Source organism: Siphateles boraxobius, unplaced genomic scaffold (genome assembly GCF_051911475.1).
Source record: "Siphateles boraxobius isolate OS27281-9 unplaced genomic scaffold, OSU_SipBor_1 2, whole genome shotgun sequence".
Classification (NCBI taxonomy): Eukaryota; Metazoa; Chordata; class Actinopteri; order Cypriniformes; family Leuciscidae; genus Siphateles; species Siphateles boraxobius.
In genome coordinates, this window is record NW_027508810.1 from 3,834,468 (window position 1) to 3,906,556 (window position 72,089).

At 38.0% G+C, this 72,089-nt stretch overlaps 3 protein-coding genes across 4 annotated transcripts in view; 2 read left to right on the forward strand and 1 right to left on the reverse strand.

Moving 5' to 3' along the window:
- Nucleotides 1–1,746: 1,746 nt before the first annotated feature.
- Nucleotides 1,747–40,698, forward strand: rps6kal (ribosomal protein S6 kinase a, like). Of its 2 annotated transcripts, none has more exons than XM_077235716.1 (22): nt 1,747–1,996; nt 11,159–11,215; nt 14,021–14,137; nt 16,878–16,959; nt 17,053–17,133; nt 17,938–18,017; nt 19,600–19,706; nt 19,981–20,018; nt 21,973–22,115; nt 25,715–25,785; nt 25,991–26,079; nt 26,206–26,270; nt 27,971–28,073; nt 28,180–28,307; nt 32,559–32,681; nt 33,699–33,788; nt 33,867–34,025; nt 36,310–36,471; nt 36,556–36,632; nt 37,964–38,081; nt 39,285–39,425; nt 39,499–40,698. In XM_077235716.1, exons 1-22 carry the CDS (start codon nt 1,931–1,933, stop codon nt 39,625–39,627), a joined length of 2,226 nt encoding a protein of 741 aa, XP_077091831.1. In that variant the 5' UTR covers nt 1,747–1,930; the 3' UTR covers nt 39,628–40,698. The 2 variants fall into 2 exon arrangements, with proteins under 2 accessions (XP_077091831.1, XP_077091830.1); XM_077235715.1 differs by having other exon boundaries at nt 1,753–1,996; nt 36,292–36,471.
- A 5,060-nt stretch (nt 40,699–45,758) lies between these two features.
- Nucleotides 45,759–53,545, forward strand: LOC143744188 (calnexin). Its single transcript, XM_077235593.1, has 13 exons — nt 45,759–45,970; nt 46,093–46,166; nt 47,090–47,148; nt 47,379–47,520; nt 47,606–47,687; nt 47,868–48,060; nt 48,248–48,419; nt 49,473–49,563; nt 49,643–49,801; nt 50,505–50,624; nt 50,705–50,804; nt 50,879–50,957; nt 53,040–53,545. The coding sequence occupies exons 1-12, from the start codon at nt 45,905–45,907 to the stop codon at nt 50,953–50,955; spliced, it is 1,335 nt and encodes a 444-aa protein (XP_077091708.1). The 5' UTR covers nt 45,759–45,904; the 3' UTR covers nt 50,956–50,957; nt 53,040–53,545.
- A 4,866-nt stretch (nt 53,546–58,411) lies between these two features.
- Nucleotides 58,412–72,089, reverse strand: part of sybl1 (synaptobrevin-like 1) — a 17,968-nt gene continuing 4,290 nt past the window's right edge. The window contains exons 5-8 of the mRNA XM_077235691.1: nt 69,008–69,098; nt 68,860–68,927; nt 68,679–68,771; nt 58,412–60,156 (exon numbers count right to left, since the gene is read on the reverse strand). Coding sequence (XP_077091806.1) covers nt 60,088–60,156; nt 68,679–68,771; nt 68,860–68,927; nt 69,008–69,098 — 321 coding nt within the window. The 3' untranslated portion in view covers nt 58,412–60,087. The remainder of the gene's footprint in view (nt 60,157–68,678; nt 68,772–68,859; nt 68,928–69,007; nt 69,099–72,089) is intronic.

Consider the following 72,089-nt stretch of genomic DNA (forward strand, 5'->3'; position numbering starts at 1 on the left):
ACTATGAAAAGCCATGATCAATGGAGCTCCGAAATTACGGTTCACCATGGCAACAGCACCCGACAAAAAGATGTCCACATACTTCCGGGTCAATACACAAGTATAATTCTTATTCACTGTTATATTATCAGGTGAAAACTGACAGAAAGGTAAGTTATTGAACTAATACTCATTTTCATGGTATGCCACAAAAAAAAAGTGGCAGCAACTAAAAATGAACAATAAATTCATAATTCAATCAGTTACATTTTTAAGCATAAAATGTTCATGGCTGTAGGCTACGTGACTTTAAAAAAAAAATGTTATATATTAAATAAATATAATTCAGTGTCTATTTCAATGTGCATGCAGCTGTTTCCACATAGTATAATGCTCTTTTCACATAATTAAATGTTCTATAATCCAACATGTTAAATTTTTTTAATTAGGCTAATGAAATTAACATTTGACTTCTACTGGGCCAACAGCAAGAAGGCATAGGCTGGACCTGCACCATCACTGATAGATGAAGAGGAGATGCACAATACTGGAAGAAGAATATTAAAATCCAACAGGAAAAAGAATAACTGTTGCTTTTGTATTTTGTAGGAAATAAAGATGACCAAATAAATTGTGAATAATTTGTGTGTATTTAACAGCTGTGCTGGTTACGGCATATATCTCAGACCATCCTTCCATTCAATACAGTAAATCTCTTTCATTTTCGGAAGTTGATGGGAATATGCATGTCATCAATGGATCCCATCACATTGGAAATCCTAAAGGAAAAGTCTAATTATTAGGTTACTTTCAGAGGTCACAGCAAGATGTTATCAAATTAACGTCATTTATCAGATTAGCCTCATTTAAACCTATTTCTCCACCACTGTCCTGCAATCCTGTGAATCTCCTCTTTAATGGTCCAGGAAACAACACAAAAACTTAGGATTTTTGTCTTGTTGTTTTCAGTCAAAATATCTAAAGATTATTTAATCAAAATGCATTTACTAAAAGAAAACCTCTGGGTTTATATAAGAAAACCTGCTCACGACCAGGTTAGGTTCACAGAGTAAGTTACCATGGTAACTAACTCTGAGTATAAGTTACCTCTCTTTCAGAAACGGGCTTGACTAACTCTGCTTTCTCGGGTTTGACATACCCCCCATTCTGAAATGGAAAACCCAGAGTTTGACTCATTTCAGGGTTAACATACTTTAAGTTTTCACTTAACCTCCTTTCTGAAACAGGCCCCAGCTCCTCAACGAAGCTTCCCAGTTGACCTGTGGGGCGATAAATAACTACTATATGGATCTTAATGGAAGTTTTAAATGTAATAGCATAATATACAAACGAATTGTTATTGCATAGAGTAGAGTGAGTTGAGTATTTAGTATTTGAGTATATATATATATATATATATATATATATATATATATATATATATAGCGCTTTTTACAATACATATTGTTTCAAATCAGCTTTACAGAGATAACAGCAGAATAATGTTGTAATACTATTGTGAAATATAAAATTAAATGTCCCCAACTACAAGCCAAAAGCCAATGGCGACAAAGGCGGAGAAAGGCGAAAAAGAAGCCAGTAATTTAGACCGTAATTCAAACATTTCTACAAAAAAAAAACACACAAAAAAAAACTCTTGCCTTTAATTGTAATCAATTCGTTATTTGAATTCCGTGAGGAGAAAAATTATGTACAAAGCTCAGTTGGTTGATGGGGAAATCCTCCGCTGGGTTGCGTCACGGTGACGTCAGCGCTGCCGTCTTCAGCTCGCGCGGACAGAGACGGCCATATTTGCGGGAATAAGCGAGCGCAGCGGCCCGCGCGGTTTGTGTGCTCCTGCAAATCGCCCGCGTCACTTGATCTTCGTGCACATTTAATGGTCACACATGACGCAGAAATGCCTCACGGAATAAATCTCTAGTCCAACCATATGATATCTTTCGGCCCCGCGCAGGAGTCCTCGCTCAAAATGGAGGTGCAGAGCGTCAGCAGTGAGGTATGTCATATATATGACAACATTCATTGACCAGTATTGATAATCGGTGATTTTAATGACAGTTTTGTGTGTTTTTGGTGATGATGTGAGCGTGCGTGTCCCTGTCGCGCGGGTGCGCGCGCGCAGTGTGGAGACTCTCGTGACGACAGCGTTAGCTCGAGCGGTTAGCATGTGATAATGATGCTACTCGTAATTCCTGCACAATATTAAATCAAATGACGCTCATATCAATGACATCGCGTTTCTGTTGTGTGTAAAACACGAGCGTGTTAATGTAATGAGTTGATGGTGATAATGAAGATTAGCCTGCGCTTGCTGATCGGATTCACCTTATGAGTCATGACTAAAGCGCGCGCACGCACACACAAACACACACACACACACACACACACACGGACGGACACAAGAGTCTCATCTGCCTTCATCTGTTAGTTACACACTGATTGAGCTGTCAACATGAATATGTACTCGTATCAGACAAAGGATGTGCGATATTATAGTTTCATCTTTCTGTTTTTCCCACCGTCTGGTATCCGTTGTAATAAACTATGTAAATATCTGTCTTTCTCGCTATCTCTGTATATTAGCCTATTCTTCAGCTGTCTGTTGAAGATATTTTCAATAACGTTACGTAAATATAATTTCTCATAAGGCTTTCCGTTTTGTTTTTTGGTACTGATATTGTGTTTCTTGGGAAAAGATTAACGTTACAGTCTCAATAGTAATGTAACGTTACACAAATTAACGTAACCGCAACTGTGCTTGTCTCGCTAAACTGTAGGACATTTGCTGAGGTGTGTAGGCTAAGTGCTGTCCTGTTCATAGCTTTTTCAACTTAGTTCGCAACATCGATGGACTCTGTTATTGAACTGAATTGAATCAATGTATTGAACTTACTCAAAGTGAACAATGAACTCTTTTCATAATAGTTGAACTTAACATAGTTACTAAACTGAACTGAATTGATATGAATAATGACACTGTTGTCTATTTGGAACTGCTTTACGGCAGACTTTGAAGTTACCAACATTCATTCTGTTATTTTCTTGTTTATTACCGTGAATCTGATTTGAAACAATCTGTATTGTATAAAGTGCCATACTAATAGATATGCATGATATATTTGCCACCATATTCGTATCGGCCGATATATGTTAATTTATCGTTATTGACCAAATAAGAAAATTTGGGCGATGTGTTAAAGCTGATAAATAACGGATTATTTCCTTGAGCGGAGACGCTTCACTATTTGCAATAATGTTTTTTTTATTAATTGAAATATGATTGCAATCACTTTGAAAAGGAAAATACAGTTAAGTGCAACATGTGCAGCGCAAATCTGTCAAATAGGCTACATAAAATTATAATAAAATTTTTTTATATATATATAATAAAATTAATATTAAGGCATTCTTTTATTTATTTGTCAAGTCAAGTCACCTTTATTTATATAGCGCTTTTACAATACAAATTGTTTCAAAGCAGCTTTACAGAGATAACAGGAAAGTAAAGTTGTAATAGTATTGTTAAATTCAAAATTAAATGTTAAATGTCCCCAACGAAGCAAGCCAAACGCCAATGGCGAATAAAGGCGAAAAAAGGCGACAGTGGCAAGGAACCAAAACTCCATCAGTGACAGAATGGAGAAAAAAACCTTGGGAGAACCCAGGCTCAGTCGGGGGGCCAGTTCTCCTCTGGCCAACAAACCAAAAGTGTATGATTATGATTTAAGCAGCATAATAGGTCAGAAGTCAGATTGGATCAGAACTTTCACAATATTTATCCAGTTCATCTGGTTAGGGGTCGGAGTCATCACGCCGGTATGGAGATGAGTTTGTTGAGGTGTCCATGAGGCCTTCACAGTGTTGATGAGGCTGGCACTTCAGGGATGCGATGTCGTCGTGTCCATGTGATGGTCCTTCCTCAGATCTGGATATGGCCTGGATCCGGCGGACTGCGGTAAACCTCGGGATAAACAGAGACTAATATTAGCGTAGACGCCATCCCTATTATGATGTACAAAGTACATCAGGATTTATGGGAAGTGTTCCCGGTTCCGGCTGATCTAAACTATGCAGCCTAACATTGAATTATAGCAATCTATAATGTGTTATGTGTATGCTAAGCCAAAGAGATGTGTTTTTAGTCTAGATTTGAACTGACAGACTGTGTCTGCTTCCCGGACAATGTTAGGAAGATTGTTCCAAAGTTATATATATATATAAAACACAACGTGTGTGCTCCTTCTCTTTCTGTTCAACTATGGTGTGAAACCGTCGTTTTGATGCAGAAGTATTATCACACTTTACAATCACTTTAGTAAAACAGAACAAGGGGAACGTGTTGCTCTCAGGAGGAGGAGCACATCGGCACACCTGTGAATCTGCATCTTTCACAGCAGAGGCTTTTTCCACAACATGGAGGAGATACTAGTTTAAATGAGTGTATTAGTATTTACTAGTATTAATCGACTAAAACTAGACTAAAAATTAAACAATTCAGATGACTAAAATATAATGGGTTTAGTTCAATTGTAATGCATTCATTTAGAATTTCTCTAAAATGTCCAAACCCATATACTCCCGGAGAAAACATCTATTAACCTGTTAATATGAATGATTTTAAAGTTTGAACATGCAATACATATTTAACTACTGTGGCTTAAAAAATATCTTAAAATTAAATAAAACCACTTTTCCTAAAGTAAAATAGTCTTCTTTCAATGCATGATATATGCATTTTTTATAACTGCTTGCATACATCATTCTTTATTATTTCAAGCAGCAGACATATTTATTTGTATGAATTAAATATAATGAATCCTTATTAAAGCTTTTAACGAGCAGTGAATGCTTTTCTCTTTTTCTTTTGTTGCTTGATCAATATTAAGGACACAGACTGCAAAAGGTTTTACTCACTGTCACTTTAAGACATCGTATCATGTCCAATTACATGCGGATCCAATTGCACTGATGCTCATCCGATACACTCAAAACTGTTTAAGACTTAACCAACACAGTTTACGTGAATACTCTCCAAAACGGACATTTCGACATAATGTTGTGTATTTGTCCATTTAGGCACGAAAGAAAGCTAAATTCAGTCCTCGCGCGCTGTATGGCTGTGTGTGTGGCTGCACGCTTCGAGTTGGGTGTGTGCGCACAGAAAACTATGCGCTGTCGTCACTCTTATTCAGATCTATATGACTGCTCTTCTCATACTCCCAGATGTTTACATTTTTTAATATTTTATGAGACATGCAGCGCATGTGAACCCGTGTGCCGCTGGTAGATCAGCACGTCCCTACTACAGGAAAAATATGCGCATCTACAAACGCAGGACATCAGTTCTGACTGGATTGCTTCCCAAATCGTCACTATCTAACATTTTTGTCTATTTTTTATTCGTTGACGAAAATGTCAATAGATTTTCGTCATAGTTTTTGTCATTCAAAACTAGTTTTTATTTAGTTATCGTCTCGTTTGCGATTATGGTAGGTTGTAGTTACTCGCACATTGTGCTTGTAAATTATTTTTCCGGTTCGCACGGATGGATTTTTAGGGGCATATGCGAGCAAAATGGTCGCACTGTAGAGCCCTGTTTGATATTCTAGGTATTATCAACTGGCCAGAATTTTGAGATCGCAATAGACGTGAAGGACTATAATGCTTTAAGAGCTCGCTCAAGTACTGTGGAGCTAAACCATTTAGTGCTTTGTAAGTAATCAGTAATATTTTAAAATGTATACGATGTTTAATAGGGAGCCAATGCAGTGTTGACAGAACCGAGCTAATATGGTCGTACTTCCTGGTTCTGGTAAGAACTCTAGCGGCTGCGTTTTGAACTAGCTGTAGTTTGTTTATTAAGCGTGCAGGGCAACCACCCAGTAGAGAATTACAATAATCTAGCCTTGAGGTCATGAACGCATGAACTAATTTTTCCGCATTTGTCAATGAGAGCATATGACGTAATTTAGATATATTTTTAAGATGGAAAAATGCGGTTTTACAGACACTAGACACGTGACTTTCAAATGAAAGATTGGTATCAAAGAGCACACCCAGGTTCCTAACTGACGACGAAGACTTAACAGAGCAGCCATCAAGTGTTAGACGGTATTCTAGGTTATTACGTGTGGAAGTTTTTTGTCCAATAATTAGAATCTCTGTTTTTTCAGAATTTAGTTGAAGGAAATTACTAGTCAATCAATTTTTTATATCAGCTATGCATTCCGTTAATTTTGTGAATTGGTAAGTTTCGTTAGGTTTTGAGGAAATATAGAGCTGAGTATCATCAGCATAACAGTGAAAACTAATTCCATGTTTCCTAATGATATCTCCTAACGGTAGCATGTACAGAGTGAACAGCAGCGGTCCTAGTACTGAGCCTTGTGGTACACCATACTGAACTTGTGATCGAAAAGACATCTCTTCATTTACTGCTACAAACTGATAGCGGTCAGATAAGTATGATTTAAACCATGCTAGTGCAATTCCACTAATGCCAACATAGTTTTCTAGTCTATTTAAGAGAATGTTGTGGTCAATGGTGTCAAATGCAGCACTAAGATCAAGTAACACTAATAGAGAGATACAACCACGATCAGATGATAAGAGCAAATCATTTGTGACTCTAATGAGAGCTGTCTCAGTGCTATGGTGCGGTCTAAATCCTGACTGGAAATCCTCGCAGATACCATTTCTTTTAAGAAAGGAACACAGTTGTGAGGATACTGCCGTTTCTAATATCTTTGACAGAAAAGGCAAATTTGAGATCAGCCTGTAATTGACTAATTCTGTAGGATCAAGTTGCGTTTTTTTAACAAGCGGTTTAATCATAGCCAGCTTAAAGGTTTTTGGTACGTATCCTAGAGACAAAGACGAATTAATGATATTGAGAAGAGGAGCTATGACCTCTGGAAGCATTTCTTTCAATAGTTTAGTCGGTATAGGGTCTAACATGCAAGTTGTCGATTTAGATGAGTTAACGATTTTGCAAAATTGTTCTTCTCCTATAGCAACAAATGAATCAAATTTTACCTCGGGGAGACTATAATGCACTCCCTGATGCGATGCTGTAGTAGACGGTTGCATAGTTATAATTTTGTCCCTGATATTATAGATCTTATAAGTGAAGAAGTTCATAAAGTCATTACTGCTGTGTTTCTTGGAAACTTGTGGGCTTGAAGCTTTCTTTTTCGTTAGTTTAGCCACTTTTTCAAATAAATACCTAGGATTATGTTTATTTTCTTCTAATAGGGTTGAAAAGTAAGCAGATCTAGCAGTTTTTAAAGCCTCTCTCTAGGGCTGAAACGATTCCTCGAGTTACTCGATTACAAAAATTCCTCGAGGCAAAAACTCTGCCTCGAAGCCTCGTTAAATTCCTATTCCTATGCGTTAAATTGCACTAAACGCGCAGCGCAGGGATTTGATTGTTTAACACTGACCGTTTATTCACACGGACCTGTTCAGGAAGCATATATTTTGAATTTAATTGGCGCGATGGCGGAGAATAAATATGTAAATAAACGGCAGAAATTATCTAAAGTGTGGGATCATTACACACTTAATTCACTTAATACACTTAACTTGCTGAAACAAGGTAACGTAGTCTAAGCCTATTGATGTTCGCTGATTTTAATCCCATACTGTATTTGTAGCAATGTCGTGATGCGGTTTGACTAGATATGATTTTTAGCTTTGATGACATTTTTAAGTAGTAAACGTAACTATCACGTTCAATTCCAAGAGAGTATAGCCTAAAAAAAGAACCCCTTCACACACACACACACACACACACACACACACACACACACACACACACACACACACACACACACACACACACACACACACACGCCAGTCAGACCAATGCATCACATATGCTTAAACTTTTATGTAGCCACGCAACAATAATTTCAGCAAGCATTCACTGTATACACTGGGACGTGATGGAGGAACAAATATTGTATTGCAGTCTTTGCGAGACCTTGTTTGTATTTCACGTCTGCCAAATAGTTACAGACAACAACAAAAAATGCAAGTCCCCAGCCTGTTGGTTTTTAATAAAGATTCAGAGTACTAATTTTTCAGTTAAAACACACGGAACAAAAAGTGCGTCAGCTTTTACTGCGTGTTCAACAAGTCACGTTACAGCTCTTCTTCAGCGTTAAACTACCAGAATAAACAAATATGCTTAGATGCTTAGAGTGGTTATATTATAACATGAAAATTCACATATGAGATAGCTTTATAACTTGCACATTATATAACTTATAGTATATAACTTATAACAGCTTTAACTGAAATAGACACAAGTTTAATATAACTATTCTGTTAATAAAACACAGTAAAAAAAAATATCCGATTACTCGATTAATCGATCGATTAAGTGCTAGATTAATCGATTACAAAAAGAATCGATAGCTGCAGCCCTACCTCTCTCTAAGCAATCGAGCTCTCCTTCCATGCAATCCGAAATACCTCTAGTTTTGTTTTCTTCCAGTTGCGCTCCATTTTTCTGCCTGCTCTCTTAAGGGCCCGGGTGTGCTCGTTGGACTATTTTCTTTAATCTTCTTTAAGCGCAGCAGAGCAACTGCGTCTAAAGTGCTGGAAAAGAGAGAGTTAAAAGTTTATGTTGCAATATCGAGTTCTTCTAAGCTATCTGGGATGCTGAGACGATGAAACTGATTAGGAAGATTATTGATAAAGCAATCTTTAGTGGCAGAAGTGATAGGTCTAACATACTTGTAACACGGAGTTGTCTTTGCAGCCTTGGCTAAATGTAATTTACATGAGACTAGATAATGATCTGAGGTGTCGTCGCTCTGCTGCAGAATTTCAACAGCATCAACATTGATTCCATGTGATAATATTAGATCTAGAGTATGATTATGACAATGATTAGGTCCTGACACGTGTTGTCTAACTCCAATTGAGTTTACAATCTCTTTAAATGCCAATCCCAATGCATTTTTTCCTTATCTACATTTGTAAGGCAATACATTTTTATTTGATAAAGAAAGTTGGCCTTAGGAGTGTAAAATTAATTTTAAAACTTGGTTCAACACTGGTTCAAACTAGGCTACTGTATATTTTTGATTTGTTGAAGTGCTTGGGTCATGGCTTTTAAATGGTGAGACTTTTGTTTTTATAATCAGGCTCTCAAAAATTATAAAAATTTGGATTTAGATATCAGTTTTCGGCTTTCAAATATAAAGAATTATCGTATCGGCCGAAATGTTCATTGTGCATTAATCAATCAGACAAATCAAATGTGCATGGTGATGGTCTTGATGGTCTTGGTCTCTGAGTCATCATCTTGTGGCTTTAAGACCAAGATGTTCATGAATGGAATTGTATTTGTCTGAATCGTCTTCGCAAAGAGGTTTTCAATGAGATCAGGGTGATGGTGTTGCAAGTGGCTTTGCATGTTCGTGGTATTACCTGTGCACTTCACTTTTGTTTTACCAGGCAGTTCTTGTACATCACATACTCCTTGTCGATTTTGTTTGTCCCATCAATGGTGTAAAAGCTGAAGTGTGTTCACACTTTGAACTTTAACGTTAATGGATCATCTTTTACTTTACTCGCACTGCTGTCCATCTGTTAAAAGTCTCTTTTTATTACATTTTTGTATCAAGGAATTTTATTTATGTAGCAATTAGTTTTTCCATTTTTCTCAGGGTGGCCTTGCTTTATTACAGAAGACTGCCAGTCATGCAATGATTGCAGTCAGCTTAAAGGGCATTTGTTTTATTATTGGGTTGAATAAAAAGGGAAGAAAAAACGAAATAAATTTCAAGGTTTACAATTAATTCAGTGAGATTTGTTTTTCTTCGGTCCTGGAGGGCCACTGTACTGCAGAGTTTAGCTCCAACCCTAATTAAACACACCTGAATAAGCTAATCAATGTTTTCAGGATTACTAGAAAAGAGTTTTTGTCAGGGTTGGAGTTAAACTCTGCAGGAAAGTGGCCCTCCAGGACCGAAGTTGCCCATTCCTGTTCTAGACCTATTAAACTGTACCACAGTCAAATAAGAAAATTAACACAAAACAGTAAACCACAATCAAATATATGCATATCAAATCGAAATTTGATAAATTGATTCATGATTTTTTTTTTCGAACCGTTGACCTGAGGAATCGATTTGAATCGAATCATGAGGTACCAAAGGATTCCCAGCCCTATTGCCTGTTTTTATTACCACAAAAAAACAACAACTGATTACTCGATAATGTGTTTGAGTGTTTGAAAACATTATGTGGCTTCTTACACAGATAAAGGCCCTTTCACACTGAACGCGAAACAACTGATCACTTTCTGCTAATTCACACCTGCACGCTAGGTGGCGCCGACCAACAATGCATTTTTTCCTCATGTATGTTTCTCGTATATGGCACTAACATCGTCCGCTGCATTATATACAGCAATAAATTAAGATCAATAAAGTTGGGTACTACATCAGAAACGCATACTTTCTATAATGCTTGCAAGAATACATCTTAAAATGTAATTCGACATACGATTAGCATCAAGCTACACGTGATTATTAATGTCTTTGCTCAAAACCCACTGTAAACCATCATCGAGTGCTTAATAACTTCCGATTGTGATTTAAAGTGGATTTTGATTCTATAATAGGCAGACTCTTCTTTGTATGTTTTATAATGGATTGAACGCTACGTTTATCATTTGTCATAAACATCCTTTACTGTTATAAGAATATCATCAGCTGCAAAAAAACATTGTCATAATCATGTCTATATACCTTCATATTTTATCTGTAGAAAAATAAAGTAAATTTTTTTTTATATACTGAGGAGCAGAAGCTATCTAGAACGTGCTCTCAGAATAATAACACTCGCACACGTGGAAGAAAGCGGAGAGTGATCACATAATTTACTGGTAAATGAATGGAAGTGATATTCTGTATAAAGAACATGTGAGAATAAATATTTTCTCAGATACCAATGATAACAAGCACTCAGCATCCACTCTCTTCTCCTCTGGAATATCTGCGGTGTTTGTCTATACTGGTTTTTGAAACCAAAAACATTTTTCTGTATAGGAAAGTTAAGCAGTAAAAAAGTAAAGATTACGGTTTCATGCTGCTGTATTGTGAAAAAAACCATAATGTGATATTTCTGTTTTTGATTTCAGGTTAATGGGCATCAGATCATGGATGAGCCAATGGAGGAGGAGTCCTACACACACTGTGTGAGTAATTGTGTACAATCCTGGTGCTTGGCCTCTGAACCTCTCAGAACTGCTCCACGTTCCAACGGTGTGGGATTTTTAATGACCCTTAGAGAGAGCAGGGTGACAATTTAATTTTAAAACAGCAAATAACACATGCCAGGGCTCGACAATAAGGAGTGCCTGATGGCCCGAGACTAGCGAGAAAGATGGGATTATCATCACTGGCTTGATTGGTGTCGGCAACACGAAAGTTTATAATTTTCACTTGTTTTAAAGTCTTGCAAATGAAAACATTCAAGTAATTTCAAGCCATTTAAGCGCAAGATGTACAGTATGAAATAAATGAATGAATATGTGGGCAGTGAACATTTTTTCAGGGCAAGTACCCTACAAATCTGAATCACTGTACTGACTGGGCAAATACAAAAAAAATATTTTTAAAGGTGTGGTGATATGGTTATGTCAGAATTTGGTTTAATATACGATATGAGGTTCACGTTTTGATATAACAACACTTATACTATACAGTATGACAGGAAATTGTTTATTTTTTAGAAAGTTTCAGCAAAACCCCCAGAAACTACTAGTGTCGCGCTAGTGTGTGTGTTACGGATACTTGGTGTTGTAATAGATGCGGTGCGCAGTACAGGCGGTTGTTTGTGTCGGTGCATTTCTAGAGTGAGCTGAAACAAGAGTGCACATAAATTTGGTAAATAAATATAAAGAAACATTTATTTACACATGACGCAACAAAATGAAATGGGTGTTTTTTCACACAAATTCTGTGTTGTGTTTTTTCTGGTAATCAAATGAAGACTTACATTAAATTCATTTTAATTATATGAAATTAAACAGACTTTATCAAACCACTTGCTGCACAATGAGCTTTACTGTTACAATTAAAACATGGAAGAATTTTTTTGATTATTCCTTAAAAAAAAATAAAGTTTTGATCATAATTTATTTGAATTGGTGTTAGTATTATTACATTGAGACAAATCTAAATTCTACTATACAATAGTAATATATTTCTGTCAAGTTAAACCGAACTTTTGTTTTGACGGGTTGCCGTGAAGACCTTGAGTCTCTGTGTGTTTGATATGACGATAGTTTTTCTCAAATGAAGCGGTTAAATGCTCACGAAGTGACTTTCAGTGCGGATCTAGAGACTGGAGATGAAGTTCATGCATTCGTGACGTGTCCTCATATATGCAAAAAAACAGCGTCACACGTGCTTAAGTGTGTATGAGTAAAATTAAAGGGATAATTCACCCAAAAATGAAAATTCTATCAGTATTTACTCACCCTCATGTTGTTCCAACCCCGTAAGACCTTCGTTCATCTTCGAACACGAAAGATATTTTTGATGAAATCTGAGAGCTTGATCACTACTCCATACTAGTCCATAGGCTTCTTGAGGGATTGAACTTGCCGGCCTCGAAAAGTTATTAAAGACATCGTTAAAATATGATCTGTTGTTGTACGTCACACGTATCACCCACATGACCAGCGTCGGCCAATAGTGAGCCTACGTGTGATGTAGCTCTACGCAATTACACTAGTTTAACTGACTAGAGGCCCAAAGAGAAGGAAATGAATAGTTGAAATAAAGTTGTTATTTATGTTTGTTTTTGCGCACAAAAAGTATTCTCGTCGCTTGATAAATTTAAGATTGAGCCACTGTAGTCACTTGGACTATTTTAACGATGTCTTTAATAACGTATCGAGGCCGGCAAGTTTAAATCACTTAAGAAGCCTATGGAGGAGTGATCCAGCTCTCAGATTTCATCAACAATATCTTAATTCGTGTTCTGAAGATGAAAGAAGGTCTTACTGGGTTGGAACAACATGAGGGAGAGTAAATACTGACAGAATTTTCATTTTTGGGTGAACTATCACTTTAACCGCGTCGTCTGCACCATTCATTTGCACAGGACATGCAGGTTTTGTATTTAAATTGTCTTTTTGCGATTTAATATTCACAAACACTAGTCTATATCGTGAAATTCTGCGTTAAACGGTAAATTCCTTTTTTATGACTGGATCCCCCAAGACGGAAATCATAGGGCACTACACATTATTTGCTTTTCATTTTCTAGAAGTAGAGTTGAAGAAACTTGCTGTATTTTTGCTGAAGTCCGGTGCTTGCTTTAGTTAATGGCACCGGTTCTTGCTCCCTCCTCAGAAATTTGCAAGGAGTGTGTATTTTATCCGCTATCGTCAGCATCTCCACAGAGGCTGGCTTTGCTTGATTTGTTTCTCCGGATTTTGTTGCTTTAAAGAAATAAATTTTTTTTTTTGTCTTTTTATGATAGTCACCTTCTCCTTCCTCGACATTTTTCCGCTTAAGTTACTACATGCAGCTCGCGCGGCTGTTTTATTTTTTTGGCCGCCCCCCCTAAAAAAAAACAATGGTAGGGGAAACAATGTGTATATTACAAAATGTATTTATTTTTTTCAAAGGGATTCATTTGAAATCATTTCAATTGTTATGGAATGGTTATGTTCAGTTGTTATTGCAGCAATGGTGCGTGTGTTATCTGTTATCTGTAAGCTGAATTGTGAGATATTATATACAGTGGTCAGAAAAATGATTTGGACCCTTAAACCACAATAACATTTGCAATCTTTAACAAAATATCAAAACTGTGTATTGTACATTATATAGGCTTCTGCTCTTGAAAATATCCATGATTACCAAAGAAAATTCATAGTAATCAATATCATGCACTTGAAGAGAATAATATGGATTGGTTTTGCATGGTTTGTTTTGTCAGTTGTCCGGATGTCTACAGCTGTGTGTGTGTGTGTTTGTGTGTGCAGGATGAGGGGGCCTATAAAGAGATTCCCATCACTCATCATGTGAAGGAGGGCTGTGAGAAGGCCGAGCCCAGCCAGTTTGAGCTGCTCAAGGTTTTGGGACAAGGCTCCTTTGGAAAGGTCTCTTACTCTTTTACTTGATGTGTTTATGATAGGGCTGCAGCGGTACAATAAATTCATGGTTTGGTAGAATTTTGGTACAACAATGAGAACAAAGAATCTGGATTAAAATTATTTTGTTAACGCAATGGTTGAATTGTGAAGGTGCTCATTTGCACATGACTTCACTATCCATGTGATCCCTATGACTTAACTAGGTGACATAAGCACTAAAATAACTAGTTAATTAAGATTTCATTATGGCTCCTGAAACTTTTGAACAAATAGTCTGAATAAAAATGTAAATAAAAGTGGTATGGTAAATATTTGGTAAGTTTCAAATATTTTTCTCAACATCAAATCTCAGGTTTTAAATATGTTTTGTTTTCAATAAGCAAAAATTAATTGTCACATATATAATTTAACTCTATTTTTCAGAGGTCTTTTTTGTCGTGGGAATGTTGCTGTGTGTCTGTGCTCATTAAGGCCCCGATCTATTCAAGGAAATAGAACAACAAACTGATGTGACGTCATTTTGTACAAAATCAGGCCAAAATGAACTCCAAATGAAGTTTGTTTTGGGAATTCGAAACAGCTTGTTTGCCGAAGTTTGCTCCGGCTGCTAAACACCTCAGTACCACTACCACCATTGGTCCGAGGCACATATGTAATTGGCAGGTGTGCGCCGCCTTTCACGTGAACATCTTTTCTGGTTCATTTTGCCTGTGCAGTCGTTCAGGGTCATGAACACACTGGAGAGCTGCTTGATAGTAAAAAAAATGCAGTTGTACTGACACTGGTTTTTCATGTTTAAACCGGTAAAGCTGCTTGATTTTTAAGCTATCTGTTGTATAAAGTGAACTATAATTAAATGTAACGTGACTTTACTCGAGTGCCGTAAGCTCGTGCAAACATAACCACTTTGCTATAATCAGATGCTAATGGTTTATTAAAATGCTTGCTGTTTTTCAATTTAGTTTATTTTGTTCTTTAGAGGAAAGCGCGCAGCACATATTTGCATATCAAACGGTCGCGATCCCAGCAGAGTCGGCTGTGTCAGGTGTTCGATAACAGTATATCTCTGCTCACGTGTTTCGAACTTTGTTTTACCCTTAAACGAGGAAGTACTTTGCCGTGAGTATATCGGGGCCTTTAGAATACAATCGCACATTTAGGCTTGCCGCCCACAGCACAATAAAATATTGGCACTTCATCTGTATTGTGTTAAGATCAGCTCCACTGTCCTACAATATACAGCTCCAAGCCTGATCGATCACATCTGCCTGGTTATGGTCGGCATGAGGTTTCTTTGGTTCTTAAATCCAAATTTAACCAGAACGATCTGTTTTGAACTCTTCCCCATGTCTTCTGGACCATTCAAGCATAGAAGGAAACACTGTCAAAGGGGTGAAAAATAACTTGCAGCAACATCTTACATACGCCTCTCTGTACAGGAAAGCCCATGAATGATGTCTCATAATATTTCAGATCTAGTTCTTTATAATTATAATTTATAAATAATTAATAATTAATTATATATAATGTTTAGCACATTATAAATAATAAAAGGGTCTGCACTTTTTTTCAGAAGAAACATTTTATTTTCCTCATATTACTTTGCAATGTGTGGGAAAGTAAAACCAGTCTGTTTTACAATGCTGTCTAAATGCAAAATGATAAAAATTAATCAAAACTGTATTATTTCCAAAGATAGTAGCTGATCTACTTATGCTTCACTAATTCAGAAATAACGTAGTAGAGAAGGAAAAGTTTTACAGACCTGGTGTAATCAGTGGAATAATTAATTTCTACATCAGGTGGCTATCAAATGAATGTGATCTTGAATTCATCTGGATGTTGGCTTCAGTTATTCAAATGCAAGTAAACAAAACAAACTGAGACCATTAACTAAACATGCTGAGAGATGGAAATGGGAATGTTACATCACATTCTTTCTCCAACAGAGAAGTTTATGATGCATTACATTCAGGCTTTTCAATTGTTAAGAAAATAGCTAATTCGAAGCACATTATTTTTTCTTTCTTTTTCTCCTTCCCCTTCTATTACTGGTAATAAATCTACTTGTAAAGCGATAGTTCACCCAAAAATTAAAATTCTGTTAATCATTCACCCTCATGTCGTTAGAAAACCTATAACACTTTCGTTTATCTCCAGAACACGAATGCAGATTTTTTTAATGAAATCTGAGAGCTTTCTGTCCCTCCATTGACGGCTATGCAACTACCACTTTGACGCTTCAAAAAGTTCATAAAGAGATTGTAAAACTAATCCATAGGAATTGAGCTGTTCAGTCAAAATTTTCTGAAGAGACTCGATCACTTTGTATGATGAATTTAGGCTTTTTATTCACATATAAACATTCACCAACTCACACATCAGTTGTGGAAAACGGAAGCTCAAGCTTGTTCGCTTGATGTGAGAGAACCAATGAGGTTCATTCTCGTGTTACGCATCACGTTTGAGCATCACAATAACCAATGAGGTTTGTTCGCTGATTAAAGTTTATATGTGAATAAAAGCCTAAATTAAATCTGTTATATAATACATGTTCTCCAGTTATTTTCTTTATTTTAGTGTGAAATGAGACCTGAAATGAGTTTCTTCTGATGACTGACTTGAATTTTTCCATGTTGTGAACAATCAAATTCTGTTATCCTGTATGCTGATATTAGGGAAGCTGTATATCTACTCTCTTGTGTCTGTAAACTGGAAGGTGATGTGTGAACTGTCCTGACCTCAGGTGTTTTTGGTGCGGAAGTTAATGGGTCCGGATGCCGGACAGCTTTATGCAATGAAGGTGCTCAAAAAGGCATCTTTAAAAGGTCAGTGATTTTGTCTTCATTTGTGTAAGAAACACATTTCTGTGATGGTATACTCGTGTTTATTCAGTATTTGTGTGTGCATGTGTGTTGCAGTGAGGGACAGAGTTCGCACTAAGATGGAGAGAGATATTTTGGTGGAGGTCAATCATCCTTTCATTGTGAAGTTGCACTATGGTAAGACTCGGATGATTTGTCTTTCTGAGTTATAGTTTTTGGGTTGTTTGCTCAACTCCCAACACGTTTGAAAAGGCGTAGCTTTGTTTTATTTAGTGTAAGGGAGCAATTCTATTGTTGCAGACAATTTGCAATGAAAACATGAAATGTACTTGTTGGTATTGTCTTATTTTGTGTGGTTTTAGAGCCCAAAATCAGGACAAACATTTCTAAAGTATGAACCGAAGAGGCAGTAGACCAAACTTTATTTTGAAAGATCAGAGCTTTGCTGAGGTACAGCCTCACTTTCAGCCTTACTTTGGTTTGCTCAGCCCTGTCCGATGATCATTTGAGCTAATTTCGGTGGGAGTAGTGGGAAAAAAATCCCCCAAATACTACACATTCCAGATTGTGCTTGGCATAGAAAGTTTCAATCAATTTGTATGAATATTGTTTTATAAACTTATAAACATTATGTGCATGACACATTACTGAAGCCCAGTGACTTAGTAAATCTGACCTTTATAAATTCAGAAAGCAGTGTTATGACATTGTATTTATATTCCTCAGACATTGTCTTGTCTATCTGTAAAATGCTAATTGTCTTGCAGCTAATCTATTTAAGTAGATAATCTACTTAAATCCATTAAATACCATCTCAATACAGTTAGTATAGCCTTAAATGAACAAATTAAGATACGTTTTTTTGATCCTTTGCTTTATTTTTTTATGGTATGGCTGACTTTTTCCATGGAATTACCCATGAATGACTTCTAGGTGTTATTGTCTGAATTTTATTTTTTTCTCTCCCTCACTTTCTTACAGCCTTTCAGACAGAAGGGAAACTCTATTTAATTTTGGATTTTCTCAGGGGTGGGGATGTATTTACTCGTTTATCCAAAGAGGTAAGCATCGTGTGATCTACTCTAACAGTTTCTGTGTCTGATTTATGATGTTGATGTTAACAGACTAACAGCTCCTTTTATAACTATTTTGTATTGCTATTTTCCCCCCACAACAATTGATTGTTTGTAATCTAAATGTCTTATAAAGTGTAATGTCCTCTGCCAAATTTTCACTTGTGTTCATTTGCAGGTTTTAAATGCTTTAGCTTATAAACTTGAGGCCTATTCTCACCCAGAGCAATGCAACCAGAAAATGTACCAACATGATATGATATACAAATAACTCAATTTCATCCAGAGTGAAATTTTCCTGCGTTCATTTACATGTTTGAATGCTGGACTCATTTGACAAGTACACTACTATTGTTAAACTGTACTCTACCACAAAAAACTGATTTGCTGTTGCAGTCAGTGTGTTGGACTTGTCGCAGTGAAAATTTGTGTTCATTGTTAACAGGCGTTTAGTCTGTATGCATTGCCAGCCCTTTGTGTGTTTCAAGAACTTTTTCTATTTATTTGTTTGTCTATTTATTTCTTTTACGTTTTCTGTGTTCTTAATGTGGATTCATGTGCTCAATCACCAGAAAAAATTGCAGTTTACTTAGCATGTAGCATTTCATCAAACCACTCCCTTATATTAGGGAATGAGGCATATTTTAATACAGCTTCTGTGTGGCAATTCATCTCTACACAGATTTGCTAGGTTTACATGCAACCTATTATTAACACATTAGTAATCGGATTGGTGGCTCAATCGGATTAAAAAGCCTTTATGTAAGCATCGCAATCAATCTCATTGAGCTCAGTCCGAATCAAATTTTGTTGGGATTGATCATAAATCCCATCAATAATCTGATCGAAAGGAAATGATTAAGAAAAAATGCTTGAATCTGACTATTTTCTCAATTGGATTCAAAAGTAGCTTGCTTGCACAGTGCCCTGATGCACAGTTTACTTATGAACGTGTGTGTGTGTTTGCGTCTTACGAACTGGTCAGTGTAGGAGACTGAATATTTACTAAAAAAACTCTTCTGACATATATGTTGGCTTTCTTTTTAGATGTCATCAAGGCAAAAGCTACAGTTATACTGACGGTAGCTCTAGTGACATCTGAATGCAGTGACTGGGCTCTATGCATGAAGTTTTGCTCAGAATATGTAATGCACATGACATGTGAACGAATCTGATTGCAACATTTAGGGTCTTTCAGAATATTAAATCGGATTGGATTCATTTGGAAAATTAGTGAATGTAAACACACCTAATGTGTATGCTTTTCAAATGCGTTTTTCAGCTGTATTTGCCAGTAAATGCATTGTTTAAAAAAGTAATGTTAATTATTTAAAATAACTCTGCAAATTCTTCAAGTGAGACAGACAAAATAATCTGATTGTATAGCGTCCATTAATTGTTAACCCGACATTAATATTCATTTTAAACAAATATGCTTGGCGTATATCCATCTTTTTCTTTGTCGTTATGATAATGTGTATTATATTGTTGTTGTTGTTGTTGTTGTTGTTGATGTGTGTGTGTGTGTGTGGTCTTTGATGAGAGAGTAAATTTGTCCAGTTCTTACTAGGTTATGTTTACAGAGGAGGATGTGAAATTCTACCTTGCAGAGCTGGCCCTTGCATTGGATCATCTACACAACCTAGGCATTGTTTACAGAGACCTGAAGCCTGAAAAGTAAAGTATCCCCCTTCACCTCTCTGCATTTCTCTCGCTCCCTCTCTCTCTCTGTGTGTGTAGAGTAGAAACTATACTCTTTCTCTCTTCCTGGCATTTCACCTGCCCTCTCTTTTTGATCTTTTATTAAGTAAGGATGGATATATCTGACAGAGCCAATGTGCAAGATTATAATTGAGAGGTTTTGAATACTTGGTCTGATTTTGTTTGTTGACTCTTGTTTAGTTCATGTATATTTGTATCTGTATTGGAGAAATGTGGTCTTAATTTTCAGCATTTTGCTTGATGAAGCTGGACATATCAAGTTAACAGGTACGTACCATTGTCCCCTTATTACATCACTTCCCTGCCTGTTGAGCTTGTGCATGTAGATAGATGCAAATTTGCAATGTATTACATGTACTGTTAGCGTTTCACCCTGAGTTAAGACTGATTTGAGTGGTTTATGTTGTGTTTGGGTCGTGGTCAGATGGGGATCTTTGTCAAACTCTGCCACTGGAGCGCAACCATTAGGGCTGGGTATCGATTCTCGAATCAATTTGATTCTCAACTTTCAATTCAATGAATTCAAGGATCCAATTTTCACTGGCCCCACCACAAAAAAAGCAATAAATGAATAAAATAGTTCTGTTTTTGACCCATGTATCCTTGTGTTGTAATAAATAAGGTTATGACACCCACAATTTTAGATACCAGTGAAATTTAACTATTCTCGATTTCAATACCACAGATTAAACTAGTAATATAAATTTCAAAGATTATTCAAAACAAGTAAACAGTCATTAAAAAAGAAAAAGACAAATTAAATACAAGCAATAACACAGATAAATAAATACAATAGAGCAAAAAGTAGGGGTGTGACGGGTTCACGAGAACAAGACGATTTTTGCACAATTTTTCAGAAATCCTCAATGACAAAATTCATGACTGGTAAAATAGTATACAGGTGCATTTCGAAATGTTTCAACTAATAATCTTTTAATGCATGTAATTTCAGGTCTACTTTATGAGTATGAATTATCAAACGCATTGAAAAAACAATATACAAGCACTGTAAAAGGTGTTTACTGACTGGCTTTTCTCCTGTATGATTTCACATGAGTCTCTTCAGACCTTACTTTATGAGCTTTCAGAACTTCTGATTGAGGCTGTGTGTGACGACCTACCTGAACATAGAAATAAAGAGTATAAATAACAAAAATAAATAAGTTTTCTCTTAGTCTTAAGTGCAATCAAAGTACTGTAGCCGTAGCACACAGACTCTTCATTTATTTTGCACCGGCAGTTATAGGGTTAATGCGGTGAGTTCAGGTAGAGAGAAACGAGCGAGTGTGTTTGTCTCTACAGTTGTTCTTGCGTTCGGATCATGATTTCAGAAACGGAGCCTCCCTTGTCTGTCGCTCTTTAGACATTACAGTACTCTCTCAATATTCAGGGAAAACCGAGACTAGAACCACAACAACACAGTCCAGAGGTTCTTGCTGCACTGATTGCGACGGCAACTCGTGCTGGATGAGCAGACTTTTACATTAGTTAATAATGGGTTTTATATTTTATAAAAACAGCAAAACGACAGTTTAGGCGAATGTGAGTGTAGCGGTGGAATATTCAATGCTTATTTCAGCCTCACGCTCCGTCATGGCGATATTGCAAGGCAGCTTTTCACTCGACGGGAAATCTCCTCACATTTTAGTCGTGTGAGATCTCGTGGTCACAGCCCTAGAACAAAGATACAAATTAAATAATCAGTGCTTTTAAGGTTTTTCAGGTTGGTCTAACAGTAGTTCGCAGGTACAGAAATTGAATAAAGTATTCAAATGTAAAATAACTGCATATCTTCACTGTAAAAATTAAATAAAGGTTGATCCTTATTAAAGTTACAAAAACGTTTTTCAGTGAAGAGCAGTTCTACGGTCTACTTAAGCCATAACCGGCCGTTTACTTGGATACTCACAAAGGCGGGCATTTTCAGGTAAATTTGTGTGAATTTGTCCGTTTAAGCGCTGGGAGACGTGAAAGAGAATTAATTTTATTGTTTTGAGAATCATAGCGCTTTTGTGAATCTATCAAATCGACCATATTTAAAAAAAAACGATTAATTGAAGAATTTGTTTTACCCAGCCCTAGCAGCCATCCTGCAGACTTAACACCAATTTTCAAGTAAACTGTGAAGGACGGTGTCTTTCCAAGTGCAGAGTTCGACAGCCCTGCTTTAGCTTTGCGACTTGATGCAAATATGACTAATGTGCTGATGTGCCTCTTGCAGACTTTGGGCTCAGTAAAGAATCCGTTGATCAAGACAGAAAAGCGTACTCTTTCTGTGGCACTGTGGAATATATGGCCCCTGAGGTGGTCAACAGGAGAGGTCACACACAGAGTGCTGACTGGTGGTCTCTCGGCGTCTTAATGGTAGGAGCTCATCACAGCAACACCTTAATGACTCTCCTCTAATGAGCATGTTTGGAAAATGTCAGGTTATATATTAGGGATGAAACGGTTTGACGACAAAACCAGAATAAAATTCCTTTACTCTTTCAGTATTTTTTGAACATTTTCAGCACATTTTAACAATACTGTGTAATATTGGTAGCCATGATCCTTTTGGTCTCTATAATTTTGAAATGACACATTCATACCGTTTCATCTCTATTATATATGCAATACTGTTCCCTGAAGCAAAGGAACAAAGTGCAACACGGAGAGCATCACAGTTATCGGGATAAACGCAGGATGACCTGTCCGATTTGTCCTTGATTTTAGGTTTAAGAGCAAAGCTTAGCACAATTGATGTAGAGTCTGTGCTGTTCACTCCCTCTTGACTCAGTCCTCTAAAACAAGTTTTTCCCCTTTACTTTTTTATACAAATACAAAATACACAGTTGAATTGTATTGTCTGTGGTAATAGAAGCTCCACTATTTCAACAGTTTACATTGTATTGGATTGTAAACATTATAAAGTAAATGCAGCCATATAACAGGGTTGAGCAGTAAAGGTGAGTTGCAATTTCTGCAGAATTTTGTGTTAAAAAAAAGAAAAGAAAAAAGAAGGTCATTGCCGGTAGCGTGGTGATGTATGAAACGCAGCTCAAACACAAGTCACTTCCAAACCAAGCCATTTTCTGTTGGACTTGAACATGAGTGAAATCTGCGTGGGGAACTTTTCCGCTCTGTCAAAACTCCTGATTGCACTGATTCTTTTTGGAAAGACAGGATTTTGCCTGTGAGCAGTGATAAATGTGAGCAGATCTCAAGGCCCTGTTCACACCGCTAGCGACTTTGTCTCTGTACTGTGAAGACACTTGTGGGCGTTCCCAGTGCTGTCGCTCTAATGCTATTGGTAGACTGCGTGCCTGGCCATATCTTCAGAAAATACAGTCACAAATAATATAAAACCAATATTATTCTAATCTGACTAGGAATTAGATTTAAAATAATTCAAATGATTTTATTGCTGCTTTGATCAATCAAATTAAATTCACTTATACTGTCAAATATTACTAAAACTTTATTTGAAAATGACACATTTTCTCATCCCTAATAATCAACACAATGCATTGGAAACTACATCAGAGCTAAACTGCTCACTGCGTCATATAACACATGAATCAAACTCACTAAAAGACTTCCGGCAGTTTTTATTCATGCATCAACTTTATTATATCCAAACAATTATAAAATGTGCTGCTCATTTGCATAAAGTAAGAATTTCTGAACTCTTGCGTCACTTGACACGCCTACATTCTGTCGCCAATGGTCCCTGTCGCTCGTGTCGCCAGAAGTTGGCAGCTCTCCATAGAAAATGGATGGGATCATGACTCTTTGTTGCTGTGTGTAGCTGGCGGTGTGAACGGGGCTTAAAATCCAAACAGGACATACATCCAAAGTAGGTCAGCGGTGTTCACTCATCATATACAGTTTATACATATTATTTTCTTTCGCTTACGTTTTTTATCAGAAGCATCTCTAGATGGTTTATACCAAATTTCATGCAATCAGACAAACAACCTTGGACAAGGTTTAAAGAGTCATCGGATGCCCATTTTATACTAGTTGGTATGATTCTTTAGGGTCTTCATGTAAAGTGTTTAGCATACTTTGGTTAAAATTCCTCAATTGTGTTGTAAAACACCCTTTTTACCTCCTCAAAAACAGCTTTGTTCACAGTGACAACTTTGTTCAACTGATCACCCCACCCTCTCTTCCGTGAGGCGTGTCAACACAAGACACGTAAAGTGCTTCCTCGGCAGACAGTATATATATGGCTGAGGGTGGAAATATGCTAATATGGGACAGTCTGTCAGTGGTCGTGGGCGGAGCATGAGCAATATGACATCATAGCGCTCAGAAAATCCAAACGGCTTGATTATTAAGAGTGTTTAGGCTTTTTGAGGATTAAAATAAGTGTGAATGGATTTTTCCTTATTGCATGGTGGTTGTGTCCACCAGAGTATGTGAGCGGAGTGGAGCGGCAACAATTTTCCCTCCGCGCTCCAAGCATTTAATAATCACTCCGCTCCAGCTCCGCTCCGGGTTCACCATTTACCGCTCCCCGCTCCACTCCTCGCTCACTGATACCAGAAACACCGCTCCGTCTTCGTTCCCCAAGTAAATTGCGAATAAAGTATTTAAGTATGCTTTGAAATCTCACAAAATTTATCCTCATCATAATATATAGGCATATAAAAAAAAAAAAAAAAAACATTAGGAGAATAGTTTCAATTTGGTTTATTGGGTTGTGTGCAAACTTTTCCTATGACATGCTATGCTTATTACATGGTTATCAGCATCATAAATTAAATATCATTGCTGCTTTTTGCGTAGGAAATTATGTTTGGAAAGAAGAAAATTACTTTTTCATCAGTTATTTTATCTATGGGTCACTACATTTCTTACACATTTCTGCTTATTCACAATCAAATACCGACAGTAGCCTACAGATTACATTTGTTTCAATGCAATGCATTAGTGAGAAAGCGATTTGCGTGTGTGAAGTGTTACCGGTTTAAAATGTGCTTTCACCCGATCCAGCTCGATCTCATGAAAGTGCGTATCTATAGCCTAGCACAAATTTTATTTCTCGTACCATTTATACGCCAAAAATAGCTTTTGCTTGCACAGCCTGTACACAGTTTCCGCGTGCATATGATACGCACTTCACATCCCTAATCCTAACCAAGGGGTTTAGTGCATTTCATTTGCATGCAAAAACAAACATTGGTGTATAAATGGCACAAGAAATAAAATTTGTGCTATAGATACGCACTTTCATGAGATTGTATTGCCCAATCATTTTCAGTAGGCTAGAGAACTATAACCTGTAACATCCCGCAGCCACTCATGTCCATCGGCGTCATCATAACCTTCACATTTTAAAAATGCAGTTCTATAATGAGCCGTTGGCATGAATTGTACTCGTGTTGGAGCGGTAGTGGAGCGCTCTCGGAGCGTGTGAAAACCATGACGCTCCGACTTTTTTAAAAAACGCTCCGCACTCCATTCAAAATCACACCGCTCCACTCCCACTCCACTCCGCTCACATACTCTGGTGTCCACACACTGCAAAGACACATTTTTATGCAAACACCACATAAAAGTGAATATTGCATCCGTTGACCCCCTTTTAAAGTCGTTTAAAAAAATCTGGAAAATTTTCTGGAAAGATGCATATGACATCTGCATATGACAGTTTGATGCCGGGTAATTGAAGGAGTGTTAGCTAGAGTTGGGGTTAGGTTTTTATAGAGGTGAGTGCCTGGTCTGGTAGGGCTCAAGTGTGTTAGGGAGGCTGGTCTTTATGTATTGACAAAAAAACACTGAGACATTTGAGGCATCTTTAGTGTGATATCTAAAGATATAGTAGATAGTCTTGATATCTGTGTTATACCAAGTAAATTGACTGAAAGAGAAAATTTACCTTAAAATCACATATTGGATTCCCAGACAATCGTGCTTTGATAATTTGCCCAAGTAAATGCGGCTTGTTTGATGGTTGATTTATTTTTTTCCAGTTTGAAATGCTGACCGGCACATTACCGTTCCAAGGAAAAGACAGGAATGAGACTATGAACATGATTCTCAAGTGAGTGTGGCTGTTAAATCATGCCAGTCTATGTGATGCTTAATTGGTCAAATCTCTTCTCAAGGCTGCCAGATAGAAAAATGTAATTGACAGGTGAACCAATAAGGAACAGTTCATTGGTGTAGTGGTCATGACCATGCACATAAAATGCTGGTAATGTTGCTATTTCTGATTTCTTTTTTCTTTTCCTGTTCCTGTCTATCAGAGCAAAGCTGGGAATGCCACAGTTTTTAAGTCTGGAAGCACAAAGTCTTTTACGAATGCTCTTCAAAAGAAATCCATCAAATCGTTTAGGTAAGTCACCTGTGTTTCTTTTCACAGTTTGTGAAAACACTAGACCATGGGTTGTTGAATTTTAATAGAAGCAAACTTGGTAGTGGTGTCACCAGTATGGTAATCATCATAACTGGTCTGTTGCAGGAGCAGGTCCTGACGGAGTGGAGGAGATCAAACGACACACGTTTTTCTCCACCATTGACTGGAATGTAAGAATCTGTTAACCCCAGTTGCACATTGCTCAACTGCTCGATCCTCCATTGCTTGAATGTGTGTGTGGTCAGACGGCGTGTCAGATCAAGCTGTGTTTGACTTATGATCCCATCACTTGTGTTTGATTAGTGGTTACACTTTCACTATATGGACAAAAGTATTGGGACACCTGACCATTAGACCAACAGGGATTGTAAAGACATTGCATTCTAAATACATAGACATTAATATGGAGTTGGTCAGCTCTTTGCAGCTATAACAGCTTCCACTGTTCTAAGAAAGCTTTCCACGAGATTTTGGAGCGTTTCTGTGGTAATATTTGCCCATTCTTCCAGTAGAGCATCTGTGCTGTCAGTCACAGATCTTGGACAAGAAGACCTGGCTCAAAATCTCCGTTCCAATTCACCCCAAAGGTGTTTGATGGGGCCCAAAGGGTCAAGTTCTTCCACACCAAACTGTCTTTATGAACCTTGCTTTGTGCACTGGGGCACAGTCATGCTGGAATAGAAAAAGGCCTTCCCCAAACTGTTCCCCACAAAGTTGGAAGCATTGCAATGTCTGGTATGCTGAAGCATTAAGATTTCCCTTCATTGGGAGTAAGGGTCCAAGTCCAACCCCTGATAAACAACCCCACACCATAATCCCTCCTCCACCAAACTTCACAGTTGGCACAATGCGGGTAATGTTCTCTATGCATCCGCCAAACCCAGACTCCTCCATCAGGCTGCCAAACAGAAGCGTGGTTTGCCCCAGAGTCGAGTGGTGGCGTGCTTTACACCACTGCATGTGACACTTGACATGTGATGATGTGAGGCTTGCATGCAGCTGCTCGGCCATGGAAACCCATTTCATGAAGTTCCGGCACACCGTTTTTGTGCTGATATTAATAGCAATGGAAGTTTGGAACCAGCATTAACAGTTGGCGGCTTTTAATTTCCATGAAAGGAGTACCATGCGCATTAGCGCTCTTGTGATTTTTACATGGTCTTCTGCTTTGTTGCTGCTGCTCTTAAATACTTCTACTTTCCAATAATACCTCTTACAGTTGACTGTGGAGTATCTAGCAGGAATGAAATTTCATGAACTGACTTATTGCAGAGGTGGTATCCTAACCCAGTACCACTCTTTAATTCACTAAGCTCTTGAAAACGACCCTTTTTTTTTTTACACAAATGTTTGTAAATGCAGACTGCATGGCTTGGTGTTTGAATTCATACATATGTGGCAATGAGTCTGATTGAAACACCTGAATTCGATGATTTAGAGATGTGTCCCAATACTTCTGTCCATATAGTGTAAGTTACTGTTGTAAGTAATGCAGCCTTTCTGAAAGTGACTGTAACAGTATTAGATTGCAACAGTAATAGCAAATAAGGATATATTTGAAAAGGAAGGGTTGGCTGTAGGAAATGTGGAGATTCTTTGAAGGGTGAGGGTGTCATGGGGGACTTTGAACGATTCCCCCATGACACCCCACAGTCCACTACAAGCTCATGTTTAGCTCTGATTCTGTGGTCATATGCAAAAAAAAAAAAAACCCGTCATGCTTCACTCTGAAATCCATCACATTGCAGATGTATGGGTTTAGAAGGCCATTTCATGTTGACTTGTGTCTGATGATCAGGATTTACCTTTCTGTGTGTGTCAAGTGGAACGTATTTTATTGGAGTACCATGTGTTTATTGTGTCTGTGTAGAAATTGTACAGAAAAGAACTTCAGCCTCCATTCAAACCTGCTGCAGGGAAACCAGATGACACTTTCTGCTTCGACCCAGAATTCACAGCCAAAACTCCCAAAGGTACGATGGAGAATGTGTACATGAGAGATCACAGTGCTGAGACATGTATCTGCTAGCGGCTCTATGATGACTTGAGTTGTATTTTGTGTGTGTTTACTGTGGGCAGATTCTCCAGGCATTCCCCCCAGTGCAAACGCTCACCAGCTCTTTAAAGGCTTCAGTTTTGTAGCTCCAGCCTCGCTGGAGGAAAGCAGCAAAAGTTCCCCGCTACTCAACATTCTCCCCATAGTGCAGGTAAATCTCAATATCTCTTTAATTCAGTTAGTTATACATGTATTTTTAAATGTTTTTAGTCTCTTCTGCTCACCGAGGCTGCATTTATCTGATCCAAAATACAACAAAAACAGTAATTTGTAAATATTTTTTCTATTTTAGAAATTTATTTCTATAGTTTTCTATTTAAATGTGTTTTAAATGCAATTTATTCCTGTGATCAAAGCTGAATTTTCAGCATCTTTACTCCAGTCTTCAGTGTCACATGATTCAATCTAGAATGCTGATTTGATGCTCAAGAAACATCTATCATCTTATCAATGTTAAAACCAGTTGTGTACAATTTTTTAAAAATGTCTTTACTGTCACTTTCGATCAATTTAATGCTATTACACTTCAGGTCCACAAAGAAGACGAGGAAGAGTAAAGGAAGTAGAGTAGCTAGGCAACTTTATTAAACAATACAAAAGAGTATAATAATATAATGTGTTTTCTTTGCACAGATGATAACGTTATCAAAACGATCTCGTTCACACAGATCTGCAAAAAAGACTAATGCCTAAAATGACTAACGCTGCATTATGCTTCCAGACAAGTACTTGGCGATGTCACTTTGCAAAGAAAGATTACGCACTCAGGCTGAACGCACAAGGCTATAGACAAAAATTACAATCTATTATCTTTTTTTTTTTTTTTTGGTCTGATTTTCATTCTAAGGATGTTAATCTTGAAAATATTGTATTACTTTGTCTTCTGGGTACATTTCATCTTCACAAAGCCAAAAACATTCACAGTAATCCCTCCTCAGATATAAAGTCCCTTTTTACTTCCTTTAAGGAAATGTCAAACCTTTGAACACAAAGTTTTTGAAAACATGTATCATCCTTGAGTTTGTTGTAAGAAACCTTTCATCGAAGAAAAAGCCTATAGACTAAACACACAATAGCCTACGCATGTATGACGTCACTGTTTTTGTTTACATGGAGACCGTTTTCAAAAACGTGCACTTTGAAAGCAGCTGACCACTAAGGAGCGAATGTAAAGTGACGTGACATAGGCTCAGCGCTTTTCATATATCACAACTATTCAGTGTTTTTAACCACATAATGTTTATTTTAAGTTTCAGACATTTAAATGCACATTATTTATAGAAAAATAATACATTTATAGTTTGTAAAATACACAATGGTGTCTATGGAAGCAGCAATAACAATCCATTCAAATATATTTGCAGACGTGTTTTATTCATTTCAGATACACAGTGTAAGTAAATAAGGTACACTCTATTCTTCTCCCAGTTCACCGGCCACTTACTTTCATGTATTTCGGGAGAAACTGATGAATTCACATGCTGTAATAAGTTCAACAGACAGGAATCTCTGAACTGCGGCCCAAACGGACATGACGGCGCCCATCTCACGTTACAGATCAAGATCATTTAAAAAGGTTTTTAAACGACATGGATGACATGGTAATCAAGTTGGTTAATATTTAGAAATAAAAGTGCTACATCTGTCATACAGCGCTATTTTTGGCTGTAGTGAATCACTTGGCAAGCATGACTCGTCACCACGGTAACTGTTTTTGCAATACACACACATATACATATATCTCAATATACCGGTATTGGCGATAACCGTAATATTTAAAATGAATAGTACATAAATGATAATATGACACCTACATAAAGCAGCGCCAGTCTCTGGTTTACATCCCAACCTACAGTATGTGGCGCTATTGCACTTTAATTGTTTGTCACCTGTCATAAAACACTCCCTCCCAACCATTCTTTCACAATTTGAGTTAAGAAATGAAAATCTACACAGTCCATCAATTACGGTTAAACATTTGGTAGAAAAGGCTAGAAACATAATCACTGCAATAATCTATCAATGACTCTGAAGCATTTGCCTATTTAAATCCAAACAGCGGCTTTTTTTGGCTGGGCAGTGTATCGTGTGTTCGTGTGGTGCGAGTCGTCATAACCAGGGTTACAATCGTTAACTAAGAATAAAACCATATTACTTGAAATAAAATAAACATTAACTGAAATAAAATGTATAAAAAAAAGTGAACTAATTTAAATTTCATCTAGTTGTCAAGGCAACATTTCTCATTTTTTATTTAGTTTGTTGAAGTACTAAAATCAGGGAACTACACTAACCTTTTCCACTGGTGGCACTTGCACTACTAACTTTTTCAGTTACTAGCGCAAAATGTGTTTTGGTCGCACAAATTATTTATAGTTAGCCGCTCTGGATAATAATGAACAATAATGAAACTGTATTGCATACAGATGTGCTTTTTATTTTACTTGCCATGTTTTAAACCACATGCCGCCTTGTTTTTGTTTTCTTTAACATTGGTTGGGATAGATTTACTGCAAAAGAAAATACTGTACACAATAAAGAGCAAAATGGATTTCAACATGCTATGGTTTGCACAGATGGGCAGATTCGTGAACTCGTAAGTAGTGATGCACCGATGTGAAAATTGTGGCCGATACCGATAACCGATATTAATATTGCTGTTATGGTCGATATCTCTGTATAGAAAACAAATTTACTGATAATCAAATAAAGAGATATTTTTAAAAACACTTTTCTTTTCTTTTTTTTACTTTAGAAATGACTGATATTGGGCACCTTTACCTGTGTGCAAAATATGTCACACATAGGACACGCATGCATTATATTGCATTGCATATAATGTGTGCTGGTCAACTTGTCTAAAATTAAGAAACCCCTAGAAAAGAGTAAAAAAAAAAATGCTGAAAAAAAAGTGTTGTATTTATTATTCCAATATCCAGGGAAAACGGCTTCTATTTGTGACGTGCTGTCTTTGCGTTTGAACATTGCACATTTTAAACAGGACACGCATTAGCTGAATAAATGTTAGCCAATACAAACATATTTATAGAAAACAGTTGACAATGAATAGAAAGAAGTCCAATAATAGCATAACAAATCACTTATTATAAAAATAATATCAAGTATAAGTTAAATGAATCCGACATAGGCCTATAATGAGGGCTGTGTTAGCAGTAAAAAGGCCGTCATTTAACGAATTTTAAAAACACGGATGGATAATACAAAATGCTTTCTGACATTTTGACAGAAAAAAAACAAGCAAGAACAAAATTTAAACTATAGCCAATTTTCATTTTACAATTATCTTCTCTCTCTCTGTGTGCGCGCGTCCGTGTTTCTGAGAGAGAGCTCGCGCAGCACTGATACAATGGTACGTTTTAATCTAAGTAACGGTCGCGGGGCTGAAGCCAACTTGATGTGTTGAATGCTCAGAGCACGTTATAAAACGTATTCTTAAAATACACATTTCTGTTTTAATAAATGCTCATAGTAAAGCATAGCATATTGCCTAAAAACATAGGTACAAAAATAATCAGTGATACATTTGCGACCCATTAAAAATTAGGGTCGCAATGGCATTTCAAAAGGTCGCATATGCGACCATTTTGGTCGCATTGTAGTTCCCTGACTAAAATGAAATCAACATTTAAAAAGACAAAAACAACTAAATTACTAAAACAGAAAATTATTTATTTAAAAAAAAACTGTAATAGTATATCAGTGACACTAAAATAGCTTTGATAATCACAGATGTTATATAATGCAGTGTTTTAGTCTATTGTGTGTAACACACAAGACATGTCGTGTCAAAAAGCAAATTGAACCAATGAAATGAAGTGAAATCTAGACTGTGACAGGAACTGGACGCCCTGTTCTGCTTCTGACGTAAACCATCTGACAACAGGACAAATGGACTGGATCGGTTCTGCATCAGTTCACATTGAAGACATATTCTGGATTCACGGATATGTTTGTATATGAATTTTTTTTTTTTGTATGATTAGTATTTTTATTTAACACGGACTCATTAAATTGATCAAAGACATTTATAATGTTTCAAGTAAATGCTGTTCTTCAAAGAATATTGAAGAAAGTGACACTCTACTGCGGTTTCCGAGCTGCAATAAGAAACAACCATTTTCAGCTGTAATAATAAAAATAAGCTTCTTGAGCCTATTAAAATAATTAACAGTGAAGACAAAAAATGGAAATTTGCCATCACAGGAAAAAAAAAAATATATATATAAAAAAAACAAATGATCAAATAAATGCAGCCTTGGTGAACATCATTATCTGTTTTCACAAACAAAAATTCGTACAGATGCCAAACTTTTGATTGGTAGTGTTGTATGCATGCATGCATGTATGGATAGATTTTAAATGCAGTTGTGTGCTGTGTCAGATGCATGGTGGCTCAGCTCAGTTTTCTGACATGTACGAGCTGAAGGAGGACATCGGCGTGGGCTCGTACTCCATATGCAAACGTTGCATACACAGGGTCAACGCCATGGAGTTTGCTGTGAAGGTGAGACATTACACCTCAAAATCGTGATTTATAAGTGTGGACCGAATCGTAGTTGATCCGGGATCCATACGGACCAGCTGCCCCACGGTTCGGCACGCATGTGATTTGAAATTTAACCATCATAGATTGAAAGTTTATAATTTGGACATGTTTTGACTTGCCAATTTACAAATTCCAACAATTTTAAACACAGAAAAAGAGGCTAAATTCGGGACTCGTGCGTTTTCGAGAGCGAGAGAGGCTATATAACTATATTCAGACAGCGCTCGAACACCGAATTGATTCCTCTTTCGCATTTCTTTTAACGGACACATAAACACAATATTATGTCTAAATACCCGTCTCGATAAGTATTCTCTCGGTTATGTCATAAGTGAGCAGTTGGGAAAGAAACTGTCAGTTTTCTCGGTCCGTGCAGTCGGTCTTAGACAACAGTAGGAATATTAGGTGTGTGCTGTCAGTGTCATTAATGTTAGTAAAACAACAAAATACAGCTTCAACAAAGATGAATCTATATTTCGTTTCTACAGTGAACAAATGGTATTATTTTACATTAAGACTTAATTACTAATTTCTTCACCTCAATACTACTCTTAGACTTTGTCATTTTCTTAGTATTCATCTCTGCTTGTAATTTGTTCTTATATTATTACTGACTGTTCTCTTGTTTTTAATAATGTTTGAACTTTATCAGTTAGGCTAGTAATTTTGATGTTGTATCAAAGAACTTCAAGTGAGATTTAAGTAATAAATGAAAAGCAAAGTTACCCTCCCCCCTCCATATATATATATATATATATATATATATATATATATATATATATATTTAATTTTTTCAAACAATTTATATATAATTTATATTTATATCTAAATCAAACAATTTTATTTTATATATTTTTTATATAAAAAAAAATTGCACTAATGATTTCTGATGACTCAATGAATCAACTTTCACATGAACGTGTATGTCCATGCTGTGTTCTGGTGTGATGTTTTCACTGTGATTGTGTTATGTAGATCATTGACAAAAGTAAGCGAGACCCATCGGAGGAGATTGAGATCCTGATGCGGTATGGCCAGCATCCCAACATCATCACACTGAAGGATGTGAGTGACATGACTCTGATCTCAGACATCAGAGCTCTGTGTAAGAGTAACTAAGTTGTGTGTGTGTGTGTCACTCAGGTGTATGACGAGGGTCGTTTCGTGTATCTAGTGACGGAGCTCATGAAGGGCGGTGAGCTGCTGGATAAGATCCTGAGGCAGAAGTTCTTTTCTGAGCGAGAGGCCAGCGCTGTGTTGTACACGATCACCAAAACTGTGGACTACCTGCACTGCCAGGGGGTGAGAGACACACACACACACACACATTCTGCACACTATATACTGCATGTGCAACCTAGGAGACATTTTTACCTTGATTGTGTAAGGCTTCTGGTGTCAGCTGCTTCCGGTTATTCTAGCTTTACAAAGCTATTCTAACTGGTATTAGTACGTGTATTATTTTAATTTATAATTGTAATCACAAACACTGGTTGTAGTGCAAATTGTTTTATCGTTTACTACAATATTATTCTTCTAGTTATTTACATATTGCGGCTAGTGAATAGAATGGACAAGTAACCCGATTAAAACGTCAATAACAAAAAATATCTAGGGAATACCCAAAACACAAGAAGATTCTGCATTAATTTAGTATAAGTGGCGATTGATAGTGATTAATAATATAATTTACTGATGGTAACAAGGTTGTGCTGCTCACGCAGCTTCATGAGAAGAAATGGAAACTAATGAGGGCTGTTCACACAAAGAAACGCATTAACATACTGCGGTAAAAATTCAAAATGTGGAGTTTTTATATTACAGTTAAGCAACATAACACAGACCTGCCAACCTGTACGCATTTTGCGTAGAGGATACGCATTTTGACCTCAAAGTACGGTTGTACGATTTGTCACGCTAAGGCAAAAACCTGGTGACGCTTCTGTGCACGCGTCCTCAAATCAAGCAACAGCAAAAGAAGCGGAGTTCGACCAATCATAGCGCTGGGTTCATTCCCCAAATATCAAGCGAGGATGATTGACAGATGCGTAAGGCCTATGACTAAAAAGAGACTAAAAATCGTCAGCAATAAAGAATCCCGCTCGATCCCCCTTCCGCCGTCTGACTGAGTTCGTCAGCGAGGACAGTAGTAGTCACGGCACTTCTGACTCCTGAAGGTAAATGAGCTGGGGTGGATGTGGAAAGTTGAAATATTGTTTTTAGTTAACTTAATCTGGATTCAATGATCGGCTGCGTGATGCGGGAAAACCTCGGAATAAATAAAGACACTAAAATTAGCGTAGATGCCATTCTTCTTATGATGTAACGAGTACATCAGGATTTAAGGGAAGTGTTCCCAGTTCCGGCTGACCTAATCCAAGCAGCCTAATATTGAATTATAGAAGGCTATAGAGTGTTATGTGAATGCTAGGTCAAAGAGATGTGTTTTTAGTCTAGCTTTGAACTGACAGACTGTGTCTGCTTCCCGGACAATGTTAGGAAGATTGTTCCTAAATAGGAAAAGGATCTACCGCCAGCAGTCGATTTTGATATGCTAGGTATTATCAACTGGCCAGAACTTTGAGATCGCAATAGACGTGAAGGACTATAATGCGTTAAGAGCTCGCTCAAGTACTGGGGAGCTAAACCTCCCGTCTATTCATAGTCAACTATTTTCTATAAATGTTTGTATTGGCTAACGTTTATTCAGCTAATGTGTGTCCTGTTTAAAATGTGCAATGTCTAAATACAAAGACAGCACGTCTCAAATAAAAATCCTTTTTTCTGTCTTATTTAGTTTCATATTTGGATATTGGAATAATAAATTAAGTAGCCTATCTTAAATGTACACATCTACTTGTTGTTTTTTTTACTGTTTTCTAGTTGTTGTTTTTTTAATTTTAGACTAGTTGACCAGCACACACTATATGCAATGCAATATTAATCATGAATAAAAAATGGTTTTGAGTAGTATTGAATTTTTGGATTTTCACTGCAATAGCTAAATTGCTAGCTAAATTTTTAAACTTTTAAAACTCAAAACTAGAATTATGAAGATGTGTTTGAGTTTTGTCTCAAAAAATATGACAAACCCTCACCCAGCAGTTTTAGCTTGCAATGGCTTGCGACATCTGAATGATTTTAATTGGATACTGCAAAAAGTCAGTTTTAGGTCAACGCATATAACAGAGAACTTGATGTTAAAAAGATTTAAGCGCAATACACTGCGGAAAACAGCTAATTGTGGTACACCCGCTGTATGGCACACACCTGAAGTCTGCGCACAGAAAGCCGTTTCTCGAACTGCGTGTGATCCCGAATTCATCTCTCTTTCGCTGCTTATTGCACTCAAATGGTCAAATACTTGACTGCACGAAAATATGGACTATTTTGAATGATTAAGACTTATTAGGTCCCCTAAGGCCACCTAGTGGTCCTTCTGTTCGAGAACCATTGATTTAGATCTCTGCATTGATTTTTAATCTTAATGTAAATGATTCCTATCACCCAGCCCTGTTAACTAGTGTGAATGATTATAAGCCACTGGAATGAACTGGTGTTGTGACAGGCTGTGTTCCTGACGCAGGTGGTGCATAGGGACCTGAAGCCCAGCAACATCCTCTACATGGACGATTCAGGAAACCCTGACTCCATACGCATCTGTGACTTTGGCTTTGCCAAGCAACTGAGAGGAGACAACGGACTGCTGCTCACACCCTGTTACACTGCCAACTTCGTGGCTCCTGAAGTGAGGAATCAACTGCTCTGCATGTTCTCCATGTCCCCAGAGCACATCCTGAATTGAAGTGACAGGCTTTGTATTGTGTTGCAGGTTCTGATGCGTCAGGGTTATGATGCTGCCTGTGATATCTGGAGTCTGGGAGTCCTGCTCTACACCATGTTGGCGGGGTCAGTGGGACAGTCAAGTTTTTACACACTTTTGCATTGTTGTTGATAAAGTGGAAATTCATAGAAAATGTTTGCGTAAATTGTTGTCTTCCATCCAATTGGGCTTTTACAGATAAAATGGTTTGCGTTAGGGCTGTGCGATTTTAATTTAGACTGAAATCTAATGTTTTATTACTAATCAATTTAATGTTGATTGAAATAATTTAAATGAAATGCTTTGTGTTAACTTTTGAAAGCAGGGCAATCACTGCCTATTCAGAATGTAATGAACAGGATTTGAAATTAACACCCGCCAAATGTGGGTAAAAATCAATGGTGGCGGGTAACGCTGTCAAAGCACAGTCAATTTGGTGTGTTACTTATTATCTTTACTCACTTTGCTGGGGAAGTTCGTGTAAGCCAAATCTGCGCATATCTAGCCTAGCTTACTTGAACATACCCGTCACAACGCAACAAAGGTTGCGTTGTGACTGAGGTGAAAACTGAGGTGAAAAACAGCACTTCCTTACTGATACAGCTGAAGATTTGATCTCTGAGGACATTGGAGCATTTGGTTAACAGAAAAGACATTGTGATTAGCAGACCCTGGCTTAAAAGGGATGAGGATGAAAAAGGAAGGGAGGAGATGGCTAGACAGGATTTTGGTTGAAATGAATGTATGAAATTCAAATTGTATAAAAAATATATAAGCTGTGACGTACTTAATCTGGTTTATTTATTTTTTTGGCTAGTCGAAGTTCTGAATGGCCGGTAACTTACAAATTTAGTAGCCAAATTGGCCAATGAGTGAAAAAGTTAATTTAAAACCCTGGTAATAAAACATTTTAATTTGCAATGTTATAAAATTAAAATCACAAAAATTACAAAAAATAAGGATAATGTTTGAGACGTGCATCTTATTCTTACCACAGCAATGTAATTACCACAGCATCCATATACAATCGGGCATGTGAAAAATTCATGAAAAAATCCGAATAGATGAACTCTTTCTGTGTTATCACTGTTATATGCTATTACACATCTTCTAAAAGAATAGGGAATCTCCTGATCAAAACACATGTGGTGCAGCAGCAGAAACATGCAATAGCATAGGTAAGCAGATGCACGTGCAAAATAAATCAATCATCAACTTTAAATAGCATATAAATCAAAAACTGCCTAAAGTTACTGAATGAAATGTTGACCCAGGACGAGCTACAGGACTGTGAAGCTTTGAGGGTGTAGATTAAATCGATCTACTCCATCTATGTTTTGATCATCGTTCTGAATCCAATCTGAATGTAGTCTTGGTTTATAATGTTTTTGCATTGATCTTTTGTTAATCTGTGTAGGTACACGCCCTTTGCCAATGGACCCAATGACACACCAGAGGAGATCCTGTTACGTATCGGCAGTGGAAAATTCTCCCTGAGTGGAGGAAACTGGGATTCGGTGTCGGACTCCTCGAAGGTAGCAGAGGAATCCTTTAAAAGGACACTTAGCCCCACTTCATTAGCTATGATGCATTCATGTCAGAATTCGGAAGATTCATAATTGGATCTATAATTGAATACCCCTGCTTTAGATTAAACATACTTGTGAATATAGCCTATGAATCCTTAAGTTGTTTTTGTTTGTTCTGAGAATTGGCGTGGATTCCACCCTATTATGCATCGAAAGTACGTCTGCATGTTTGCAGCAATTTGAATCCTAATTATACCATATATTAATTATATAGTTTATGATAGTGCTATGACTAACCTCAAACTAAATTTGAGGTTAGGAGTCGCTAGTGCCTAGAGGCCTTCATGATACCATGTCTGCTGGAACATGATTTTGATCTGATGCTGAATCTGGTGTTCATAAAAGCCTTTACTTGCTTTCTTTCTCAACTGTGACCTGAATCAACACGCACATGCATAATGTTTACAAACTAGGGGTGTAACAATATATAATGTCGCAATACAAAAATGCAACAATATTTATCTTGATAGTGACAATATTGTGTATGGTTTTATATATATCTAGTCAACGAATGAGTGCAAGCATATTCGTCTAAAATAATTCTGCTTCAGAATCATGAATATTTTTATTCTGGTGTCTCTATTGTCTTGTGTATTGTCTTGGTGTTACCAGCTCCAAGTCTATTCCCAATGTAATACCAAATTTAGCATTTAAATCAACAGTACATTTTTGTTAACCTTTTACCATATGTCTTGGAGGATATAAGTTAATACTCTTTGGCCGGTGCGCAAGCCCAAACAAGTGTTTGTGGCGTGCCTGTTGTTTTGTTTCCAGTTTTGCTAGATCCGGTGTGGTGTTGTAGTTTTTCTAATGTTACTAGATGTTGAAACAACATGTGAAAAAAAAAGTTTGCTAGGCCAAAAAGAACGTTAATCTTGCGATTAAAAAAATGTATGCCATTAAAATGGGTTTGCGTTAACGCCGTTAATAACTCGTTTAATTGACAGCACTAATTGTAAACCTATCCCTAATATGATTGGTTGATTAGATTGTGTCAGGATCAAGAAGGAAGTTGAAACAGGTTCTTGTTGAAATCACATTCACTGTTTGTATGGGTGTTTGAGTGCTTTTCAAGAGCAGTGTGCAGAAATCCCATCAGTATCTGGACACACACTGTTTTTTTTAAGTGTTTTAACTGTGTGTTGGCAGGACCTACTGTCTCATATGCTGCACGTGGACCCTCATCAGAGATACTCAGCAGAACAGGTACTGAAACACTCGTGGATCGCCTGCCGGGACCAGAACCCTCACTTTCAGCTCACGCGCCACGAAGCGCCTCATTTGGTCAAGGTATGGCTTAAGTTTCTTGATTATGTGTTCTTAAGATCGAAGTTCTGCTTGAGTTTGACTGTGTCTCTCGTAGGGAGCGATGGCTGCCACATACTCGGCGTTGAACCACAAGACATGTAAGCCGGTTCTGGAACCCGTAGCAGCCTCCAGTCTAGCTCAGCGCAGGAACATGAAGAAGCTGACATCTACAGACATGTCGTGAAGCTCGTGATGTCCCTGTGCTTGTCTCCAAGGGTTGGCATTTCCTCTCGAGTTCTCGTACATGATGCCTTTGGGAGTGCGCGACATTTCGGAGGAAATGCTCAAAAGCCCCTCTGTTTCTCTCTGGTAGAGTGAAAAACACCAGCTCCATCTCTCCATCTTGTCTGAAGTGTTTCACGCATAAGCGAGCTGTTTCGAATGTTCTTGCCCAATAAAACCCAGATCTCATGAAGAAATGTCCAGGTCATCAAGCGCAAGAAACCTGTTTTTAAGACCATGAAGAACATTGCATGACATTCAAGCCCTTTTCCCTATATTTTCTAATACTGGTGTACAGAAATGAATATCATCCGGGGGTTTTCCATTAAATTCACCAGTATGTGGTACTCTTAAGCACTTTTAAGTACTTTACAGCTGAAATGAAGCTAGTTTTTCCATATTAAATGTATGAGAAGAGGATAGGATTTGTTTCTCTTCTAAGAATTGGGGAAAGGAACCTTAAAAAATTACTGTGCAAAACATCTTAATGGTCCTAAAAACTGGCGTTGTTTTCTTCACGCAAGATATACTGATGACCTGCACATTATCCATTTCTAAGCCACTTTTTGTCCTGTTAGTGTTGCGAACCACATGGCATTACCTCAGAAGCACTCAGTGTTACGCGTTCTTTAGCTCGATGTATTATAAAGTCATTCATTAAGTTTGTGTGGAACCTTGAGCACATTTGCACTGAGGCTTGGGCAGGTCGTTGCTTCTGCGAGGCGTTCCTCTCCCTCCATCTGTTCCCGTCTCAGACCGCTCTTTGCCTTTTGTTGAATGGGAAGTACATGAGCTAAAGGTGAAGAAATAAATCTATATTTATAAAATCGAATGAGGTGAATGAATGTAGATGAGATTGAATCCATGAAATCACATCTCTCTGCTCCAGGTGGAGGGGAAAAAATATTCCATAAAACTTTTTAAAGACATTGTGGAAATTGTATCATATTGTATTTATTTCACTTATTTTTAAAATTTTATTTTTTCTTTCAGGTGATGTACATATTGACATTAAAGAACATTATTGACATGATGTTTTTTCTTGTGTGTTAATTCAGCCAAACAGGATCAAACACCGATTTGTAGAAAAGCCTTTTTATTTGTCAAACGTCTGATGTAACTTCATATCTTCACTAAGGAGGACCTGGAGAAATCTGTCCGTTAGAATCTCATTGGCACTTTGTTTGCTAACGCAGGAAGATACAGTATGTGATTTGAAATCTGCCATTGCATTTTAGTGTTGACATACAAAAATTACAAAAAATTATGATAAAAAGACACAAGAAACATACAATTACTATAGAACTATTCCAACAACAATGGCACACACACACTACATGTCCAGGAGTATTTGTATACCCTTTATTCCACGGATGGACAACTCTGCAGGGCTTTTCAATCTGGCAGAGTTTATCGCCAACCCAATTCAAAAACACTTGAAAAATCTAACCAAAGTCTTCAATTATAGGCAAGTGTGATTTGAGCTAAACACTGCTGGACAGTGACTGCTAGGACCAGAGTGGACCAATCATGGGTTATTCCAATAATTTCTGTGTGGTCAAATTTTACTGTCTTCACATTTGGCATGTTTGGTTGTATTAAAACGAACCCTGGTGCGATTACACTTAGTGCGGTTCATTTGGAAAGTGTGAACGCTGCCACCTGTAACACACCCATTACTCTGACCTGCAGAAACCCACACTTTTAAAAAAAAAAGAAGAAAAAAAAAGTTTCAATTAAAATAAATGGGTTTGTAAATATTGTGAAGAACCAAATATTGTGAAGAACCAAAGACAGGACCTTCCCACACCCTTGTAGAAGTTACACAGTGTGGAGAAGAACTACACACTTTAATTCAGAAAAATCCTCCACCTGGGTCCAGCACATGCTTTTCCAGCATCTTCCCGGCATTTGACCTTGACATGAAAAAGATGGATCTCAGAGAGAGATCATCTCCGGTTACTATTGCAACCTGTTCCCTGAGAGGTGGGAACGAGACATTGTGTAGCAACGCTGCGGGAACTCCTCCCTTCTCCAATTTTGTTGAAATCTTATGGGTTAATGCCAGCTTGGAACAGCTAGCCAATTGACGTGAATTATGCAAATACTGACAGTCTCGCGGGCAGTATAAAATGCATGGACGCGACAATTGAGTCAGAATCACAACTGAATGTCTGCACATTTATCAAACGGCGGCTCACGCAATGTCTCGTTCCAGCCTCTCAGGGAACCGAGGTTACGATAGTAACCGGAGATGCTCCCTTTCGAGAGCGGTAACTCTACATTGCGTAGAAACGCTACAGGAACTGTATTAAATCCCGCCGTGAGAGTAGTGTAGATGAGCCCTGAGAAATGGGGTCAAGCTACACCAGCCGCAGAGGAGACAGACAGTCAGCCAATAGCTACGCTGCTAGGAGTGCTCGCATCTGATAGGCGGAACTAGATCAATGAGACATCAGCTCCAACTCAATCCAAATTTGCGTATCCAAAACGCAATGAACGCGAAGGCTGCAACAGGGCAGACACAACACAATAAGCACTCAAGCAGAAGGGTTAAACAGCGTCAACGCCGGTACCAGTGACAGCTGTATTGACACTAGTAGCCATATACACAGAGTTAACAGCATAGCGGTATCCACTGCATAGTTGGTTAGAATATTTCACAATACATGAGTAAGAAACTTAACTCACCGAAAGCACTTGCGACGCCCTTGAAAGCTCTGATGTTCAGGGGACAGATTTTCCCCCTGGCATTCGTAAGCCAATGCGATAGCGCCCACAATCCAGTAAGAAAGTCTCTGTTTTGAAACAGCACAAAACAGACACATGTCCCTTAGTACATCCACCAAAGGACACAAAAAGCTGGTCTGACTGACGAAAGACGGCCGAGCGATTCACATTCATCCGCAAAGCCCTGACAGGGCAAACAGCGCTCTGAGCGTCAGCGTCACACGACGATGATGGCTCAGCAGATAAAGCGAGCAGGGAAACAACCTGTGCTTCGAAACGGTGTAGAATGACTTGGGCACGTAGCCCCGTCTCAGCCAGAGAGTGATGCTGCAGTCGCCGAGTAAAGCCGTTTTCAGGGTGAGCTCCTTAACAACAATCGAAGCTATGGACTCAAACGGCGGTAAAGAGAGAGCACTCAAAACTAGAGCTGGATCCCACGGCGGCACAGATGGTGGCCGTTAAGGACACAATCTCCTCACTCCCCTGAGAAATCTGGTCACCAGAGTGTGCTTACCGATCGATTGCCCGTCAACCGAGGAACGAAATGAAGCAATAGCGGCCACATACACCTTCAGCGTGGATGGCAAACTCCCGTTATCCAGTCTGTGCTGTAGGAAGCGCAAAACATCCGGCACAGAACAGATCACCGGGTTGATATCGATGTCCTGGCACCATCTTGCAAAAACTCCCCTTTTTAGAGTGTAAAGGCGCCTAGTAGAAGGCGCGCGCACCTCTGTGAGTGTGCCAAGCACTCGTGGATGCAGAGTGTCCCGCTCTTTTAAGGTTCCTGAAGCGGCCACACATGAAGGTTCTACAGCTCTGGGCTGGGGTGCCATATCATCTCATTTGCCTGAGACAGCAGGTCCTTCCTGAGGGGGATTTGCCATGGGGGAGCCACTACTATCTCTCTCAGGTCCACAAACCAGGGCTGGTTCGGCCAGTTCGGGGGCCACGGGGATCACTGACGCTCTCTCCTCCCTAATTTTGCATAACACCATAGACAGAATCTTCAACGGAGGGAATGCGTAAAGCCTGGTTTTCGGCCAACGCAATATCAGAGCATCTCCTGTTAGCGGGGAATGAGATGGCGAGAAGAACATCTGACAGTGCGTGTTCAAACAGATGGCAAACAGATCCAGAGCACTGACGCAACTGAGTGCCCGGAATGCGCATGTGACCTGAAGACCACACCCTCGGTGGGGACAAGCCTCTGAAATTCCCTCAGTTAAACAGACCTGCCTGGTCTGAAACGGTGGAGAGGCGATGAAATTGTCTCTATGCGCTCTTTAGAGAGGTGCGTTCGCTTCGCCACCGTGTTAAAACAAACCCCCAGATATGTTATAGTCTGACTCGGGCTAAACACACTCTTCTGCAAATTCACACGCAGTCCCAGCTTATCCAGAATGCCAAGCAGCGTTTACATGTGACTGATTAGCACACCCCTTGAGTGAGCTAAAATCACCCAATCGTCCAGATAATTCAAAATGCGCATTCTTCCCATTCTGAGGGGTGAAAGCGCTGCGTCCACACACTTGGAAAAGGTGCGGGGGGCTAGGGCCAGCCCGAACGAAAGCCCTGAATTCTGGTATGCCGTGCCTTCGAAAGCAAATCTCAGGAAGCGCCTGTGGCACGTCGCTATTTGAATATGGAAGTACGCATCCTTTAAATCCAATGAAGCAAACCAGTCCCCGGGACGTATCTGTGCCAGGATCTGCTTCAGTGTTGTCATCCTGAAAACGCGCTTGTGAAGTGTTCAGTTGATGGGTCTCAGGTCCAGAATCGGATGGAGTCCTCCATCCTTCTTTAGCACCACGAAATAGCGGCTGTAAAATCCGCTCTACTGCTCGCTCAGAGGGACATGCTCTATCACTCCTCTCTCGAGCAGACTGAGAACTTCCTGTCTCAGAACAGGGACATTTTGGGGCAATGTCAGTGACGGGACAACGCCACTGAAGCGGGGTGGTTTGCGTCTGAACTGAAGAGAATATCCGTGTTGAATTATTCCCAGTAGCCATGGTGAAACGCCCAGAATAGCCCTCCACGTGTCTAGGAAGTGACATAGCGGTCGCGTTAGTTCTACGGCCGGCATTGCCATTGGAGACGTGTTAATTTGAAAGCACTTGCGGGGAAACAGCTCGTGGCGGGGTAATATTGGCACTGTCGCGCCCTTGAGAGGCCATTATAGTGGCCCACTCTGGGGCAGGAGGAGTGACAATGTTGGGTGTAAGAGGAGGAAAAAGCTCTTTTTGTGAAGGGATACATGTTTTCATTGTGGAACTCACTCAAACAGACACAGCATTTACACAAACATTGCATTTGTTGCTTGCAGGAACACAGGGGACACCATGCAGAACACTGTACACACACATCCAGCGAACTCTCTCCTCCTCTCGACCGATCCGTCAGGATGAAGGCTTGGTAGCCGAGGATGGCGAGCTGATCCTGATGCTTCCTCCCAGGACCCTCTGCGGCGGGCTGTCTAGCGGGACGGGGCAAGGCGGCGAGGAAAAGCGAGATCTCGACGAGGCCTGGAGTCTGTGACGGGGCATCACATGGCTCATTGCTTCTGCGTCTCAGAGAAACGCTCCGTGACTGACTCCACGCCGTCACCAATGAGGCCGGAGGGAGTGACTGGAGCGTTAACGTACGTCTTGCGCGAAGAGGCCTGGTGGCGGCCCAACTGGAAATACAACGTGTCCAGCTTACTCTTAGTAGGCTGGTCTGGAGCATTCGACATCAAGTCCAGCTCCTTGACAGCCTTGCCGAGAACCCTGGCGAGCTCCTCCTGGAGGCCTACAGGGCCCTCTTGGTCGGGGCGGTTCGGTTCGGACGCTGCCCAGTCCTTCTCCGATGCTGACAGCGACATGGAGTCGTCATACCCACCGGCTCCGAAAGAAACTAAGTCCGCGACGGCGTGGGGGGGGGGCGAAAGCTCGCGTCCGCGAAGAGGACAGGTGAGCGCTATGATGATGGATGACGGCGGCTCGCTGGCGGCAGTGGGCCTCGCCCCCGTTATTGCACAAACCATTTCCTTTCTCCTGGTTCTTAGGGCGCGCACCGGCAGCTCGGCGCATGTGGAGTTTCCGCTCTCGAAAGGGAACTTCATAATCTGCCTCTTTCCTATTGACTTAATGATTGAAACAACTGAAAAAATGTCTTGAGGTGTGGTACTGGTACCAGTGACACCGGACTGCTGAATTACTGGATTTGTGAGCAGTAGTGTTAGCATTGTGAAGTGCATAGATCGACATCCTTCGTCAATGATTCCATATTTAAATTCCTTTCCTCTTATATGTAAAGCGCAAAGGCTCAGAAGGACAGAGATCAAAGTCCACATTTATTAACCTATAAATACAGGAAGATGATTACGCACGTTACCAGGCCAAGGTTTAATATAGGCTCCTGTAAAGCATGTCTTAAACTAAATCGTTAAAAATAGAGTTGAGGGACAGAAATAAGGATCTTCATCAAACATAATCTTTCTCAGACGATTGTTCCTGCTCACAGATATGATGCGCTGTCAGCCTTTGTTCTTTTGCTTCTGTTTGTGTTTCGCTCACATCAGTGGATCACGGGTAAATATAATCATTATATTGCATTGTGTGTGACCAATGCACATAAAACGTATTAATGTGTAAAGAGTCCTATCACCGCTGCTTTTGCTTTTAAACCTGTTGAAACGAAATCTGCTGTTCAGAACTCAAACAGACCCGTCGCGACACCAGAAGAGGTTTATTTTGCCGAGCCGTTTGACGCAAACACACTGGACAGGTTGGTTTCGGAAACTCACTGACAACATACATATATGGGTGTTTCTGCAACTACTGGCACAAAGTCCCGGCAGATTTTAGATTTATGTTCAAATTTGTCATAATGTTTAATCAATACAAACACAGTATATCATACATTGACATAAAAAGAATTAGGCTACTGTTAATATGCTTTCATGAAAAAATTATGAAGAGTTCATAGGTTAAAAAAACAGTTTTGTTCATGTCTCAACTGTGGTCTCAATCCAGGTATGTAAAATTATTCTGTTACAATTTGACATTATTTAAAATTATAGTTTTTTTTTGTCCTTCACCTCAACTCTGAAAAATACTTTTAATAAAGCATTTGTTCAAAGCAAAACAAATCTAGTTTCTATGGAAAAAGATATTAGCACATTACACTTTAGTAGCCTACATTTGATTTACACATGCAATTTACAAGTCATTCACTGTCAAGATATTGCAAGATATTTTATCTTTTGCCTGTATGAAAATTTATATCTAAGGTTACTGTCTTTTCCATGGCATAAAGGAAATCGTAAAATCCCCTAATTTTAAATGTTTTTTTATATATCAGTATTTACAAATATTTAAATGTCTTAAATGTGTATAGAAATTAAAAAAGTAACGTGAATAAAATGAATGTTTTTTCTAATGTTGTGGTAGCATAAAATATGTAAATATTCCAGATTGAAATTTTAATGTCATGCAATTGTGTGTACATTTTTAAATGTATTACAGACTGATTAATTAATTAAATCTCAAAGGTGTTGATTTTTTTATTTTTTTTATTTGGGAGAGTCGAACCGTATTTGCAGAAACACCCATATAAATAAATAATATAAAAAAGTTATGTTCAGTTATTAAGTGATGGTTGCTCATTAACATCGAATGTTATTCTCTGTCTCCTTGTTTGCATTGAAGAAACTGGGTTTTGTCCAAAGCGGTGCAAGATGAGCAACAGAAACTTCTCAAATATAATGGTATATGCATTTTGGGAATATAAATTTGAATATTGAAAACAATGTAGCCGTATTAAAATGTGAGTTATATATAGTCAGCCATTCATTATAACAAAATAACCCTGAAAGATGACGTGATGCGGGTCTGAAGGGGTTTATTGTGCAATAATGACCTGCTGACTGTATTATTCTGCTCTTTACAATGCTACTTAACAAATACATGGCAACATGAAAAACCTTTATTTACACAGGTGAGTGGGTAGTAGAGGAACCAAGTGAACCAAGATTTTTGGGAAACAGAGGCCTGGTCCTCAAATCCCCTGGGAGACACCACGCCATATCTGCTTACCTGAGGAAAGTGTACCACTTTAAAGACAAACCACTTTGCTTACAGTAAGATATTTTTGATCAATTTGCTTCTATCCTTAAAACACAAATAAAATCGCTTGACTTAATCTTCTTTTGAAATCATCTGCAGGTATGAAGTTTTCTTCCAAAAGCTGGTTGATTGTGGTGGAGCCTACATTAAGTTGCTTTCTAATTCAGATGATCTTCGTTTGGTAATACTTACATTTCACATAATCCTGTTATGCATGGTTTAGCTTGGTGTATTAAAACACGTAGAACAGTTTATTAAATGACACAAGCAGTCAAATCTTTGCATTTTAAAAAGAAATTCACAATAAAAAAAAGTGCTTTCTCTACAGACAGAATTTACTGTGTTGTCATTGTCGTTTTAGAGCCAGTTCAGTGATGCCACCCCATACACGATTATGTTTGGTCCAGACAAGTGTGGCAGCGCACACAAGATACATTTCATCTTTATCCATCGCAATCCCATCACAGGGACATATGAGGAAAAACATGCTAGGCAACCAGAAGTGGATCTTAGTGACTATTTTACTGACCAGCGTCCACATCTCTACACTTTATGTGAGTAGTCAGTAAAGAAATGCATGTTCAGTGACTTTATGTTCAAATCAATACTGTGATTTGAAGTTTACATTCTAATAAACTAGACAGTTCAATTTTAATAGCAAATCTCATGTATGGAAAGTGTTTAATCTTGCATAATGACATGCTGGTTGCAATTTTATTTTAGTGAAAATGTTCTTTTCAGACTTGTATCCTGACAACACTTTTGAAATCTTTATTGACCTGACACTGATAAACAAGGGCAGTCTTTTGGAAGATATGGACTCTCCTCACGAAACACAGGAACCTGAATATTCATCTCATGCGGCCTTAGTGGATGGGGTTCAAACTTCTGACCTCAAGTTGGAACACGAAAGGTACGCTGTTTTTTAAAAAAAAAAAATTATAAACAACAGGTAAATGAGTTATTTATACACAGAGATATCTGATAGATGAGTTGCAATACCTGTGCAGTACAGTGTTTTGAAACCGGTTTAATATTAGGTCCTCCTGGATCAGTTTAAACAAAGTGGGTTTTAATCTTCATTGGTTTATGAATTAATTAATTGGTTGAATAGTTGGCTCTTGTAATCTTCAATTTTCACTCACAGAAGAAGTCCCTAATTTACAGGTTTGGACACAAACAACATTTACTCTCTTTGAACACTTAATAAGGGAACGGTCTCTCTGACAGTTCTCTGAAATCTGACAAAGCTCTTCTTCAGAGAGCATTTAGAAGAAAAAGGCATATTATGGATGTTCTTTTTGGATTATTACATTTATTTATTTTAATTTATGACTGTTAAAGTAAAAGAGCTGCAATACCTTCCACATTTTGAGTGGACAATGACTTTCAAGTTGCATAACTAAAATTTATACAAGTGTGCCAAAAATTATTGTAATTTTTCTGTCAATTCTATCATTAATTACTCGTCCTCATGTCGATCCAAACCCATAAGACTTTCGTTCATCTTCGCAACACAAATTAAGATATTTGTAATGAAATCTGAGAGCTTTCTGTCCCTCCATCACATATAAACTTGACATGCGAGAACCAATGAGGTTCATTCTCGTGTTACGCAGCACGTTGGAGCCTCTGCAAGAACCAATGAGGTTTGTGGTTGAGCTTCTGTTTAGGTTCGCTGATCAATGTTAATGTGAATAAAAGCCTAAATTCAATCTGTTCATCATATAAAGTGATTGAGAAAATTTGGACTAAACAGCTCAATTTAAATTAGATTAGTTTTACGACCTCTTGGTTGAATAGATGGCTCTTGTAATTTCACAAAGTCATTTTCCACTCAAAATCCGATACAATAAGAATGCTTTGAACACTTGTAATGTTTCTCCATTACAAACCACTGGACTACCAAGTATGCTTTATCAATCTGTAGTCGTGTTTATGTGTGTTTGTTTCCTCCTTTGTCCAGGTCAGATGGTGTGGCGTCATCTCGTGAGCGTTCATCTCGTCCTGCATTATCAAATCCACAGAGCCAACCCAGCACAAACCTCAATGATAAAGTAGGCTAGCACTCCAAAATGTCTCATTTGCATTTGCCGTGTGAAGTTCATCATTGTCTTTGTGTGGTTGTTGGGTTAGGACAGCAGAGAGCAGCCGTTCAGCATGAGCCCTGTCGCTGCTGTGGGATTTGAGCTGTGGACCCTCACTGGAGATGTGATGTTTGACAACATCTTTCTCTGTGACAGTGTGGAAGTAGCTAGGCGTTGGACTGAAGACACGTGGAGCAAGAGAAAGGCAGTAAGCAACAGTTAAACTGTCCCATGATCCTTTAAGTGGAACAGCCAGTCTGCATCACCAAAGTATCTAGCATCTGTGATGAAGAGCATTTCACATGTTCTTTCATAAACTGTCATTTAGCATGCAGCTCTTATAAGCTCACATTAACGAGACCACATGCATTCAAAATACTTCATCCACTGACACACACACCCAATTAAAATGTTCTAGTGAAGGAAAAATGTGAAGAAATGGCGACCAGGTCGGTATCACTTTACAATAAGGTTCATTTATTAATATTAGTTAACAACCTTAGTTAACATAAACTAAGAATGAACAATACTTCTCTAGCATTTATTAACCTTTAGTTAATATTAATTTCAAAATTTACTAATACATTATTAAAATCAAAGGTTGTATTTGTTAACATTAGTTAATGCACTGTGAAATAACATGAACAAACAATGAACAGCTGTATATTTATTAACTAATATTAACAAAGAGTAATAAATACTGTAACAAATGTGTTGTTCATTGTTAGTTCATGTTAGTTAATACAATGTTAATTAATGAACCTTATTGTAAAGTGTCACCACCAAGTCTAGGATATAAGATACTCGTTCACTTACAATCAATGACATTTAAACCAAAAAGGTGTTTTTAATATGATTTAAAATAATTAACAGTAAATTGATCACATCTATTTCACACTGTCCTCTTGAAGCCTGGAAGGATTGAAAAGCTCTTGATGGCGACGGTCAAGCGGCCGTGGCTCTGGGGTGTCTATGTGTTCACCGTGGGCCTTCCCATCATCCTCTTCATTAGTTTCATGTGGCCTAATAAGGTACATAAATGAATAAAAATATTCACAAAATAACTTTCATTTGTGATTGTTTCAGTATTGTGTATGTGTGTGTATTTTAGCGGTTTGGTCCACCAGACCAAAATTATTACTATAAAAAAACAGACGAGCCTCAGAGAGATGGACATCAGGACATGGAGGAGCACGGGACTCATAATGATGGTGAGAGATGCTTACAGGACCTGCAAAACTGCACTGTGCTAGTCATAAAATTCATTTATTTTTTTGTGTTTAAGGTGTAAATCAAACAAGAGTTGAGGCTAAAAGCCAAGCGGTCAAGAGGGCTCCAAGAAGCTCAGAAGTAACAAGTTAACAGTAAGTATGATACGGACAGGGTGAACCTCGTGTCCAGGTGACATGCCGCCCCCAAAAATATAGTCTGCATTCTCATTACCGTAATGTGGACAAAAAGACCAATATAACTGCAAAAATAGTCATAATTTATGGTAGTATTTGTTATTGTCACAAGTTGACATGGGGTGTCATGTCAAGTCACCTTTATTTATACAGCGCTTTTTACAATACAGATTGTTTCAAAGCAGTGATAAATAATGCAACAAAGATTGTTTCTGCTGTACAGCAGATATAGAAAAAAATAGTGTCATAGTCCAGTTTAAGCAAGTTCATTTTTGTTGTAAAAAAATTATTAATTTAGTTCATTTATATATGATCACATGTGGGATCTGTGGGATTTATATATGATCACACGCTCTGGAAAAAAAACAGTGATGTCATCGTCCAGCTCAGTTCAGTTTTCATAAAATGGTGTCAATGAAGGCAGATCAATAATATTGTAATATTAAATTCTATCTAACATTAAATGTGCCGCGGACCCTTTTATATGGTCATTTTGATGGCCTCTGTAGCGCACCGCTTTTCACATACAGTAACCAAACTTCATACACTTATAGATCTTATCAAGCCGAACAACTTATGTCAGCCTAACAGGGAGTGGTCATTATGTGTTGTTTGAAAAACGCATGCCCTGGAATTTGATGTACTCCTAGCCAATTCACCCATTTGGCACCAATCTCGGTGAACCTGAAGTCAAGGCATTGAAAATGATAAATTGCAAGCAGAGTTTTGATATCTCGAATGGTTTGGCCGTGGTGTTGAAATGAATTTGTGGCGAGAAAAGGGAAACAGGAAGTGTGCTGTAACTTCTGCATACAATCATTGATTTGGATGAACCTTCAGCTGTGTGTTCGTTGTAAGAGTATTTTTACTAGATTTATCAGAATGATGTCAAAACACCGCAGATGTAGACCTGTGAATGGATTTTTGATAGCTTAAATACTGTTGCCATGGCAACGCACCAATCTTTAATATTCTTTTTGGATTCTTTTGAGACTCTTATCATCCTTTAATGTGTGTCTGTCGAGTTTCACACAAGTTGGAGTTGTCGACCAGTAGACATGGGCAAAGCCTTAGAAATGTGCGTATAGAAGGGGGCTCTAGGGGCTCTAAAGTGTGGGGGGTGGGGGGGGGGGGGGGGGGGTTATTTTACCTACAGTCAGGGCCGCATTAAGAGCTCACTGGGCGCCGTTACTGCCCTATTATTATACTGCCCGTTGAGTATAGCTCTATTGTTAATGCGGCCCTGTTTACAGTCACCAAACTCGGTACATATAGTTCTCATCGAGCCGGACAACTTTCTTATTTACAGTCATTAGCTCCGACCAACAGGAAGTCGGCTATTTTGGATTGAATGTGGATTTTTTGATCAGGCTATGAGTTTTTAAGCACTCCTCGTAGGGGATTCATGCAATCAAGACACTAAACATGCTAAATTGTGAACAATTATAGGATATATCAAACGTAGTTGCCATGGCAAGGGATTAAAGTAAGAATAAAAAAGGGAAAACAGGAAGTGTCTCACATCTTGTAAAAAAAACCTACAATAATTAGTAACTCCCAAATGATTCAAATGTTTAATTAAAAGCAAAGTTGATGTGACACTGGTAAACAGTTCTCTGTCCCAGCTTTTGTGGAGTGTGTTGAAGCCATCAAAATCAAAACTTGTTTATATGTACAAAACACAAATAAATTGGAATTTGGCACATAAAGTGATTAAAATAGTTTTCAAATGCTATGCTTCAAATTATGTGTTTCATTAACATATTCAGGCATCCAAAATCCAAATGACATGTTGTCTAGAATTAATTTTTGATATTTACTATCCTGTGACTGAAAGTCTTTGGTAAGCTGGATAATTGGTCATTACAGTAATGGGAATTTAGAAGAAAATTGTCATGTTGTGATATTATTGATTCTTAAAAAAAAATGGCCCTGACATGTTTTCATGGGATTTGACCCATGATGTTTCTGTCATTCCATAAATGTTGTTTACAGCCCAAATGGCTAAATGTATATTTCATTATTCTTTCATTTTCACAGTTCACAGAGTCAGTGGCAAACCTCAGCAGAGTGACATCAAGCATCATGTTAGTTCAAGCGGTCCCCGTCAGTCAAGCTTGCATCAGACGGCCATCAGCTGCTAATTTTTATCACAGAGGTTCATTTAAATCCCCATTCATTCAGCCACTCTTCTTTAGCAAGACTGCACGCTAAAGTTAACAACCCCTCCCCTCCCCTTCCCTCCTCGATCCCCAACTTCACATAGCCTGGAGAGCTGTAATCTAATCTGATGTCTGTTTTGGGATTGTACTCAGTGATACTAGTAAATTACATTGTAATCATTCTTCCTCATGTATTTTGGCTCGTTTTGTGAAATGTAATTATGTATGCATGATTACTGGATCTGTTATGTTATCCCAAGGTGGGTTTGACTTGCTGTGTTCATCTCTGCATGGACGGGCGCGTGGAGTTTGCCCAGAACACAACCATACCGCCAACACTTACTGTATGCATTATCATTATAATAAAGTATACATTTGACGAAAGTGGTCCTGACTGAACTGAAAAATATGTTATCATCCTGTTTTAAATGATGAGATGTTGTGCAGATTTACATTCATCTCTTGTAATCGAGCCAACATATTATTACAAATAAAACTAATTAGGAACTGTAACTTTGCACATGTGATGCCGTGAAGAAGTATTCAGGTCTTTAACTGGTTCTCTCGTTCATTAATGGTTCATTTTAAACCAGTGACTTTTTGTTATAGAGTAGAAAAAAATATCTAAATTTTAATGTGATATCATTGCATTGAAAGTTACTACATTTTTTGTGACAATGTATTGAGTCTCTTCACAGACTTGAGCTTTATACTAATAGCATTTCTAAGATAGCGTAAGATTTTTTTTTAACTTATGTTTTTAAATATGTTACAATGTTTATGTATAAATATTTTCCTGAGTATTTCAAGGTTTACAAGAATGACAAAATTGGCAGGAAGAAAAATCAGGTGCATTTCTATCTCTGTAAAGCTGCTTTGAAACAATCTATTGTAAAAAGTCCTATATAAATAAATGTGACGACTGAAAAGACAACTTTTCAAGACAGAAAATCTATTAAAAAAACGTAAGCAGGTCAGTGCTTCTAATATGTACTTCTTTCACAATGCAAGTTATTAGAGTGCGTCTGTCAAAATACATATGTTCCGCCCAAATATAATGTATAAAGATGGTGGAAGCTCGTTTAGTATCACTTTAAATGGTATTGCATCATATTTATGCCACTAGAAATTGAATTTAAATGTTTAGTTGAAATGATAATGTTTTGATATTTAATTGCATCAAACATTAAATTTAAATGTGGAACACGCTGTATTCTGATATTAGAGCATACTGTAAGGGGATTTACAGCCAAAGACCCAGAACCAGATATAATTCTGACTCCAGGTCTTCATTCATCATAACAAATTGAAGAAAGGTTTTACTGAAGATAGTTTGCAGTTTCATCAGCAGAAGTCATCGTCAAGACTCACAAGGAGTTTGTAGGCCGCCCCGTTTACAGTTAAAAAGATCACCGCAATTATACCCTTCACCAAGGTCTAAGATACGTCCTTGCTTCAGGTTAAATTATTCTGATTGGCTAAGAAAATAGATAAACATAGTAATTTTCCACACACATACAGATAGACTGAAGCATATCTCCATGGATTATGAAGCTGACACTGAAGTTAGGCACGTCGTGACCTTCCAGGTCGCAGATTTGGGTTGCTGGGTGCCAGCCTGTCCCGAACAACAACTCAGTCAATCAACAATAATGCAGTATTTAACTGCAATAAACTTAACCTGTAACCAAAAATACTAACACACACACAACAACACACAGCTTTTTCAAGGTTGGATTTGGCATCAAGATAGTGCGTTCTTTCTCTCAAGGAGAGGACACTTTAATGTAACTGGAAAGTAAGGCTTTAACTAATGGCAACAAATGGAAAAAGGCAACAGTGGCAAGAAACCAAACTCTATCAGTGGCAGAAAGGAGAAAAAAAACCTTGGGAGAAACCAGACTCAGGTGGGGGGTCGGTTCTCCTCTGGCTTATGTACTGGCTTACGTACGTAAGTCAAAATGTTTAAAAGTCTTGCAAGTCTCTAAAGGTTCTCAACCTTTTGGAACTAAAGCCTTCCTGTATATATATCCAGAACTTCAAACAGTGCCTCGCCAGCTGTGTTCGCTGAAGAGACAGACAGAAAAAAATGTCCTCCTCAATATTGCCCTTTTTATATATCTGACATAGTAGGTGAGCAGCTGTGCTAGTCCTGCACTGTCAGTTGTCTCATCAAGCTGCAGGACAGTACTGGCAGTGGCTTTGCATGATGTTAGCTAGCAATTGCTCCTCAACGTTGCTTGCCATGTCAGATATGCGACGGCTAACGGTGTTGTTAGAAAGAGGGATGTCACTAATAATCTGTTGTGTGAAATTCTCTCCAAACACGACTTGACAGATATCTTCGGCAGCAGGGATGATTAGCACCTCTGCAATTGTGTGACGAGCAACACGTGTTCCTAATTCCACGTCAAACAAAAATTTATTCAGACACCTTCAACATTTCTCATATTATCACAGTTTATTTGCTTTAGTTTAAAAAATCGCAATAAATTATGACAAGAACTCAGAGTTATCAAATCAGTTGATATTTCAATGGTTTTGTCCATCCTTCTGTTATACTGTCTCACAGATGAATTATGTTGAATATCTGTCAGCTGTTAAATTTAACTACACAATTAGATAATACGAATTTAAGTCAAACAATTACCAAGCAATGCGTCATTTTGTTGAGTCTGTGGTGTAAAAAGGTTGCATTAGCAATTAAAGAAAAAAACACTTAAGCAAAACATGGTCAGGTCAAAGTGTCTGAGTTTTTTGTCCCAAATTTTTATACATTTTACTTTTAGTCCAATGCATGAAGAATTGTTGGGTATAATATGTCACAGTTTACTTTATTTTGCTATCCTCACTTACATTAATGAACTATAGTGTCCTGCACCCACTAGTAAAAAATAAATAAAAAAATTGGTGCCTGAATATTTTCTGGTTTGCTGATGTTGCGTTTCTGTTGTGTAAGGCAATATAACTTTACTATAACTTTAAAATCTAAGGGTTTGTCTTCGAGTGTCGGGTGTTTGGTTTCTAAATGGTGCTTCAGCTTGCATGGCTTCATGCTATCATTTGCCAGCAAATCTGCACATATAACACACTAGTGCAGCGGTTCAGCATCTGTCCCAGCCACCGTAAAACCAAACTGAAGATATAAAGAAAATGATTAAGGTCGCTTGATGTTGTAAGACGATGATATTAAAACTCTTTAGCCTAACATCTGTGGATCACGGGACTACACCACTGTGATTTGCTCTGGGTCAATCACTTTGTCTTTTATACAAGCATACTTGGACACAGCGACTGTATGCTCTGCATGGCATGCAAAAGTATACAAATACTACAACGGATAGTCACGGTCATATTCATATCCAGCCCGGGCCATCCCGCTAAAGAAGGACCTCCTCTCTCAAGAGCTTAACCTGGCATCCCAATCAGGAATTGTGGGAACTGCACATCTGGCCACTAGATACACTGCTCATAGCGAGGTGAAAACCATTACTGAAACGAAAGCTCCTTCTACAAGGTGCCTTTTTGCTGATAAATGTAAAGTTTTTGAGAGCTGGTCAGCTCAAGGAAGGATGACCCTGTGAATCGCTCAATCCCAGTCATTGTCCTTCTTCCAAGAGCGCTTAGTTGGTGGCAGCACGCCTTCAACACACAAAGTATAGGCTATGTTTCCACTGTCAGCATTTCACAGCGAGGTTAACCGCCAGTCGGTTGGCAGGAATGATCTAGTGTTCAGGTTTCTAGGAGGTTCGAGACAGTCAAACCCTCCTCACCCATGCACGATCCCTGCTGGGATTTGGTTTTGGTTTTGGAAAGCACTGACACGTTCGCCATTCGAGCCGTTCTAGTTGGCTTTGCTAAAAGATCTCTCTTTTTAAGATGTCGCTTTAACTTGCACTTGTATCATAATTTAAATGAGTGGGTGACATTACATAAAGGTTATGTTCTTAAGGTGCTCTGAATTTCTTTCAGAGCCCAGGTAATATAATTTACGTTGTAGAACGATACTTTTTTCTACAATGTAAAAAGAAAAATTATATATATATATATATATTATTATTAATTTTTTTTTTTATAGAACAAAACGTCCAAGTATCATCAACTTTTTTACCATTTGTTTACCTTATTTTATTCATAAGGAATCCCTGGTAAATTAGTCTTCCGGGTTTTGACGTCCTCTCTGCACGGCTTTATTGTCCGCTTTCAAATGAGACCAGGATTATGCCTGGAGACCAAAGGGTTCAAGAGCTGCATTATTTTAGCTATTTTGCTTCTGCATCTATGATAAAGTGAGATGCATCACATATTAGATTTTTTTTATATTAGAATTTACATTATATCATTTCCAGTATCAAAAAAACAACAACCTTATAATTGCAAATCAATGTGTGTGATGAAAAAATTATGTTTTTTTAAGATTTGTGAGCTAAAGTAATTTGATCAAATATGTTTTTATGTTATAATAATGCTAAACTAACCGGAGCAGATCATGTTACTTACATACCCTGAAAGTTACCTAAGTTTTTGGAATGATTGTTGAAAACATCTGTTTAAATGTACCCGGGTATGTCGCATAACCTGCTTTGTGAAATACCACCCAGATGAGGATATGTCTTAGTCAAGAGGAGTATGTGCCCTTCTTTTTTAACAATCTTCTACTACATTGCACTTGACTGATAGTCCACTTTAGACATTCTGCTAAGTAACTTTGGAGCTACATGTCAACTAACTATAGAGTATTAATAGATAGTCTGCTTTATTTGTTGGTCCCCCAACAGATATTCTACTGACTACAACGAACTTGGCAACTACAAGTCAACTTATTCTCCTAACCCGAACCCTAACACCTAACCATAACCTAACAGTCTACTAGACTCTACTAATACTCTAGTTAGTTGACATGTAGTTGAAAAGTTACTTATAGTTAGTAGAATATCTAAAGTGGACTATCGAAATAAAGTGTAACCGACAGTACTAATGGTACCTTAAATTTAGGCATTTGATGTAGTGATATTTTATTAATTGAACACATAACTACAATTACACATACTCAGACATGCTTCCTCAGACTGTTTCCCCCCTTTTACTTAAACATGTTATGGGTTTTTTTCCTTGCCAGTCACCATTGTTTTAGATTTAAAGGAATACATTTATGAAAAGTGCCTTGAGACAACATGGATTGTGAAAAGTGCTAGACAAATAATGAATGAATTGGTAAATGTAGGATGTACTAACTTTTTCCATACAAGATATGGGCATTTCTGTTTATTTAAGCTGTACACATTATTACAAAATGTACATTTGAAGTATCATTTGTAAGTCCTAATATGTTGGGGGAAAACAAATCCACTTTTTATGGTGTGTACAAACATTCACAGCACTTCGATCTTAAATACAATATGTAAATTCAGATTTCACACTGCCTGTACATACTCTTACCACTTCTGCACAATACATTCAATACTCGCAATAATCTGTATACAGCAGGTATTCTGTGCATGTTATTCTGTGTAGCTGTTGCATTTTATGCGAGTACTGGAAGTTTCAACATGTGTTTTTTTCTTGTGGTAATTCTAAAATATGTCATAATGCAAAAAAATAAAAATGGTCATAAAATCATCTTCCTTTTCTTTATGCAACAATATAGTTTCCTCTTTATTTAATCTTGGGGTGAAACATGTTATTTACAGGTTTTGTGAAATTCACCCAAAAACATGTAAGTTGTGAATTAGACTAGTTCTGTGATGCATTAACAATATCACACAAGTATACCGTTTAATACAGGTGACTTTAAAAACAAATATGCTACTCGATCAATCAGTCAAACACAAGCCATCTTGGTGACTGACATTAGTTAAGTCTGTAGAATATAAATTTGGTAAGAGTAAGGGACCATGGAGTTCCCTTCATTATGATAACTATAAATGTGAGAGATTAACATACAAATCCGGATATTGTAAGCAGCATATATCAAAATCGAATTAAAACAAAGATCAAACAGATGTGTCAGGTCATTGTTAAAAATCATGAATTTCTATTTCATCACAGTTATGCTTTTCTCTTTCAAGACATGAATGGGGTTTATAACCATCCAAAAAAAAAAAAAAAAACTCGCCCTCACCCAAAACAGAATTTACTCTCCCTCATATTCTATTTGTTATACTTTCTTCCACGAAACACAGAAAATAGAGATGTTTACGAGATGATTTACACTGCTTCCCCCCCTTGCAAAATAAGATCACATAACGGGTGTATCATAAACGTAGTCCATAACACACGCACATCATACAATAGCTTTGTGTGAGGAACAAACCCAACTGTATTTCAATATTTAAGTTATCAAATATAATTTGCACTTAAATAATAACACACAAAAAAAAATAAACCCATCAAAATGGTGCCTAAAATGACAACCTGGGATGTGAAGAATCTTCAAGATGCAACAGCGAATGAGAATTAAGTACTCCGATGGAGGGGAAGATCTTAATAACGACTTCAATTTTGGTCCTCACACAAAGCGATTGTATGGCTTCAGAAAACACTGCATATAGTGCAGTAATATGGACAACTTTTATGGCAATTTCTTTTTTTTAACTTAGAATAAATCCCCTTCTATTTTCGTAGTATAGTAATGATGATGAGCAGCGTGAATTAACACCTCCTGTGTTTCGCAGAAAAAAGAATGACAACAGCATTTTCATTTATTGTCGGACTTCTCCTTTAAACTCCCCATCTTTTTGAACTGCATTAAAACACCGTGAAAATAACTCAAAGAATCAAAACTAGATGGTTAACATCAACTTGAAAAGACAATGAAGCATCGTTTGTAACGGCACAGGAAACACTGCAGGAGTTTAGTGCTGTCCTGTGTCTGTAAGTCTCTGAGGTGAGTAGGCAGAATGAGTGGTCTTGCATACTAAAGGTTTTTACTGTTTCCGACAGTTTGGCCAGCTGAGTCCTCCACAGGCAGCCGTCACGATAAAATACAGCACCACCTGAGACCACAAGACAAAACCAGAGGAACATCATTTACTAGAAACACAACATCTGGCCTCTTCACGTGCAGTTAAAGCATTTTATTAATAAACGTTACAAAACGTTCACCACAGGATGTCAAAAAGTGGCACAATTGATTCCACAGATATTTGCTTAAACAATGAGCACTACTGAGGACAGTGATTAATACTGAGGACAGTGATTAATACTGAGGACAGTGATTAATACTGAGGACAGTGATTAATACTGAGGACAGGTGTTAATACTGAGGACAGGGATTAATACTGAGGACAGGTGTTAATACTGAGGACAGGTGTTAATACTGAGGACAGGTGTTAATACTGAGGACAGGTGTTAATACTGAGGACAGTCATTAATACTGAGGACAGGTGTTAATACTGAGGACAGTCATTAATACTGAGGACAGTGATTAATACTGAGGACGGGTGTTAATACTGAGGACAGTGATTAATACTGAGGAGAGGTGTTAATACTGAGGAGAGGTGTTAATACTGAGGACAGTGATTAATACTGAGGACAGGTGTTAATACTGAGGACAGTGATTAATACTGAGGAGAGGTGTTAATACTGAGGACAGTCATTAATACTAAGGACAGGTGTTAAAACTGAGGACGGGTGTTAATACTGAGGACGGGTGTTAATACTGAGGAGAGGTGTTAATACTGAGGACAGTGATTAATACTGAGGACAGGTGTTAATACTGAGGACAGGTGTTAATACTGAGGACAGGTGTTAATACTGAGGACAGGTGTTAATACTGAGGACAGTGATTAATACTGAGGACAGGTGTTAATACTGAGGACGGGTGTTAATACTGAGGACAGGTGTTAATACTGAGGACAGGGATTAATACTGAGGACAGGGGTTAATACTGAGGACGGGTGTTAATACTGAGGACGGGTATTAATACTGAGGAGAGGTGTTAATACTGAGGACAGGTGTTAATACTGAGGACGGGTGTTAATACTGAGGACAGGGATTAATACTGAGGACAGGGGTTAATACTGAGGACAGGTGTTAATACTGAGGACAGGTGTTAATACTGAGGACAGTGATTAATACTGAGGACAGGTGTTAATACTGAGGACAGGGATTAATACTGAGGACAGGTGTTAATACTGAGGACAGGTGTTAATACTGAGGACAGGTGTTAATACTGAGGACAGGTGTTAATACTGAGGACAGTCATTAATACTGAGGACAGTGATTAATACTGAGGACGGGTGTTAATACTGAGGACAGTGATTAATACTGAGGAGAGGTGTTAATACTGAGGAGAGGTGTTAATACTGAGGACAGTGATTAATACTGAGGACAGGTGTTAATACTGAGGACAGTGATTAATACTGAGGAGAGGTGTTAATACTGAGGACAGTCATTAATACTGAGGACAGTCATTAATACTGAGGACGGGTGTTAATACTGAGGACGGGTGTTAATACTGAGGACAGTGATTAATACTGAGGACAGTGATTAATACTGAGGACAGGTGTTAATACTGAGGACAGGTGTTAATACTGAGGACAGGTGTTAATACTGAGGACAGGTGTTAATACTGAGGACAGTGATTAATACTGAGGACAGGTGTTAATACTGAGGACGGGTGTTAATACTGAGGACAGTGATTAATACTGAGGACAGGTGTTAATACTGAGGACAGGTGTTAATACTGAGGACGGGTGTTAATACTGAGGACGGGTGTTAATACTGAGGACGGGTATTAATACTGAGGAGAGGTGTTAATACTGAGGACAGGTGTTAATACTGAGGACAGGTGTTAATACTGAGGACAGGTGTTAATACTGAGGACAGGTGTTAATACTGAGGACGGGTGTTAATACTGAGGACGGGTGTTAATACTGAGGACGGGTATTAATACTGAGGACGGTTGTTAATACTGAGGACAGGTGTTAATACTGAGGACAGGGATTAATACTGAGGACAGGGGTTAATACTGAGGACAGGTGTTAATACTGAGGACAGTCGTTAATACTGAGGACAGTCGTTAATACTGAGGACAGTCGTTAATACTGAGGACAGTCGTTAATACTGAGGACAGGGATTAATACTGAGGACAGTCATTAATACTGAGGACAGTCATTAATACTGAGGACAGTCATTAATACTGAGGACAGTGATTAATACTGAGGACAGTCATTAATACTGAGGACAGTCATTAATACTGAGGACAGGTATTAATACTGAGGACAGGTATTAATACTGAGGACAGTGATTAATACGGGGACAGTGATTAATACTGAGGACAGTGATTAATACTGAGGACAGTCATTAATACTGAGGACAGGGATTAATACTGAGGACAGGTATTAATACTGAGGACAGTCATTAATACTGAGGACAGTCATTAATACTGAGGACAGGGATTAATACTGAGGACAGTCATTAATACTGAGGACAGTGATTAATACTGAGGACAGTCATAAATACTGAGGACAGGGATTAATACTGAGGACAGGTATTAATACTGAGGACAGTCATTAATACTGAGGACAGTCATTAATACTGAGGACAGTCATTAATACTGAGGACAGGGATTAATACTGAGGACAGGGATTAATACTGAGGACAGTCATTAATACTGAGGACAGTCATTAATACTGAGGACAGGTATTAATACTGAGGACAGTCATTAATACTGAGGACAGGGATTAATACTGAGGACAGGGATTAATACTGAGGACAGTCATTAATACTGAGGACAGTCATTAATACTGAGGACAGGGATTAATACTGAGGACAGGGATTAATACTGAGGACAGGTATTAATACTGAGGGCAGTCATTAATACTGAGGACAGGTATTAATACTGAGGACAGGGATTAATACTGAGGACAGGGATTAATACTGAGGACAGTCATTAATACTGAGGACAGTCATTAATACTGAGGACAGTCATTAATACTGAGGACAGGTGTTAATACTGAGGACAGGGATTAATACTGAGGACAGGGATTAATACTGAGGACAGTCATTAATACTGAGGACAGTCATTAATATTGAGGACAGGTATTAATACTGAGGACAGGCATTAATACTGAGGACAGGGATTAATACTGAGGACAGGTATTAATACTGAGGACAGTCATTAATACTGAGGACAGGTATTAATACTGAGGACAGGTATTAATACTGAGGACAGGGATTAATACTGAGGACAGGGATTAATACTGAGGACAGGGATTAATACTGAGGACAGTCATTAATACTGAGGACAGGGATTAATACTGAGGACAGGGATTAATACTGAGGACAGTCATTAATACTGAGGACAGTCATTAATATTGAGGACAGGTATTAATACTGAGGACAGGCATTAATACTGAGGACAGGGATTAATACTGAGGACAGGTATTAATACTGAGGACAGTCATTAATACTGAGGACAGGTATTAATACTGAGGACAGGTATTAATACTAAGGACAGTCATTAATACTGAGGACAGGGATTAATACAGAGGACAGGTATTAATACTGAGGACAGTCATTAATACTGAGGACAGTCATAAATACTGAGGACAGTCATAAATACTGAGGACAGGGATTAATACTGAGGACAGGTATTAATACTGAGGACAGGTATTAATACTGAGGACAGGTATTAATACTGAGGACAGTTGTTAATACTGAGGACAGGTATTGATACTGAGGACAGGTATTAATACTGAGGACAGCGATTAATACTGAGGACAGTCATTAATACGGAGGACAGCGATTAATACTGAGGACAGTCATTAATACTGAGGACAGGGATTAATACTGAGGACAGGGATTAATACTGAGGACAGTCATTAATACTGAGGACAGTCATTAATACTGAGGACAGGTATTAATACTGAGGACAGTCATTAATACTGAGGACAGTCATTAATACTGAGGACAGTCATTAATACTGAGGACAGGGATTAATACTGAGGACAGGGATTAATACTGAGGACAGTCATTAATACTGAGGACAGGGATTAATACTGAGGACAGGGATTAATACTGAGGACAGGGATTAATACTGAGGACAGTCATTAATACTGAGGACAGGTATTAATACTGAGGACAGGTATTAATACTGAGGACAGTCATTAATACTGAGGTCAGGTATTAATACTGAGGACAGGTATTAATACTGAGGACAGTCATTAATACTGAGGACAGGTATTAATACTGAGGACAGTCATTAATACTGAGGACAGGTATTAATACTGAGGACAGGTATTAATACTGAGGACAGGGATTAATACTGAGGACAGATATTAATACTGAGGACAGATATTAATACTGAGGACAGTCATTAATACTGAGGACAGTCATAAATACTGAGGACAGGTATTAATACTGAGGACAGGTATTAATACTGAGGACAGTCATTAATACTGAGGACAGGTATTAATACTGAGGACAGGTATTAATACTGAGGACAGTCATTAATACTGAGGACAGTCATAAATACTGAGGACAGTCATAAATACTGAGGACAGGTATTAATACTGAGGACAGTCATAAATACTGAGGACAGTCATAAATACTGAGGACAGTCATTAATACTGAGGACAGGGATTAATACTGAGGACAGGGATTAATACTGAGGACAGGGATTAATACTGAGGACAGATATTAATACTGAGGACAGATATTAATACTGAGGACAGTCATAAATACTGAGGACAGGTATTAATACTGAGGACAGGTATTAATACTGAGGACAGGTGTTAATACGGAGGACAGCGATTAATACTGAGGACAGTCATTAATACTGAGGACAGGGATTAATACTGAGGACAGGGATTAATACTGAGGACAGTCATTAATACTGAGGACAGTCATTAATACTGAGGACAGGTATTAATACTGAGGACAGTCATTAATACTGAGGACAGTCATTAATACTGAGGACAGTCATTAATACTGAGGACAGGGATTAATACTGAGGACAGGGATTAATACTGAGGACAGTCATTAATACTGAGGACAGGGATTAATACTGAGGACAGGGATTAATACTGAGGACAGGGATTAATACTGAGGACAGTCATTAATACTGAGGACAGGTATTAATACTGAGGACAGGTATTAATACTGAGGACAGTCATTAATACTGAGGTCAGGTATTAATACTGAGGACAGGTATTAATACTGAGGACAGTCATTAATACTGAGGACAGGTATTAATACTGAGGACAGTCATTAATACTGAGGACAGGTATTAATACTGAGGACAGGTATTAATACTGAGGACAGGGATTAATACTGAGGACAGATATTAATACTGAGGACAGATATTAATACTGAGGACAGTCATTAATACTGAGGACAGTCATAAATACTGAGGACAGGTATTAATACTGAGGACAGTCATTAATACTGAGGACAGTCATAAATACTGAGGACAGTCATAAATACTGAGGACAGTCATAAATACTGAGGACAGTCATTAATACTGAGGACAGTCATTAATACTGAGGACAGGGATTAATACTGAGGACAGGGATTAATACTGAGGACAGTCATTAATACTGAGGACAGTCATAAATACTGAGGACAGTCATAAATACTGAGGACAGGTATTAATACTGAGGACAGTCATAAATACTGAGGACAGTCATAAATACTGAGGACAGTCATTAATACTGAGGACAGTCATAAATACTGAGGACAGGGATTAATACTGAGGACAGTCATTAATACTGAGGACAGGGATTAATACTGAGGACAGGGATTAATACTGAGGACAGGGATTAATACTGAGGACAGGGATTAATACTGAGGACAGATATTAATACTGAGGACAGATATTAATACTGAGGACAGTCATAAATACTGAGGACAGGTATTAATACTGAGGACAGGTATTAATACTGAGGACAGGTATTAATACTGAGGACAGTTGTTAATACTGAGAACAGTCATTAATACTGAGGACAGGTATTAATACTGAGGACAGTCATTAATACTGAGGACAGTCATTAATACTGAGGACAGTCATAACTACTGAGGACAGGTATTAATACTGAGGACAGGTATTAATACTGAGGACAGGTATTAATACTGAGGACAGTCATAAATACTGAGGACAGGGATTAATACTGAGGACAGGGATTAATACTGAGGACAGGGATTAATACTGAGGACAGGTATTAATACTGAGGACAGTTGTTAATACTGAGGACAGTCGTTAATACTGAGGACAGTCATTAATACTGAGGACAGTCATTAATACTGAGGACAGTCATTAATACTGAGGACAGGGATTAATACTGAGGACAGGTATTAATACTGAGGACAGTCATTAATACTGAGGACAGTCATTAATACTGAGGACAGTCATAACTACTGAGGACAGGTATTAATACTGAGGACAGGTATTAATACTGAGGACAGGTATTAATACTGAGGACAGTCATAAATACTGAGGACAGGGATTAATACTGAGGACAGTCATTAATACTGAGGACAGGGATTAATACTGAGGACAGGGATTAATACTGAGGACAGTCATTAATACTGAGGACAGGTATTAATACTGAGGACAGTCATTAATACTGAGGACAGTCATTAATACTGAGGACAGTCATTAATACTGAGGACAGTCATTAATACTGAGGACAGGGATTAATACTGAGGACAGGTGTTAATACTGAGGACAGTCATTAATACTGAGGACAGGGATTAATACTGAGGACAGGTGTTAATACTGAGGACAGTCATTTATACTGAGGACAGTCATTAATACTGAGGACATAATTAATTGCAATCTTTCAATTGCAGGGGAACTACAGCTACAGCTGCCTAATTTAATAGTTTAATTTAGCAGTTTCAGAAAGAAAGTGTTGATGGTGGATTACTTGAAAAAAGTGCAAGGGTGTCAATATTTGAGCCTCCACTGTATATGACCATATATGTTGTAATAATCTAACTCTTTGTACTGGGCATTCATTTACACAGTTTAGGGACAAGTTGTAGCAAAAAATGTAATACAGTAATATGTACATGTTTTGGTATTATAATCTGTTTTGAATGTATAGCTTGCTTATAGTTGTCTCTGTCCATTAAAACAAATGCAATGCAGTTCCTGGCAACATTAAAACATTGCTGCTCTTGCGTAATTTGACCAGGATGACAGAGCAAGATCAGAACAACAGCTCAAACACTGGCTTGTATTTGGAGCAGGACTATCTGTCAGGCCAATCAGTGGCAGAAGAAAAAGTGGAACATGTTGACAAAAGTATCATTACATATCAGTCTTTGTAAGGTTCGTTTAGTGCAGGGGTAGGCAAGTTCGGTCCGAGAGAACCGCTGTCCTGCTGAGTTTAGCTGAAAAACCCTCACCTTGCACGTTTACACGACAACGATGTTTAAAACAGAGAAGTTTTTCCATGTACAGACGACATCATTGTCAAAACAATCGCCATTCACACGGATCTACGAAAACGACTAAAATGCTGTATTCTGCTGCTAGGCCATTAGATGGCGATGAAACAGTATTAGACTGAACACGTAATACGCACGTGCAGGACATTATCGTCTTCAGAGATTCGCGCTTTTTTTGTTTACACATTAGATCGTTTTTAAAAAACTTGCACTTTAAAACCCGTTTTCAAAAGTTTTCGTTTTCAGGCACCCAAAATGCCGTTGTAGTGAAAACAAAAGGCCAAAACGCATAAAAGGTTTTACATTTTAGTTGAAAATGGTGTCGTGTAAACAGACCCTTAGTGACCCTCAGGACATTGATTAGCTTGTTCAGGTGTGATTGATTAGGGTTGGAGGAGCTAAACTCTGCAGGACAGACCCATGATTTAGTGAAACAGTCTTGATTATTTTGGACTTGATTTTTATTCTGTTTTATTGCATTAAACATTTTGGAATTAATTTGGTTTAAATGGGGCAGAAAGTCAGTCTTCTACACAATTTCAGAAGAAAAAACATACAAGATTTACTAAACAGGGCAAATTAGCTTAAGAGTGCAACTCTATAAAAGCACAGATGGGAGTGTAAAGTTCTGCTCGTGATCTACTGACGCAAATTAAAAAACAGACGCAGTCGGATCAATTTCATAATGACCAACACAATTTACCAAGAGCAGCGCAAAATAGCATCCGGTTTAAGACATGCTTTTTTGGTGCGGTAAATAATGGCGCAAAAGACAGAAGAGCGCAAACCTTCAGTTTTTCAAACCTTGCAAACCTTCACAAATCACCTTGCAGGATTCATTTAAATATTCTCCTCCCATAAATTTTGCGCCTGCAAGGGAAACTCCTACAAATGCATGTGCGATAAGGTCAGCCGCAAAAATAAGTGTGTCCACACCTTTTCAGTGCTCATTTTACACTTCTTGTCTTTAGTAAATCCTGACATTAGTTTTTCAACGCCAAAAGAGGGTTTGGTAAATCTGACTATATAGTGTTTCGCTATATAGTTACTACTGTGTCGCTCTTGGGCTTGTCCATCACTGCAGTGAGACGTACTGACAATAAACCGCTCCAGAACTTACCAGCACGACTATTACGACAATGACTGTTAACTTCATGTTCTTCATACACATGGCGTGGGCCAGGTTACGGCTTGTGGTTTTAAAGGTGACAGACTGCAAAGACAAGAGAAACATTCATCAGCATACATATTACACAGTGACATAAACAAATGTTTCAAACAGGACATAAAACCAAACTCACAGAATCCATCAAGTTCTCGGTTTTATCAATGAGCAGTTCGAGCCTCTCTCCTCTCTGAGCTACAAGATCTACAGTAGCACAATACAGCACATATTCACTCAAACGTTCACTGACCTTTATAAAAGTGATTAAAGTGACTCAGTCTCACCAATGTTCCGGACCATAATGCCTTTCAAGTCATCTACGTGCATCTGTGTTTCCGTCAGTCTGTCTGAGCCTTTGGGATCTGAGTGATGTTTCTAACAATAACAGCGAAACACATGCATGTCAATACATGGCAAAAAATATTGTTCTGGGCATAGCTACATAATCCGTGTATCATTTGTTCAGTCGTGTTTTGATTTAATATTGAAAGTAGAAAAATGAGAAAACAGCTCCTTTTTTGTTTTTTCATTTTTTCCAAAGAAACGAAAAACAAGAATTCAGCTAGATTTTCGTTCTGAGGTAGAAAAATGAATAAACAGCTTGAATATTCGATTTCTACACGTGAGCGAGAATGAAACACCCCTTTCATCTGATTTGTCAGCCGAAGATCAAACTGTGTCGTCATCAGTCCTCCCTCGGTCGCGCACAGCAGAATAAGAGTCCTCCGCTGCTGATGATGTGCGGATTCTTAACTCGTTTATTGCAACTACATTTCATCTTTTTCTCATCAAACAACCAGACTAACGAATGGCTCGACACAACCCGTACCGGGGAAGAGCCTACAGGGCTTTCTTCTGTGTACAACAGCAGTGCTCAAGTGCCAGGGGGTCCGTGAAATAATTAGCTATTTCCCTATTTTCCGGAACTGTAAAGTCACGTTTTTTATCATAAGCAAGCTGTGATTTATTCCTAAGTGATTTAGGCTTATATAATGCATTTTACTTCAGATAATCTAAATGCTGACTTTCAAAAGTAGGCGCGCCAAAAAGGCGGATCGCTGTATTTTGGTTTATTTTATGGTGTGCGCCAGAAAGATGTTCAATGAGACAGAGACGCGCTTAAGCAGCATCGTGTTGTTTTCTTTATTTTTCAAAGGCATAACATTTTGTAGTCATTTTGAATGTACACAAATTAAAATATACATTTTACTGTTTGGAATGACAAAGTATTAAACGACAGAGTATTAAGTTATTTCCCCAGCCGAGGAACAAATCCAAGTGATGGCGCCAGCGCATCGCGCTTACACAACATATTATCAGTTCACTTCTGGCATTACAAACTTGACACGCAGCCTGTTCATTATTAAAATAAAACAGTCAACCAAACATATAAAAAGTTATTCTGCCTAATTTTATTCGTCTTTTGTACAATATAAAGACAATTTATATTATATAAAATATAATTTATATAATATAAAATACAATATGTGCCGGTCAGTCATAACTTGCTGTTCTTCCAAACTCATTTCTCTTGAAGATGCTGATTTAGCCTTCGTCTATATTAGGATTCGACTGAAGTACGAAGCCTTCTTTACATTAATAGTTAGCATCTTGTTACATTGCAAATATGGAAACGTTGGGCCGAATGAGAGATGCGCAAACCTGGTGCGAAACCAACGTCGGTACAGTTTCAGTTTTGATTCAAATAAATTTGTTTAGGCTTCGTGTTTAAAATAGGCTAAATGTTGTTTGTAATAAAGGCCACAATAGGCTGTTTTGATAGGCTACTATGTATATTTTTTATTATACGTGGCTACATTTTTTTATTCTTGTTGTTTTCTTAATAGGATAGGCTACCATTCATTTAAAGATTTGACATAGGTTACAGTAAGGGGAAGTAAAATACACATAGCATGTTATTAATAGTGTTTATAATGTTCATTTAGTATTTTATTTACCGTTCTTTTACACTATTTCTGAATAGGCTAATTATAAAATGCGTTTTTTACAATGTGATGCGCACGTGTTTTTTACTCTTAGCATGGCCCGGTGCCCCACGCACAAGCGCGCATCCTTTAGATTATAGGCTAATACATTTTAATAAAACACAAGGCCTACGTCATAAAACTCAGAAGAGTATGCATTTTAATATCTATGTTGGTCTCTGTTCTCTAGTTGTTAGATAGTTTATACGATACCAACGTAGGTGAATTTAGGCTATATCTACACAGAAGAAAGCCCTGTAGGCTCTTCCCCGGTACGGGTTGTGTCGAGCCATTCGTTAGTCTGGTTGTTTGATAAGAAAAAGATGAAATGTAGTTGCAATAAACGAGTTAAGAATCCGCACATCATCAACAGCGGAGGACTCTTATTCTGCTGTGCGCGACCGAGGGAGGACTGATGACGACAGAGTTTGATCTTCGGCTGACAAATCAGATGAAAGGGGCGTTTCATTCTCGCTCACGTGTAGAAATCGAATATTCAAGCTGTTTATTCATTTTTCTACCTCAGAACGAAAAACGAAAATCAAGCTGAATTCTTGTTTTTCGTTTCTTTGGAAAAAATGAAAAAACAAAAAAGGAGCTGTTTTCTCATTTTTCTACTTTCAATATTAAATCAAAACACGACTGAACGAATGATACACGGATTCTACATAATCATAGAGAATTACTTTGAGTTCTACAGAAGACAAAGAAATGCATAGAATGACATGAGGATGAGTAAATGATGACAATTTATTTTTAGGAGTTGTTTGTATTTTACACAGCAGTTGAGAACAGTCTTTGGCCATGGCAGTGCTGAATTCATTTATAGAAAAAAGAGGCCGCACTTTGCATAGACAGTTTATTTTACACAGTTTATTTTATTTTGTGTAAAATAAACTGTCTATGCAAAGTGCGGCCTCTTTTTTCTATATATGAACTCTACTCATTAGGCCAGCACTCTTAAAATTTAAGTGTAATTATTGAGTGAAGCCCGCTCCATCCTCCATTCATTCAGTGCTGAATTCATTTTAGGCTGAGGGCAATTTCAATTGACACGAAACTCATGTTTATGCAACACGCAGTGTTTCCCTGACAATCCAAAGCATGTAAATATGAGGTACGTGATTGGCTGTCTGTTTCTAAGCATCTAGTTATAACATTAGCTTTGTTTCTATCCAAAGTTGCGAATTTTACTTATGCGCAAAATTGTAATATTGTATAAAACATTTGCGAATAAAGCACCGTTTCCATTCAGCAAATCGAAGAGAATAAAAACAAATTTCCTGATAAACTGGTGCTGAAACGTTGTGAAACGTTCCTCTACCCAGGGTGGAACCTTGAACACCAATATGTTCATTTAAACCACTGTATGGCCAACTGA

Bases quoted from the DNA above. Each gene is read 5' to 3' on its own strand.
- rps6kal (XM_077235715.1), top strand. From the start codon at position 1,931: ATGATATCTTTCGGCCCCGCGCAGGAGTCCTCGCTCAAAATGGAGGTG. The intron at 17,134-17,937 runs GTAAGACTCGGA...ACTTTCTTACAG, and splicing joins CATTGTGAAGTTGCACTATG to CCTTTCAGACAGAAGGGAAA. The intron at 18,018-19,599 runs GTAAGCATCGTG...AGTTCTTACTAG, and splicing joins TTACTCGTTTATCCAAAGAG to GTTATGTTTACAGAGGAGGA.
- LOC143744188 (XM_077235593.1), top strand. From the start codon at position 45,905: ATGATGCGCTGTCAGCCTTTGTTCTTTTGCTTCTGTTTGTGTTTCGCT. The intron at 49,564-49,642 runs GTAGGCTAGCAC...TTGTTGGGTTAG, and splicing joins GCACAAACCTCAATGATAAA to GACAGCAGAGAGCAGCCGTT. The intron at 50,805-50,878 runs GTGAGAGATGCT...TTTGTGTTTAAG, and splicing joins GCACGGGACTCATAATGATG to GTGTAAATCAAACAAGAGTT.